We start from the raw sequence: 72,089 nt of genomic DNA, 5'->3' as shown, positions 1-72,089 counted from the left end.
TATTTATAGGGATAAATGTGAATGTGCTAATGACCTGAGGTCGATCACAATAAATTTTCCATATGGTTTAGGTATCACCATTATTAGGTGAAGTAATCAAATAGTAATGTTTTTATTTTGTAGCAACTTATTATTTATAGAGTGTTATCACATAGTTTATATCCTTTCCTCCCCCGGATAGCTGATTTATAAGCCATTAAATTAAGGAACTTGGGGGGAGGGGTATAGGAAGGACCATTTGAAAGTATCTCCTTAGCCAAACTTGACTTTGCTGGTCTTGGATCCATAAACATATCTACTCTCCCCTCTGTATGGCTCTTCAAGTACACCTATCAGATACAAAGTTCACACATCCCGTTAGATCACATACTAAGGTGAGTCTTTAAATTTGCAACATAAAATTTTCAGTGTACTACCAAAAAATATCTTCTTGATGTATAAATACATTTCTCCAATGGATTCACCAGAGATTCTGTGGTTAGCTGAGATAACTAGATTTGGACATGAGAAAACCAACAAAGGATTTGTGCACTCAGACATTACAGATGCAAAAGCTATAGGTAGAGTCATTTTATAAATCTGAGTTATGCTTAAAGTGTGAACTTCAGTTTTCTAGTAAATTATGAACATCCTCAGTAAATTATGAATGTTATTGTAATGGTGTGTATAATATAGCCCCACCTGAAAATAATAATGTGCATATATCAATCAGGCCCCTAATTTAAAAGAAGTAATGCTCTTCTCTGTCATTCTAGAATTATTTGGCAGTGGCAGTTTGGAAATCCTATCGGTCTTTCAAGACTTTTGTCTAATTGAAGGATCCCCTAACCTAACAAAGTTTTAGAACAATTGGTCTAGATTTTCAAAAAGCAAGACAGCCGGAACATGTGGAAATAATTCAAGACCTGGGTTCGTTATAGCTCACATTTCCAAATGTGAGCTTTTCAATTTCTGGGGAAAACATAAAAAAATGGAACCTCAAAACTTTACAAGAGCCCAGTGGAAGTGATAAAAATTCAAAGCAAAAAGTCCAAATGTTAATATAAAAAGGTTCTAGGGAGCATGGGGATACTCGTAAGAGTAGGGTTGGACTCTGTGTTCCCACCCATACTCTAACTAAAAAGAATCCTAAAAAGAAAGAATAGCTTGACAAAGTTAAAAAGAAAGACATTTGGGTTCTCTCCATCACAGCTACTATGCAAACCAATAGACCTGCAGAGTAACTGTCTTAGCAATTCAGTAACTCCAAAGTTTAATATAGATGGTAGTTGCTTTCAACAACTGCAGAGATAAATTGTGTGTGATGGTACACACCAATAGTCCCAGATACTCAGGAGGCTGAGGCGGGAAGATTGCTTGAGCCCAGGAGTTTCGAGGCCAACCTGGTACCCATCTCTTAAAAAAAAAAAAAAAAAAAAAAAAACTGAAGAGAATTCTAAGATTCAGAGTTCAGTTAAAATCTTGTACTGCTCTATGTTAATGATCCACATTCATGAAAGAGTGTTTGGGGCCAGGCATGGTGGCTCACGCCTGTAATTCCAGCACTTTGGGAGGTAAAGGTGGGAGGATCACTTGAGCCCAGGAGTTTGAGACCAGCCTGGACAACTTGGAAAGACTCCAGCTCTACAAAATCTTTAAAAATTAGCCAGGCATGGTGCTGCATACCTATAGTTCCAGCTACTTGGGAGGCTGAAGTGGAAAGATCACTTGAGCGCAGGAGGCAGAGGTTGCAGTGAGCGGAGATCACACCACTGCACTCCACCCCGGGCAACATAGCAGGACTCTGTCTCAAACAAAAAAAAAAAATGTGTTTGAGACAAAGAAGTAGTCCGTCATATTGATTTTGGAGCTAAGCTCTACCTTTAAGAATCAAGGAAGCTTTAGTTGTAAAGTATATTTCATAGTGATTATAACACAAAAATTTAAAGTAGAGGCACAAATGAAAGACGATTGTACTGGAATTAGATGATTTGGATCCAGTTTTGTTTCCTCTAAATGGCTGTGTGTCCTTCAACAAGTCAGTTAATTTCACAACCCTCTGTTTCTTTGACTTTAAAATAAAAATGATTTTTTCCTGCCTTCTGATGTAAACGTATGATGCATATGAGAGCTCTTCAGAAGAGGCAAAGTGTTACTTAATTAGAAAAATTAAAAATCCTCATCAATTACTACTTTTCGCCCCTAGTACCCAGGAGACACTGAGTTGCTTTGCTCTATTTCCTGTCTCTGAATAATACACGCTTGACATGTGTCCTTCCTCTTTGGAATTTAAACACTGGAACTACTTTATACTCCTTAGATTGCTCTTGAATGTTCTTCATAAAAGAATTTTCTTATTCCTTAACAATTTTTATAACAGTAAAAATGAAAATTCCTCACGTAACCAGTCCTTATCCACTGCTAAAAAAAACCACAGAGGACTTCCTTGTCTCTAGGAGTTTCTTTCATTCACCTACTGCAGCTGCATAAAAGTTGTGAGAAAGGAAACTAAGAGTTAAGGGCATGTTTGAAAGCAACAGAATTAGAGAAAAAAAAACAAAGATAACACAAACCATCCTGTCAGGGAACAAAGCAGTGCTCACCTCTACCCCCTTCCATCAAGAGAGAAAAGCAGAAGTCAAATAAAGGAATGGAAATGAAAGGGAAAGACAGAGAATATAAGAAGGATAAGCCTTAGTGTCAACGTGGATATGGAAGGCAAGCAATAGGGAAAATTCAAAGATAACCCTGGAGCAGCATGATCCCCACACTAGCAGCATGCAGATTATGTTCCCCCACCCTTCACCCCCGCCCCAGACATCCTGAATCAGAAACTCAGGCGATGGAGCCCAGCAATCTGTAACAAGCCCTGGTTCATGCTGAAGTTGAGAATCAATCCCCTAGAGAGGTGAGCCTGGGTAATTAGAAGGATGGCATCAGGTTGCTTTTGTTACATAACATTATTTTTAAAAATTCTACTACTAAGAATCTGTTTAGAAAAAGTAAATCAAAATTGTGGATCAAAGCTTGATTTTGTAGTGGATAAATTATATCACAGAAACTAATCACATGTAGGAGATAAGTTGAGTTTTCCAAATTACATAGGTCACAGGGCAAATGTATCCCTTCTGGTATTTAGCAGTACTGACTTGTATTATTTATATCTTCATGTATTAGCTTAACACTTTCCCCTTAGAATGTAAGCTCTGTGACAGCAGAAACACACACACACACAGAGACATACATTTCACACATGTATATACACATGTATATCACACTTTCATATGCCCATTCATTTGGGGAATTTGCACATTCACCAAAAACCACCTGGTCTCCAAAAACCATTGAAATAAAATAAATAAAAGAAAATTTTAAAATGTGAACATGCTTTCCAGGAGAATTTAATTCAAGGGACTTATACACAGATACATTCTTTTCATAGCAAGACTTTTAAATTTGTTTTTTCTCTTTTTTATTTGCTAGAGAATACATTGTACATATATCTGTCTTCACACTTTTGTGGGGTTTTTTACCCATAAAAGATAAGTGTTTTGGCGTTTTCTGAATCATATTATCAACAGCCCATTCATTGATGACTGTTTTTAGCCCATTGGTATCCTCTGCACATATGGTAATTTTGCTTATTGCTTTGAGAAGATCAGCTATTTCAGCCATGAATTCAATGTAAATAGACATAGTAACAATAGTAGCATAACAATGTTGGTGATTGGGCCATAATAGTCATACGAAGATAATGTGTTAATCCCCATATGGAGCTTGAACTATTAATTATATCAAGCCAGTGGGTGTAAAGGAACAAGTATAAGGTTTGGAGTGAGAAAGCCATGATATTACCACTTTCTGACTGAGTGACTTTGGGTAAGTTCTATAACCAAGCTGAGCCTCAGTTTTTCAGATCTGTAGTACTTTACGTGATTGCTCTGTGAATTGAATAACATAATTTATGTGAAAACACTTAATTATGAATGCTGTAAAACTGTCAAAGCCATTAATATGTGTTATAGTAGCATCATACATTTTGCAGCATAATCCAGAGAACAAAGAATTGTTAACAGGGGAGAGGAAGATAATCTGGTTGGGCTAGTATTTTATACTCTCAGGTGTTACTGACTTCTTAGGTGACCTTCAAGATGTTAGTACAACTCTCTAATTGGAGATGCTATTTTCTGGGGATGTTAATATCCATTCTATTCACAAAATTGTAAGAAAAGTCAAGTAACATGTATGAAACGCTCCAAAGTTCTGCTTAAAACTAAAATATCTTAGTTGTCACTGAAGCCACAGATATTTTGTGAATGCAGCATATTCCCAATAGGCAGTCCCTCTTAGCCTCGCAGTCCAAGCTGGCAACAGGATCACATCCCAGGGAATGAACAGAAAGGCTGGCAGGCAATCACACCACTGATATCTCAGGTGTGTGGGCCCCCCATTTTTTTGAGACAGAGTCTCACTCTGTCCCCCAGGCTGGAGTGCAGTGGTGCCATCTCTGCTCACTGAAACCTCCACCTCCCGGATTCAAGTGATTCTCCTGCCTCAGCCTCCTGAGTAGCTGGGAGGGATTACAGGCACCCACCACCACACCCAACTAATTTTTTTTGTGTTTTTAGTAGAGATGGGGTTTCACCATGTTGGTCAGGCTGGTCTCAGCCTCCTGACCTCAGGTGATCCACCTGCCTCAGCCTCCCAAAGTACAGGGATTACAGGCGTGAGCCACGGCACCCGACTATGTGGGTCCTCTTTTAAACAGACGTCTCTTGGTGGAGACTACACTCTGCAACCAGTAAAAGCTCCATATGATTCCATCTGAATGTACTTCCATTGTTAATCTGGAACGTACCCCATTTTCTGGTCCAGTCTCGATGTTCCCCATTCAGAGGACCTGCACTTTCAATTATTCCTTCTGCTCTCCTCACCAGTGGCCATCTTCCACTACCCACCTTCTCCTCTTTCTTCTCCTTCCTGCTGCCTGCTGTCTCATCAAGCACCCTGTCTTGGTTTTTTGACCCGTCACTATACTCACGAAAGAGGAAGGCATTGTACTAGGGCAAATGATGGGGAGGCAGAGAGAACAGGAGAGTTAGGTAGGAACAGTGCTTCTGAAAAATCTCCTGATAACAGCATTCATTGTCCTTTTCACAGCTCAGGAGAAGCCTTGGTTAAAATGAGGGGGAAAAAATCAGTAGAATAAGTGGGTTCTTGTTGAGCCCCCAGTGCAAGAGGTTCCTATTCAAAGTTGGGTGTCTTTACCCATTAGGATGGCTTTTACCTGAACTTTCTGAGCTTCAGGCAGAACGCTCTGCATCTTCTAACCTAAGCAGTATCGTTCTTCCTCTTTTTTTTTCACTTTTCAGTCATAGTAGATTAAATGTCAGAGCTGGTTCATGAGAAGAAGGTGATGAGCAGGCATTGAAAAATCGAGAAAAATGTATATTTTTACCATGCCCAACACCATTGGCAAGGCAGTAAAGGGCACTGCCTCCCCCTCAGTTTCCTCCCTTGCTGTTTGGTTTCTGTGCCTCCAGTGCTCCGTTGCGGCTTTCCTAGGAAATCCTCTGTGCTCTGTGCTGACATTGTATCCATAGGCCACTTCTTGCCATTCACATATGTAATTGAGAGAGTCGACTATACCCCAACTCTGAATTACATAGGTGCAATATAATCACTTGTTTTATTGATTATCTGAAATAATGTTTTAAAAATTCAGGATTGACTTCCATATGCCATGCAAGTCATTTCGCAGTTGATTTCATTTATCCTTGGTTCCTTTGTGATAAATGGAACAGTTTAATTTTTCTTAAAATGACCACGTGCTCTGTACTAAGTGCTTTATCTCTTCCATTTTCAAAACACCTTCACAAAACAGGTACTTACTAGATTATTCTCAGGTTATAGATAAGGAAACTGAGGCTTATAGAGGTTAAATGACAGGCCCAAGTCACTCAGCCAAGGAAATGGAATTCATATCTGACTCCTACATCTGTATAGGCCCAAATGGATCATTTTAAAGTGAAGGAACTTATATGACCTTCCCCTTGATGTTATAATTCAAGTATCCACTTTTTGCTTTGTGTCCCCTTCTGACAAATCAGACTTCTCATTCCTAACCGTAGGCTTAAACCTGGAAAGCCATCTCTGACCATTTATCTTCACTTTTTGTTTCTTTACCTGGAGAGCAACAATCAACAGAACTCATCCATTTTTTGTATAATATCTAAAACCATTTTGGGATTGCTGTAAGTAATACACAAGAAAATCATGGGAAAAATTTTTTCTTAAAACACAATCATTCATTCCTGCTGAGTGACTGCGTTTCAAATTCATACAGAGGTGAAGGTTGTGAGCACCTCACTAATCTGAAAATATACCCCATTTAGTAAAACAGTTTCTGAAATACCTACACTCCACCATCATAGCACCTCAATAATTATAGACAGCACCTTCCTCTAAGGAGCTCCCAAGTGCTTTGCAAACATTTCTGTTTCTTAAATAACATACCATTGTTCTGTGGCAGGAAAGGGAACAGGATACTTTGTCTTATTTAAAATGTAGGACTGGTAATGCATTCAGTGACTAAGCAGGTTGCCCTCGGGTCATTCACTGACAAGGCCAGGACTAGAGTTCTCAGGGTTTGTGGTCCACCATGGACTGAGGACCGCTAAATCCACAAAGGACCATGTGGCAAGTGCCTGGTCCAACTCCTCACATACGGAAAATGAAACAAACCCAGAGAGATGAAAACACTTAAAAAGCCCCGGATCACATGGGTAATTAATGGTAGAGCCAATACTACATGCACACAAACAACATACCTATATATGCTATGGAGAGAAACATGACAACTGTGAAGAATCAATTTATAGACACATTAGAAGAGTGTGAAAATAAAAAGGCTTCATCAGTGACCTTGCCTCGAGGAAAAACACACAGAAGGTGAAAGTTTCAAACAGCAGAGCATTTTAACATAGATGAAGTTTCAACTTCCTAGCAGCCAAAATACCATCTGCAGTTTAAGGCACGTTTCCCATAAAAGGTGACAGGTGGACACATTTTAAATGATAGTTGACCAGCCCATCATAGCCTCTATAAATTGTCTGAAAGCAGGAGGATAGCAAAGACCAGTTGACTTCCAAGCATGTTTACAGCTGACAGAAATGTTTCGGCTAAAAACATGCATGACTGTCTCTCTTAGGGAATGTCTTACTTCAAAAAAAAAAAAGAAAGTACCAATGTAAACACTGTGCATAGACTGAAGTCTTCAGCAAATTGAGATTATTGGCAATGAGGCTTCCCTAAACTTTCCTGTTCTAATCTAAAAGTAGAATTCTCTTCTAATCCTGTGATCTTATGCATCATACTGTCTGGTCAGTGTGCTTCAAAACATATCTGTTTATGTTTGAAAACACAACAACAAAAAAAATTCCTGATGAAAAAAAGTTTAGTAAAATGGATCATGAACATACAGCACTTAATACCAACCCTGCTACATAGTCAGCACTCAATACATGGCGATTGTTTTCATTGCTGCTATTACCATGACACATCAAAGCTCTTCTGTTTCTTAATGGGGAAAAAAGGAAAAACAGCCAAGGCATATATTTTAAATGGAAGTTAGCTCAAATTTTAAAAGATTTCTTACCTTGATGCATAGTTCAAATGTTGCAGTGTTATCCTAAGGAGTTTCAGAGGCTTTGGGTTTTAGTTTCGATCATGAAAGAATATATGGAAGAAGGACTTTTTTCTCTGAGGCAAGGGCCTATACTGGGCAATCAGGAATGAAGTGAGAGATCGACCAAATACGCAGTTCATCTCACCTGTCAGGAGCAGAGCTCAGACCAAACAGCACAAAGAAAATAAGTCTTTAAGTAATTATCTTAAAGAGATGCCACAGGCCCATGGACTTTAAGAATACCTCCTGTGGTCATTAAGTGACTGAGTATTATTACTTACCTTACTGTTTGTAACAAACTTGATCATTTGGTTTCTAAGCCAAACCAAAGCAGTAAACTGAGGAGAAACAAGGGTTTCTGCCAACAGGCTGAGAGCAAAGGAGGATGCAGGAAAACTATTTTAAAAATTGACCCAAGAGTTCAAAATGCATATGGAAGCATTTAATGGGGGTGGGAGGTATCCTTGTAATAAGAATACCATGCATGTATTCCCACACTGCTCTTGGTGGTCTGCAAAGTGATTTCATATGTATTTTATGTCAACACCAGCACAATGAGGTAAGTAGGGCTATATACCTCAGAGGCATTTGGTGATTTGTCAGAGTGGTGTGTAGTGTGTTGGTGCCCAGATTTGAATAGGACCATTTGAGTCTGATATCATCATGTTGCCCACTGCCTACTCAGCCTCTACACCCGATGAGGCCAGTCTGCAGCTCAGTACAGTCAATAGAGAACAGGCAATTAACCCTTAAGTTACATGTTAGGAAGATTTCTGTCTAAAGTAGATAAACTTGAAAGTATAACTCTTCAAAATGACTTGTTCCTATGTTGGCAAATATTTTCAAAACTCACAATCAACACATAGATGTATTTATAAGACAGACTACTAGAAGTGGGGATTTTCCCCAAGGAACCAAGCTATAGTGACCAATATCCTTAGTTCTCAAGGATTCTAGAGCACCCCATGTCTCCAGAGATCTTTCTTCTCTCTTATTTCTTATATTGTTTGATAATGTTAATGGGAAACACTAAATCCCCTAATCAGGACCCTGAAAGTGACCCCCTTGAAAAGTAGCCCTCCCTTTTCCACAGAGTGACTTTGAAGGCTTTTAGTGGGGAATATCTGGTAGCTTTCCAAGAAAGCCGTTTTATGGCATAGGGAAATGGAAAGCAAAACTGTCCCGGCATCCCCATAAAGCAAAATTCCTGTGCACATGAGAGGCTAGGAGGGCCTGGACTTTTCAATCAAGGATGATCCATTAAGCAATCAGATTTTATTTTTTAATTGTTTTGTTTTTCTTTTTTGTTGTCTTGTTTTTCTCTCCTTCGTTCTCCATCCCTTGCTATATCTCGCTCTGTCCTGCTTGCTGTCTCTTCCTACATCAACAGGTGAGAAGCCCCACCAATGCAGCATCTGTTGGCGCTCCTTCTCCTTAAAGGATTACCTTATCAAGCACATGGTGACACACACAGGAGTGAGGGCATACCAGTGTAGTATCTGCAACAAGCGCTTCACCCAGAAGAGCTCCCTCAACGTGCACATGCGCCTCCACCGGGGAGAGAAGTCCTACGAGTGCTACATCTGCAAAAAGAAGTTCTCTCACAAGACCCTCCTGGAGCGACACGTGGCCCTGCACAGTGCCAGCAATGGGACCCCCCCTGCAGGCACACCCCCAGGTGCCCGCGCTGGCCCCCCAGGCGTGGTGGCCTGCACGGAGGGGACCACTTACGTCTGCTCCGTCTGCCCAGCAAAGTTTGACCAAATCGAGCAGTTCAACGACCACATGAGGATGCATGTGTCTGACGGATAAGTAGTATCTTTCTTTCTTTCTTATGAACAAAGCAAAACAACAACAAAAAACAAACAAAAAAGCTATGGCACTAGAATTTAAGAAATGTTTTGGTTTCATTTTTACTTTCTGTTTTTGTTTTTGTTTCGTTTCCTTTTGTACTACATGAAGAACTGTTTTTTGCCTGCTGGTACATTACATTTCTGGAGGCTTGGGTGAATAATAGTTTTCCCAGTCTCCCTCGGATGGTGGCCTTAAGGCCTGGTAGTGCTTCAAGAGGTCCACTGGTTGGATCTCTAGCTACTGGCCTCTAAATACAACCCTTCTTTACAAAAAAATCTTTTAAAAAAAAAGTAAAAAAAAAAAAAAAAAAAATTTCCACTTGTGAAGAGCACTACAAAAAATATATAACAAAATCTAAAAGGCCTACTGTCTTTAAGTACACCGCTTGCAGTGTTTCAGTGGACATTTTCACAATTCTGGCCGCTTGGACTTCACAGTAACCAGTTAAAACTGTGGAATATCACTTCTGGTTGAAAACCCAGAGGAAAGGCCCTGCTGTTTTCCACCTACCACGTTGTCTGATTTCATAAAAGGGCTGTGGGGGTGGGAAGGGCAGTGGGTTCGGTGGTGTGGGAAAGAAAGACGAATGGCAGGCTTCTCCCCCAGATTCTGCCCGGGTCCACACACCCTGGCCCACCTTCTCCATATCCCCCTCTTGCAGCAGAAGCCAGGAAGACTTGGACAAGCAACAAGCAACAGTGGCTATCGTATTTATTCAGTGTCTTCGCTGAGCCACAGCCTCAGCACAATCAAGAGGGACTTTCATGAAAGGCAGGAATGCGGATAAAACAAAGATATCAGAAATGTGCACCTATGTTTCTAGGTACAAGAGAAGGATTATTTCCAACAATCTTTGCAAAAAAAAAAAAAAGTGTCAGGATATATTCTTGTGGAAGAGAAGAAGAAAGAGAAATGGAGGGTGGGGGGGAACAATAAAAAGTTCTTGAGGCTTTTTTAATTCAAAATTTTATAGAGGGGCAAAAGTGACGTTTACCAGATAGAATGCTGATTTTTTTAATATATTTACAACAGTATTTGTGTAAAAAAAAAACAAAAAAAGTGAAATTGTTAAAAGTAATTTTTTTTCATTTTGGTTTTGCATACACTGCCACCAATTCCTTCTCTTTTATTTTATTTCACACACATATATATATTTTTTGGTAAGTCAAGACTGTTAAGGTTAGCGATACTGCTTCCAGATAGAAAGAATAAAAGGCAACTATAGTTATATTTGAAAGAGAGGAAGGATATTTTCTTCATATTTTTTTTAATTTTTCTTAATTTTTATTATTTTAAGTATTGCCTGGGTTGATGAGGGCCTCTGTGGCCAGCCCATCCCTGCTGTAATTTGAATTGCTGCTTTGTATTTTGATATGTAGTTCTTTGACTTTAGCAAGCTTAAGTTGCCCCACTGAATAATTTTTTTCAACTGATCCATCTAGAATTCTGTTCTTTTTCATGGAAGAGACTTTATCTTTCAGAGATTGCTTGCTTCTCCAAAACGTCATTGAGATCTTACAATTCTAGAATTTCTATTGACTTTACTTTTTTTCTTGGTGAAACACTAGTGGTCTAGAAGTCTTGATAAATGGGGTCTTTTCTTTTGTGATCAGCCAGGAAGAGGAGTTCACAAAACTCTGCCATAGCTCCTCACCCTTCCCAACTGCAAAGAGCATCATTATGAGAAGCCTGTTACAGATCAAGATGCATTGATGCCAAAATTACTTTTTTCCTTTCAAATATCACCTTCTGACTATTTCCACCATGGTTAAGAGGGCTAAATAAGATGATCATTCTTCAGATGACTAATTAACCCTTGCTTCTTAGAGAGGGTTTAGGGAAATTTAAAAATTCCCAGATGCCAACATCCACCACTCAAAAGACCACCAATCTATTGCATCATACCAGATGCCACTCTCTCTTCCTAGTTGGGATTTCTCTCCTCGGTCCTGATCAAGGTATTATAATAGAGATATTTTCATTATAGACAGTGTCCTGAAGGGATTCCAGCTCAAATTTAGGATTTCTTAAACCTAGCTAAAACTCCCAAAGTGATTTCATTGCTGGGCATATTTTAACACACTTAGGGGAAAGCAAATCTTTAAACAAAGCAAAACACCAAACTACAGTTTTAAAAAGAAGAAAGGAGAGAGTATTTTAGTTTCAAAATTACATTACATTTTAATTTAATTTTCCTTCTAATTTTCCTGTCAGCATTTTATTTACAAAAACTGTGCAGCAAACGAGGGAAAATCTTCCAACACAAACAACTCTGTAATGACTAAATTGGTTTTATTCATATATTTCAGACATTTGGTTAACTTGGATCTTTTTCATAAGTTCTTTGTGACGCTTAGTAAGGTTAGTGTAACTGAAGTGTTTGTGAGTTTGATTTGGTCCCACAGTGCTTAATTCAGTGGATATTTTGCTAGAAGTTTTAATGTGCACTTGGGTGGTTAACTGACTATTGAGTATAACCTATTGTGATTTCTAAGAGGAGTCCTACCAAGAACTGTGTGTCCAAAACTGACCTGTTTTAACAGTTAGTAAGGAACAGCTTCCAAAATAAAGTAAGTTCATTTTTCTATTGCTAATTTTGCTTTTTAAAATATCAGTGTTGTAAAACTAATATTTCCACTTACCACCAATAGAGGGAGCATTAGTTAATTAACTATGTCATGGAATTGTTTTGATATTTTGGAAAACAAGTGATTCCACCCATAAAATAAAAAGAGAAGATTGACCTTAAGAAAAAAAACTCAAAGCTAGAAGATAATGACATGAAATCACTCAATACATGTTACAAATGAAAGAAGGCCAAAAGCCACTTTAAAATATGTTTAACTGTTTAACAGTAGTAGACTTGAAAGTGTCTTTGTTAAAATTTAGCAACTAGGAAGAATTTTCACTAATACCTCCTGAAAAGTTGATCTTAGGTGCCATTATGGGCCACATGTAGCTTTCTGTTTCTCAAATCTGAGATAGACCCATTTGCCTTAATGCTGATTTGCCATGCAAAATGCTAAGCAATTGGGTTAGAATCCACCTTTTCTTTTGGTAGAACATGTAGAGAAAAAGCTGCAGGTGACTTGAAACCCTGAGGAGACTATCATGCTTTCCCTGTAAAGGAAGTGTCTCTTTTAAAAAAGTGGGGGGGAGAGGGGGTGGAGGATCCCTAAAGAATTCTTAATGAGGTGATATAATCATTGTAGTCCATGACAAAATGGACCAGCCAGGTTTGCATAGCAGTAGACATATTCCTACTGTATGTTTATCCTTCCCAAACATGTCACATTGTAAAATAGTTGACAAATTATTTTGTGGAAAGAGGAAGAAGCTGGATTGGAGTGGGAGATCTAATCTGGAGGAGCAAAGAGGTAGTTGTTTATTGCTATGTTCCTGGCCCATCAAATGGCCACTTTCCAAAGTGACATTTTAGGAAATAAACCAATCTGGACCTGTTTCAAAAGGAATCTTCAAATGCTTTTAGATTGTCAGTTCTCACTTTTAAGTTAAACAATCACAAATATCTTTAGAAATAGGGAAAGACATTTGCTTCAAAATGAGAGAATGAGTGTGGATATTTTTAATTTTTTTTGTTTCAAGTCCTACAGTCATCTTACATTTGGAACTTCATGGTAGGGTGATATCAGTGCTAAAAAAAAAAATTTCTTTCTAGTAGCAAGGAAACAGAAAAGATAAAAGCAAATGTTCCAGGTTTAAGACTTCTTAGGATGAGTACAAGGAAGAAGAACTAGTATGGAAAGGACACTTTTTAGCAATTTATAATTTTATAATGGAATTTGCCAAACAAGGGAAAGGAAAAAAAGTCAAAGGGGAATTTTTATCTCAAGATATTTAGATATGGTTATAAAAAATAATATTTTCTACCACTAAAAACATTGGTATTATCTCAGCATCATGGGCAATTTTTCCTTATTAAATGCCAACATTTGTACAAAAAAGGCCCCCAACTGTGTGAAATATAATCCTGAAAAAGAAAATAATTGGAATACATGGATCTGATAGAACTCTGCACAGGGGGAAAAACTGAGAAACAAGCTAAGCAAAAAAAAAAAAAAAAAAATCTGAAATGAAAATCTCTGTATCAAAATGGTTTCCTGTATATTGTAATTGAGTGGTAAACTTTAGCTCCTAATAACAGTCTTATAGACTGTTCTCTTCCCAAATTCCTAATGCTTTGAATCTTTGTGCCATGATTAAGTGTGCTGGATAGTTTCCTGCTCATATTCTAGCCTCAGTTCATTCCTAGTCATCTTAGAGGTCACAGTAGCTCTTGGCCTTAGAAAGACTTGGGTTTGCTGTATTTAAAAGTCATAAGAGTTTTATTTTGCATCACCAAAATATTCTATAAGATCCAAAAATACTCTTTTTCAACCCATGAACAGTAAGAATTTGTGAATTCTGAAAATGAAAAGAGAAAATTTTCCTCCAGGTATGTTTGTTTCATATTCAATCCTAAAGCCTTGAGCTATATGTACTTCCCTCACACAAGCACACCAGCTGTCTGTGCTCTGCCCGTGCCCAAAACTCAATGTTTTCTCTCAGCACAGAAATCAGAAGTGCCGTATGCCCCTTATAAAACCCCTACGATTCCTGAGAAAACATAGTAAAAGCTTATGTCACTTCCTTGTTGGGGCTCCTCCATAATGCTCCCAACACTTGTGACCCCTAGGAAAACAGGGAGCAAGGTAGATCTGGCCAGGAGTCACAGGATATACACCCATTCTGGAGCTTTCCTCTGTTGTTCTAGAAGATGTTATTTGGTTAGTTGGGGCTGGGAGCAGGGGTATATGTTTCTGCGGAAAAGGTATCAGATAATCAAATCAGGTCTGCCTGTGCTATAGCCAGTGTGCTGGTACATCAAAAGGGAACAAAAGGAAGGTGCAACTAAGAGCAGACACAACCCGAGATGCCCTTGAGATTTAGGAGAACAGGAGGGTGCCCTTTCTTTTGTGACCTGACTCTTAAAAGAAATCTTCTAAAAGAATTCTTTAATTTGGTAATGAGTTGAAGTCCAGGGTAATGGAAGCTGTAGGACAGAGAACAAAAGAATTGCAAAATGTATTCAGCACCAAACAATGCTAAACCAAGAAACATCCAATCACAAAACTAGGAAGTTTGGCAAGAAGTGGTTAGAGAAATCTCTGGGCTTTTCCATGGGTAGGGTCGACAGACTCTCTTTTGAGTGATTTCTGGCTCTGAGAAACCTCTTTACTCACTGGAAAAGAACTTTATTTAAATGGCCAATTTTGTTCCTCAGAAAAAGAAATTAAAAAAAAAAAAGAAAAATAGGACACTGAAGACAGAACCATGTGACTTGGTGACAAACAAAAGGAAGGGTGCACTAGAATTTCAATAGGCTCCCTAATTCCATAGAAAAAGCAAAGCAACCCAATGCCTCCTGAGCCTGCAGTGCATGAAGAGAGTGCTTGAGCTGACCCAGCCACCAGGCTTTGGGGGCTAGACATAACTTCCAACTGGAACAGCAGCAGCCTCTTTCCCCTCTTTGTGTTTTCATGAAGAAAATGGCTGTTCTCTTAGGTACCCAGGAAATAGATTACATGGGGCGAACTTTCAGAAGCAATCTGTACCTTGGTACTCAGGCTACATATAGAGGCAGAAAAGGGGCATGGAAGAGCCCTTGCTCTTGAGAGAGAATATTTTCATATTCCCAAGGGCTTTCTGTGTAGAGTTGCTATTTCTGATGTCACTTAAACCTTTATAAGAGAAAAGGCTGTGGTGACTCAGTGTTCCTGTAAACTCAGAATGTGGAAATTACTAATCCAAAGCATCGTTTCTAGCACTGAGTATCAAGATGATCTAGCCTGACCAAAATATTCCAAAGACTTTTCTAAGTCTCTGAAGACTTTTTTTTGTCCTTTAACACTGAGTCTATAGCAGTCAGCAGTGTACCTTAGCAGATCCCCAGGAATGGTTTTAGAATAGTAGAGCTTGTTTCCATCCTTTTTAGAGTGAAGAGGTAGAAAATTAGGGCTATGTAGTGTGGGTTCTTTTTCAGAACTATATATTTTCTCCTCACTGCATGAGGGGTAAAAATGCCATGGGTTGAAACAAGAAACATCATCTTTCTATACCACTGACTAAAACACCTGCCATTCCAGTGGTTTCTTCAGGCTCCACCTTTTGCTCCATAAACTGTAGACTTTCAGACTGAAATCTAATCTTAAGTGACCTCAATTAAGGTATTTTCACAAGAGGCTACTTACAGTATAGCATTATTGCCTTAAATCAGAAAACCCTGGGAAGAGAACAAAAGATATAGAAATGAGAAGGCTCTGAAGTTATAGGCATTTCTTGCTGTTTAATAGTTACATTATCACAAAAATAAGCCCTATTCGTGATTGAGGACTATGGAAATAGTGACTTCTTGGGGAGGCACCAAACTTCTCTAGAACTGACTACTCTCAGATAGTGGCTGCTATTTCCTATTCTATTTCAGTGACATAGGTTGGGGCTGAATGTAAAATGGACATCATACTACTAAATAGAATCCTAGAAAATGCAATCACAGGTGCCTGGGAGTACTAGGTTTAAACATTTCCTTAACAAGGAGAACAATCCCAGCAAAAAGCTTTCTTTATCTATAGCATGTATCTCAACTTTTTTTTCCCTCAGTTTTAGAGAGCATCTCTTTTATCTGGTGGTTCTTTGTTTAAATGCAAACACGTAACTTTCATGTCTTCGGTGCAAGAGCATAATCTACAGATCATAGGCAAAAATCTGGCCACAGTCCTGAGAGTCCCAGCTTCTGGGATGCCCAATGAGGGTATAAAAGTCCCTACTAATCCTCTTTCAAATTCAGAGGTTTCTTTGGTTTAGAATGCCTCAATGAGATTTTGATACCTCCAAGAGAGAAAAAAAAAAAAAAAAAAAAGACAAAACCTTGGGGGCATCTGTTTCTACTAGTGTTGCAATGGTTGTTATTACCCAGCAAAATCATTGCAGTTTATATGTAGATTCAAGTAATGAAACAGTCTTAACCCATCCAGTATGTCACCACTGCTGTCCAAAATGTCTATAAATGAGTATACATTATTTATACATGTGCACACACAGTGTGAGCTTCCCTCAGCATAAAACTTTCACATTCATGTTGCCCAGTGACGACAAGATACATTTTTGAACTTCTGGTTAGGAGTCAAAGGTCTGACATATCTCACATATCTGCTTCTGCTTTGTTGCCTTAGTTGAGTGCATCAGTATCTGTGATGAGACTTTAGGGCATTCTGAAGGAGCCCAACCATCAGTAATTTCTATGTATCCCTTCCATGAGAAACTTGAATATGCTTATGTGGAGTACAGTGCATTTAACAAACTCTACAGTTCTATTGGATTTATTGACGTGTGTGCACGTGTGTGTTTGTGTATATACTTATTGTCATCTGGAAGTGTGTGTGTCCCCCAAATGAAGCACACATAGGCAGAGGTCCTTGTGCATAGATACAGTTGCCTCTTCCCAACATTGTGCTTAAGACTTGTGGCTCCCTTCCCAGGAAGCAGTCACCTGCCCACTCTGTTGCTTTTTGTAATGTTTCAGAATTGGGAGAAACAAATGCAGCTTGTTGAATCCACAGCAAACCCACAGGGACAGGCTGTTTTCCTCCATAATAAGGTATAACAGAAGTCTTCAACTGGTGAGCAGACAAAAAGGAGCAGCAGTCCAGGGCATCTCCCCAGGTCTCCTGGAGGAGGAGGGGGGTTGGGGGCACCAATGCCAGGCAGGCAAAGCCCACACAAACTTTGGCCTGAGCCATCCCATAGCTCAAAGGTCTTTATTCCTTTCCTCTATGCAACCCAGTGTGCGTGCACGCGCGCAGACACACACACACACACATATATTTTGTTTTCAAACTAAAGCTTCCTAATTCTGCCTGTACTCACAGGATATCATCATAGTTCACAAACTGTGTCTCCTGAAACCAATGTGGCCTTTGCCAAAGTCTTTCCAGGAGTGGGTTATTTACCATGTCTAGCAAACCGATAGACTATTGGACGGAATATTTTTTGGTAATCTCTAGGAATTGATAGCTCTTGCCCATCTCAAACACTGAAGCAGAATGCCACTCTAGTATAATGTACTGAATGAATGGACTCTGAAGGCTTGGTGGCCTGGAATTCAGGATTCAGTTTTCTCACTTCCATGCCCTTCTTTTACTAGATGGTTTGTTATTTTTTATGACTTGTAGATTATTTCTGCTTTACAGAAGTCAGAGGACATTTTCTTCCTCTTCTATTCTGGTGACTTTTCCCCTCCCTCTGTTAAGTAAGGCTACTTACAGTTGCCACTTTCTTGTCGTTATTACTTTTGAAAATGTATATTGTCTTTCTATATCCAAAAGAAGTCTGTGACTGTAATCATAGGTATTTCTTTTTACTGGAAAAAAAATCGTTGTTTTGGTTTTTTTTCTTTTAATTAACAGTACTAGTGACTTTGAAAGAATATGAGTTACTATTTAGGTATGCTTACTTAAGTACAATACACTACATTGCAGTATTTCTGAAACCTAGGACATACACATTATATATAACAACTCTATATTGAAATATATATTACATTATATTCATTTTAACTTTTGAATCTGCCTATGATCATGAGTTGATTGAAATATTATGTCTTTGCATATATCACCCATCACCAACCTGCTGCAGTTAATCTGGTGCATTTAATAATAATCATTACTGCTCTAATTTGCTTTTTATATTATCAGCTTCAGTATTGTCTTTAGAGGATTTTAGAATTAGTTAAAGCTCAGACTTAGCAAATGTAGGAAAGTGAAAACTGTTTTTGAAACTTTTTTGTTGGTGTGACTAATACAAAGAGGTTCACATTCAAAGTGATCTTGTTTAGCTGACCCACTCAATATCTGAAGAACAAAAGAGGTGCATATGAATGTATCTGATTTTCCCCTGTAGGACTGTCACTGTCTGTATTTGCTTTTAAAAGTATGACCAAGGGGCTACTTAAGTGCCACATGATCTGACCAAAAATAACAGGCTGCGTTTCAAAGGGCCAGTCTTCTGAAAAGCATAAGACAGTGAATTACCTAGTTGTCCCCACTGTATTCTCAAACGTTCATTTTAATACTGGTTCTTTACTACTTTCTTTTTTCAATACGCTTAGAATTATTTTAACTAGTCTGCAACCTTTCCCTGGCGGCAGCTTGGAAATATAGTGTTCATTTTCCTGGGAGTTTTTTTGTTTTTTTTGTTTTTTTTGTTTTTTTTGTTTTCCCCCAAAAAAAACTAAAACCAGAGTTTCAGGAACTCTTTATCCGCAGAGGCTAATAGAAACAGAACTTGGAAGCCGGGCGCGGTGGCTCAAGCCCGTAATCCCAGCACTTTGGGAGGCCGAGACGGGCGGATCACGAGGTCAGGAGATTGAGACCATCCTGGCTAACACGGTGAAACCCAGTCTCGACTAAAAGATACAAAACACTAGCCGGGCGAGGTGGCGGGCGCCTGTAGTCCCAGCTACTCGGGAGGCTGAGGCAGGAGAATGGCGTAAACCCGGGAGGCGGAGCTTGCAGTGAGTTGAGATCCGGCCACTGCACTCCAGCCTGGGCGACAGAGCCAGACTCCGTCTCAGAAAAAAAAAAAAAAATAGAACTTGGAAATACCTATCTGAGACATTTTTAAATCTGAAGAATCCATAAAATGGTAGTTCTTGGGTATCCAGCCCTCAGGATCTCCATTTACCTGTTAAAGTGAGGATTTGGTGCCTTTCTTCTTTAGTTGGGCCATCAAGGAAACTTCAGAAATCAGGCATCCTGTCTTCCTATACAATAAATATTTTCAGATCATATTTTCAGATAAAAGTTTCTTCAGCTTCCCTCAACTATTCACACCAACGTATGGAAAGCCTCAGTTGAATAAACTTTCCACCATCCGGGGTGCCTGAAACTAATGTCCTTCTTTACTTCTACATTCAGGACAAAAGGAAGTCAGTTTTTTAAAACCTCAGTATAAAAGACCTTCTCACACTGGTCCAATATGAAGGCTTCTCAGTGTGAACACTGGGGAATTCCTTCCTTTCATCTTTCCTAATAGACTGTTGTTTTCTAATCCCATCCCATTCTGCTGTGCCTCTCCAGCAAGTCCCTTTTCACCTTAGCCAGGCTCCCTGCAGTACTTTCTAGTTGTGAAGCCTTTGTATTCACTAAGGAACTATGTACTCTCAGTCTGCTTTGAAAGGGCTAATGTCTAGTATAATGGCAAAATCACCAATCTGTTCTCCAAAGTGTTCAAGCAAATATATTTCTACTAGACGAACATAATTGTGAATTGACTGTTAGTGAGGCTGTTTCTTCTCTAATGATCACATAATATCCAAATTATATCAGCTTCATTATTTCCCTCTTTCCTTTTCCTAGCCCTTTCCCTTTATTTCTTCTTTCTCTTGAAGACTATTTCAAATTACCTATTCGTCTTCATCACTGCCCCCAAAACTCTAATAATAATGACCCCTAACTGTTCATTTCTCTTCCTTTGTCCATCCCATTCTGAACATCCTTCTTTAAGCTTTATTTAATGAAAGAACACTAAAGTGAGTGAGTTCATAAACTTGAGACTCGTAGGCAGAGTGAAGCATGTCTTCATTTTTGCTTCAGAGTTTAAAAGTTATCAATATTCTTTTGAGAGTAGGAGGACCTGAGTCACAGTTTTAAATGTCAACTGTACTAGCTGAGGTCATTAATTCCCCTTACCTTCACATCTGGCCAAAGATGAAGAGAAAAATATTTTCTGGTTTTTTTTAAATACCACAGTGTTCAAGTTCTTGATATGAGTAAACCACTTATGATGGAGAAAAAAAAATCATGAATGTTGACTGTTTCCACTAGTCAAATTACTTACCAGACTTTAGATTATAGGAATCTAAAGAAAAGAGTAACATTTCAAAGCAATTTTGATAACTGTTCAAGCCTTAGTGAGCTCTTCTCAAACAAGAAAAGCCACATCCACTTGAACACATTGTAGGAAAAATTAGGAAGAATTTTTTTATTTAATACCTTTTGGAAAAAAAATCATTGTTTGGTTTATAACTTTGAGCAGTAACTTACTAATGGATGAAAAGATCCGTAAGGTTTTTAAAGTGTCTGTTTTTGCAACCAGAGATTGCCTAAATATAAACAATATATGCTTAAATAAAATAATAACAGGGCTAAATGGATACCTAAAGAGCCATGCAGTGCACTCCCCAGCACCTAAATACTCACCGTATAATTTGGTTGTCATGCTAGATCTCACTGCAATGGATTACAACTGTCTGGTCACCAGAGCATTGCCCAAAAGACTGACTGATGCCATTCTGGGTATATCCCTTTCAGGATGCTTATAATGTCACATTCACAACAACTTTGTAGCATAGTCTTTCCTGACTTCTGGTCCAATGTTCTTGCCATGATATCACATCGCCTCTCAGCTTTAATGAAGACAAGTCCTATGACATTTAGAGTACTATGTGGTTTTGAGTGCATAGGCGGGATGCTTTCAGTTCTTGCTTTACCCTTTGACAAAAAGAATCAACATTTAATATCAGAAATGTATTTTTATTTGACTTGAGACTTGACCCAGCTTTTATCTTAATCAAACCAGTTTATAACATCAACTCACACCATAGAGAACAGTGAAATAAATAGCAGCTTTGAAAGCCTTTATGAGGCATGCGTCTAGTAGGAAAACAACATCTCTTAAAGGCAATATTTACATTGCTTAGGACTGTGATCTTCACTTGGAATGTTCTCCCAATCAATCCTATATCCTTCTTTTTCTTTGTCCATTCTAACTCCTGGTATTTTTTTTTCTTAAAGTACTCTTTATCTAAAGTACTCCTCTCCTTAGGCACTGGCTTACAAAGGAAGAAAGACTTTTAAATACTAAAATGCTATCATTTAAAGTATAATATGGAGGAGGAGAGGCTCTGGTTCTGATCGATCTTACTTGGTCCTCTTAATCTGGGATGCCTTCTTGACGCTATTCTTTCTAGTTCCCCAAGAAGTATTCCAACCCCAAGACCCAGAATTTCTCATCACAACCTCTGTGTTAGTCTCAGATTAATATCTAAATCCTGTTTGATATTCTAGAGACTCCAGGGTGTGAATTTATTATTGCTTATGAGCCTCCTGTCTTTCCAAGCTGACACCTGTCAGGAGCATCAATAGCCTTAACAGTAACTAATGCATCAAAATAATAGACAGAAACACTATAGTATATATTTGTGAGGATAGGAAGAGATTTTTTTTTCTTCTTCATAAAAAGCTTGCTTCGCTCCCCCCTCCCTCCCCAACGCGCGCGCGCGCACACACACACACAATGCATTTTGGAACATCTGCATCTTATTTTACAGATATGTAGCTCTAGAATTTACAAATATAGCTTAGGAAATGTTCTGAGATTGAGGCTGGTAGCAAACAAGTTTATTTTCTGCACTGGACTTCAGGATAAGTGTGCATAGATGCAATTCCTTCAAAGAAAGTGAAACATGGTAAAGCAAAGGGATAATACTTTCACACATTCAAACAGTTGTTTGCTATCTGTAAACCTTGATTTAAGCATAATTGTTATTTTTAGAAATCTGAAACTGGAGGAATGTGTATTTTAGTAAAGTTTGTTTGTTGATTTATTTGTTTCCCTTTCTCTCTTTCTTCTCAAGATAGTGAAGGATTTTTATTTCTTAATTTGATACTGTCCATGGACAGTCAAATAACTGCTCACCCTTACTGTATTATTTTCCCCTTAGAAAATCCTTCCATCCTACCATGAAGGAGTTTTTCCTCCACAAAAATTTTATCTTCCGTTTCAAATAGCACTCATGAGCTTTTAAGAGAGAAATTCTCTCTTTACTTTGAGGATAGAATAGTTAAAACAAAAACCTGTTCCTTGAGAAAGAAACCCTATTTACCTAAACTAACATGTCTGGGGCCAAAGAATAGATTTTTAATTGATTGCAGATGAAGACCATGCATTTTTGTACTACAATCCGTATTGCCTCCTCAAATCCTTTTTGGAATAAGACTGGGAATAAATTAGTTTAATTAAATTTTTGGGGTATTTCTAGTTAATATCTACTGCAAGATACCCAGGAAAGAAAAAGAAGGGGTGCTGCTAAAATGCCAAAATCAATTGATCTGTTGATTTTCATCATTGTAGTTGTTGCTTTTCTAACCATTTCAAGACTGTCTGTGTTCATGAAGTCTTAAGTAGAGAAACATCTGTTTCCCCATTGCTTCTCTCTCCTTCCCCACACCCCTGCACCTGCCCTGACCCCAGGCACTAGAGGGAACAGTAACAGAGGGAGATTGGCACTGCATTGCCAGTACTTCACCCATCTATACCCCTCCATCACAAAAGAAGGAAAAAACAAATTAGAAACTTTTAAAAGAAAAAAAAAGGAAATTGTAGTACTTCATTTGAAAGCATACTGTTTTCAACTCAACTCAATTAACAGATAGCCTGACAACGTTTTTGTAACCTGTCTTTTGTGCTGTAATTGACATTCTTGGCTCAATCTTTAAAATAATTGCAATTTCAATTAAGTGAACAGAGAAAAACAAAGAGGGAACAGGACAATGTGATGGGACCAAATTTCATACAGGTCTGGATTCGTAAAGCCAATTGTCATGGTTACCAGAGAAAGTTAGCACTACGCACCCCTTGTCGTTCTTGCCTGTCTCTCATCATTACAATTCAAAGAATTAGTGAGGTAACTATACTTCTTTGTGATTAAAGATTTCTCTTCCTGCTGCCAAACACATCTAGAGAAATTGTAGAAACTCCTGACTTCTATACCTATTGTGCTCTCCGGGCACAAGAGGAGTGTACAGAGAGATCACTGAAAGTAAAATAATAGTTCAGATTTCAGATAATATTTTCCTGTAGTTCAAAGTGCTTTATGCATGTTCACAGCTAGGGGAATCTTTGGAAACAAAGGCTAGTTACTCTGCTCTTGCTCTCCTTGGGACAAACTTTAATTTGGAACCAGCTGTAGATTTGTAGGAGAAAATTCTCAAAGGTATTTTCAGCCGCTAAACTTCTTCCTTGGGCCCATTGATTCGAACCTCAGTTTTCTTGAGGAGCCTATTGAGATATAAATTAAGGGTGATTTGCATATATCCAATTAAAATTGTTCCTGCACTACTGTTGAAAGAATTACGGTTTTCAGAGTAGATGAAAGCAAGGTGTCTTAGTAATCTTCATCATGGCAAACAAAGGTGAGAAGCTGATGTGATAGAGAAAATCTATGGTAACTTGATATTTTAGGATAATTTGAGTGTGCTGACCCCACTATGCTTAATTCCTTTGTTCCCACAATCTATTTTAAACTACACTTTGATTCTCTTGAGACTTACAGCATGCGTGTGTGGGTATGAGCAGACAAGCAGACTTACTTTGGAGGGTGAAGACCCAGACAAACTGAAGAGACAGATTCCTGAGGATGATCAAATACAAATCATTTTTGCAGAATCACTCAATATTGCCACATCCCAAACTAATTCTAGACTAATCTTAAGAAAGAAGCAAGCTCCTTAAGAAATCCTACTATGAATGTTTTTTCTTCTTACGGAATAACACAAGAGGTACAATGCAGACTCTCACTTTTGTATTTAATAATTGTACTTCTGTGTGAGTGTGTCACTGAGCTATTTGTACCAATTTTCAACTGATATTCTGAGAGGGGCCTTGAGAATTTCTGTGTATGTGTATGTATATCTGTATTTATGTGTAGTCAGAAAAAAAAAAAAGAGAGAATAGGAGACTAATGAGGTGAGGGAAAAAGTGATCAATGTAGAAAAGTGAGTGCTCCTAGTGTACCTATTTATGTTATGTAAGGTGGCTGCTGCCTGTAGCCCTTGAGGAATAGCTGATTGCACTACTCAGAAATAAAAGCCCAGCACTGTTAAATTTAGGACTGTGTTTCAAGAAACAGGAAAGCTTTATCTTTTTCTGTACCCATTCCCCTTAGCATCAGAGCCATCTGACATGATAAAAACTATTAAGTAAAAACCACTACTGACCTTTACATTAAATAGCTGTTTTCCTCTTCTAAATAATACCCTTGATTTTAACTAGACTACTTCCTTTTATTTTCTGCCTATTGGCTTAATGTTTTACAGAAAAATACATAGGTGCATGCTAGTTTCTCTACTTGGAGCTGAAACAAACAGGAGCAACAAAAGATGACTCACATAAGTGTGAGATAGACTGAATTTCCCACTTGTGTAGCACTGGTAACCTTTGTAAGAGCTGTTTAGAGTTGAGCTTTGGGTCTATAATAGGGCTTTTTTTGCACTAAATATGACTGCACTGCATTGCACTACTGAAATGTATTTACTTGTGCTCGGAGAGAGTGTGTTATGTACGGGAAAGAAAAAGGCAAGTTATGAAAGTAGGAGCATCACTAAAATGCAGAGTTATTTTCATCATGCTTGATCTTAGCAGGGTTGGTGAGAATCTGTGGAATTTCTGTCAACTCTTCATCAGGCCTAGGAACCGCCATGCTGATAGGATCTGTTTTCTTATTGTAAAGAAGCTGAGTTAGTACAGCAAATTAAGAACATTTAAGAAAAAGTTTACCCAGTCTTGTTTCCGACTGAGCTCTCAGTAAGAGTTTTAATAGTGAAGAAGCTGAGTGGTATGATGTAGAAGTCTTTGCCTTGGCCTACTCCACAGAGCCCCTTGCTGGTGCACAATTTGCTGTGGCAGAGGGCAGTAGGATGTGCTCCTTTCAAAAACACATAGCCTTGTCCATATTGGAATTACCCTTTCAGCCTGAGTATGCTTCTCCATCCCTGGGTGAAAACTAGATCAGGCTAACCAAAGAGGAAGGCCATGCATGTGGTGAAGTCCTTTAAGATGACAGATAGGGAACAGTGCAATAAACACTGAAAACCAGTGAAGTGAAAGGTTTATTTTGAAACAAGCTAGGCCAACTTGTACATTGGAGGAAGGATTGGATGATGGATTAGACCATGCTAGCTGCTCCATCATAGACTGTCCTTACTAAGCAGAAGACCTTAATAGTGCCTAAAAGTTTAATTTTGAAATTGGTTTTTTCCCTAACTTTTCTTTGTTAAATTTATTTTTATTATCTTTTTTAATCTTAGAAGTAATCAGAGTTTGACAGCTCTTTAGTAACTGTTAATAAAAGAATATTGCATCACAGGATAAGCAATGGATTGTGTGGGAAATAATAACACAAGAGTAAAGATGCTGAAGGACTCTTTCAGAATCCAAAGTGACAGTTTTGAAGGTTCTGGCACAGTAGGAAAGGATCACAACCCATATAAATGGCTAATGTTGAATTTCTCTGAACACTATCACATGTGGGGCATCAATTTGAAAAACTCTCAGTTGAGGCCTCTTTCCTAAGATTACCACATTGATAACCTTTTTCTCTCTCTTCTTTACTCTCCGTCCAAGTCTACTATTCCAAGTTTAAACATTGTTCAGAAAGTTGTCAGCCTTGTTAGTTAGAAAAACTCCATTTAGAGCCATCCAAACTAGCATAAGAAATTCCTTAAGCCCTCAAAGCATTATCTCTGTTTTAAATAAGAAACTAAATCCAGAGCGTTTAACAGGTACTTAGAAATGAGTATTGGGTAATCACTAAGAGGACATTGACTGCACCAAACCAAAGCTATAGAAAGAAATGATTGACTTTTTAAAATATATTCACATAAACTGTCCTAGGATACTTCTCATGAGGCTTTGGGAAACTTCTTCCTTGAAATGTGCATATCCACTCCAGTTCTGTCACCAAAGATTTTAATCTTCAGAGCCCAATTTCCTCTCTCCCAGACAAAAGTACTACAACAGGCGCAAGGGATATGCTTTGGTGGTCAAGGGATTACCCTTTGGTTTTCCTTCTGTTCACAATGGTATTTACAGGAGACCTTGTCATCAGAGGATGTACTGAACTATCTTTATGACTTTGGATTTGATCAGAGGTTTAAAAAATAGAAAAAAAAAAAATAAGCAACACTACTTGACACTGTAAATTATCTAATAGAGTCATGACCTGGAGACTGATGGAGAGAAAGAAACTTCCATGGAAGAGAGTGAGCTAAACCATTTAGAACCAAACAAAGGTCACTGGTGAAACATAGGGCAGCATGTACACAGTGCAGATCAGCGTTCTGTGTGGCCAGAGCCAACAACAGTGACTGGTGGGAGAGTCAGACAACTGGCCAATGAATTCAAGTATTGAAAAAGTCACAATCTGGATTTTGGTATGATTGCTGGAGTGGTTGAAACGCCCATGCCCATGGCAAGGAAAATGCTTGGAGGCTGATCTGTTGTGATAGTGCCTTTCTTGTCGTAGTGAGTACTAGATTAATAATTTATTCAGTTACACTTTTCTGGACCATTGCCTCCAGTCTTCTGAGGAGGTTTGAAGGGATAGTATCCACTTAGGATGAAGGGACAGGATATTGCTGTGGAATGCTGTGATTTGATGATATTTGCACTAGATTCTAAACTCTCCTTTAAACTGGAGCAACTGACTGAGAGAAAAACCAAGGACAGCTCAAAGTGAAAAGAAACCAAAAGCAGTATTTTCTGACAGATACCATTTCTTTTTCTTCTTCTTTTTGTTTTGTTTTTTTTTTCCTGGAAGAAAACTTCACACTTGTTGGCTACCGAGTTCAACTCTTACCAGTTCTTTTTCTTTATTTTTTGTTTCCATATGGAACCATCTGTGTGAATTAGTCATCAGTTAGATATAGTTAATGTAAAGAGCCCCTGCCATTGAAACTTTGCACACCTTCTCTGCTTTATTGAAGGCAAGGGCCAGTGGTAGCAGGGGAGGGACCCTCCAGAGCCACACAGCCTTCCAGGAGGCCAATAAGCATGGATATCATGTCAGGAGCTGAGCTGACATATATTTACTCAGAGGACATTGGGGTCTGTAGTTAATCCTAAAGAATGCTCCACAACAGAAGGAAACCAATGCATTGTAGAAAACAAAGGGAAATGGTGCCCGAAGTCTGCCTGTTTCTCTTTTCTTTCCAACCTCGCCACCATGTCCTCTCTTACAGAATTATATTTCATCTCATATATTATATGTTACTAGAAAAGTCATTTGGTTCCTTGGTTTCTCTCTTTATCAGTGGGCTGGAAATTCCTCTAAATTAAATACGAATACAATTAGCAGCTCCCCCGTGTCCAGCCAGTTTCTCAAATGCTGTCCACCTGGTCTTACTGTCCACCTAATATAACTTGGAGGCTTTGGCTGGCTCAACCACCTGTTCACTGTATTTTGTTTCCATTTCCATTTGAACTTGAAGTGAGGCTATGGAAAGGTGGAAATCATGGGCAAGGTTTGGAGGCTGCAATTCTAGGGCATAGCTCGTCAGGAGTTTATATTATCTAAAATATATCTTTCTACACCCCTTTTCATTTTAATCTGTTCCCCTGATTATAATTTCTTTATATTTGTGGTTATTTTTATAAGAATAGAGTCCATTTGCTATGTCTATTTGAGTACTTTTTTTCTATTGTCCCCACATGGATGCAGTACCAACCTATTAATGAAATATCTTTTTATTATATTATTAATATGTAATTCTACTGTAGACCAAAAATATAAAAACAAATTTGTTCATTTTAAAGATATAAAGAACTAGGGAGTAAAAGATTAAAAATTGAAGGAAAAGACAGAAGAGCAGTGGTTAACTATGTCGAGTTAGAAATCTAAGAGTAGCCTTACCTGTTTTTTAACCAGTGCTTGCCAATCATACCATAGTTGGGATTATGTAATCTTGGCTCCTTCATGCTTATGTTCTATAATTCTTGTTTGTTTGTTTGTTTGTTTTCTTTGATGTAATTAAGGTTGCACATCATGCTATTTTTGGCAATGCCTGATTCTATTATATTGTACTTTTGTTAGTCATTTCCTTTAGAAAGATGGGGGGAAACGTTTATTTCTTCTTTTAATTTAAAATTTGTTTAATGCACTGGAAATAAAATTGGACACATTTCACTGTTTAAAAAATCAGAAACAAAACAAAGCAAAAACCATGAGGGAAAAAACCAGCAAATAAGCAACAGGGGAAAGAAGCTATGAAAAAAATATATTTGTACTGAAAACACATACAAACTACACCCCAAATGAAAGATTAATATCATCAAGTAAGAAAAATACATAGTTTAAACAACAACGCTGAAAATGTAAAAGGAACCTGTAGTTCAATGGGGGTAGAGAAAACAGAGCATTCCTCTGAGATCAGAGATCTTGTCATTATTGCAATTAATGCCCAAACAGGTTAAATGTGGAAGACAGTATGGAGGAAATAACCCCAGCCTTCCTCATACCACTGGATTTCCACATTACCTTTTAACCTATGCTTGAGCTCCATTTTGAGAAAAAATATTTAAAAACAAATTTGCTATGTAACAAATGTGTGTGTGTATGTGTGTGTGTGTATATATATATGCTTGAGAAAGTGGTTTGTCAAGATATATGTGTACAGTACACACATGGACACACTTCAGTCCTCTGACTTCCCATGTGCTACCTCATGTGTTTCTCTTCTCATGAGGATTTGCAATGGATAGTCGTACAACCTGGGGACTGTCAGTGACTCATTGGTATCAGCATATGCTAAAGAAGCTCTTGAATGCAATCTTGAAACCTGATCTCCCTTCTTCAGCATTCCCCAATACGGAACTGGCCTGTTTACCCATACAAATGCACAGTAAAGGGAAGAACAGCGATATTTTTCCTAGCCAACTGACTCTATCATTTGTTTAATGTTTGCTGGTTTTTTTCTGGTTTTGTTTTGTTTTAGAGCAGGGGTGGGAGTGGATGTAACTTCACAATCCTAATACAGTAAATGTTTTGCATCTTCCATGTTTTATGCAAAAACAGACATTTAAATCAATAAATAATTGTGCCCTAGACTGAAAGTTAATGTTTAGGAGAGGAAAAAAAAATTGTTGGAATTTTTTCTACATTTTTTTGTGAAGAATCTTTTTTGGAAAGGAAGGATACATATTTTTGTTGTGTAATATTTTCTATTTTTGAATGCATTTTATTGGTACAAGACTGTTTTTTTGGTGAAGACATTATTTAAAAAAAAAAAAAGAAAAAAACTAATCGAAAAGTTTGCCCTTAAGGATATGCTGCAGTTTTGAGGTTAAAAAAAAATAACTGATTCAAGATGCGTGTTAAAAGTTGGGATTATATTGTTGTTTTTTGTAATTGTTACAAGAAGAAGTTTGTACCCACTGCTGTTTATTTTGTTTCAGATGAGTAAGTAAAGGGATTGTTCTTGTTTTATTCTTTTTTTAGAGAAAAAAAGCTATTTATGAAATGTCAAAAACACTGGACTGTGAGTTTAAGTGTGGAAGCATTTTACCACCCTGTGTCTTCAACCAATTATGGGAAACCCCTTTTCTCTTCCCCCGACCCCCCGCCTTAGCCTTGCCAAATGAGAAAAATATAACAGCTGTCAGATGGCCGAAGCCACCGAAACCCTGCTTTAATTTTTATGGTTTGAAAAAGTTGGAAAAACCAAAGTTAAATTTGTTTCTGAAATCCTGCTGTGCGTTGCCCTTTTTTTGTATGACACAGCCGGGCTCTGCCTCTTTATCTCAGATCATTGCCTTCTTAGGGTCTGGGGGCCAACCTGATGCAAAGAGAGGCATAAAGGTGGTGAGCCTGAGAGTTGAGGTCTCATGAAGTAAAATGTGAGTGGGACTTCATCCTCTCAGTAGGCAACCACGCTTTCCCATCCCGAGATGAGGCTGCCAAGAGAGCGCACTGCTAACACTGCCTGAGGAGAGCACACCTCCCGTCTCCTTCACCCTCTGCTTCTGAGACCCTCCTATGACTCTTATCATCGTTCTCTAGCATGGCTCTGCCTTTCTCAGCAGCCCACATTCCATGGATGGGAGCGGTGGGGGGGCAGGGACCCAAAGGAGGGAAATGGCTGTGGGTGGTGTGAAGGCCCCCCAGCCCTCAGGAAGGTGGGGCAAGGGACCACTGAGCACAAGGGATCTTGCCCGCCTCCTCTTTGACTCTGTGGATTGTCCATCCATCTGCTCACTGTGAAGATGGAGAGGCAGTGCCCTAAGGCTGTTCAATAGCTTTTCCATATTTTTTCAACATTGAAAAAATAATTTTTTAAAACTGTGATTTAAAAAAAAAAAAAATCATTTGGCTGGAGGGAAGGGAAAAGGGAAACACCAAAAGCTGTACCATGATGAACTGGAGATATTTAACTGGGGCACTTTCTAGACCAAGACAAACAAATTCCTTTCTGGACTCTAAAGCAGCCGAATATTGAGACTGTCAATGACAGAAAGCTGAAGAGAGGCCTCTATTTCTTCCTTTCTCCTTTCTTCTGTCTAAAAACTCTCTCTTGTTCCGCTTTTCCAGCTTCCCTTGGACTACCGCCCCAATGGCCCCTTGGACTCCCATTTCATGTATGTGAGCACACACACAAACTTGCAAAATACCATTTTTCTTAAGGATTGTGGGACCGAATAATATCACGTGCCTTCATCTTTTCCTTTTATAGTTAGATGAACCTCTTCCTCTTTACAATTTTTTTTAAAAAATGATAGGGGAGGTTGATGTGTTAGTGGAAGATTTGGGCATCGTTTGAGAAGTAACTTTTGTTTAGCACATTCTCCCTAAACATTCAACACAAACATTTCAACCCCTTCATGGCACTCTTTGGACATTTAAAGCATTGAGTAACCATGTACATGACAGCCTAAATCCATTCGATTTCAGAGCATTTCCTGAACATTCTATTTCATAGACTTCTTTGATCTTATCAAAAATGAGGTGAGCAATGGCAAGCAGCCTTGTTCTCCCAATTTGGTGCTTTTGCTTGTGGTGTGGGGTGGGCATGGGGGGTTGGGGGGGTGTGGGTGTGTTTAGAAAAAAGGTGCATTCCTAAAGATCTCTGGTGCTGAAGGGCCTCGAGTTCCTTTCAGAGACTGTATTTGACACACTTTAGGTACACAGAAACGAATGGTATCACATGCAATATTTTAATGGAGCAATGGGAGAGGCTCTTTGAAATGGGGTTTGCATCTTTTTGTAACATTTTGATTTCTCTGGTGCCTTATTCCTACTTGATGCTGGCACTCACATACCCACAGGAAGCTGACACAGAAATCAGCCTTAGGCGTGGGGACATATGGGTGATGTTTGAGCATGCAGGGGCCATGGGGAGTTTGATGTCAGTTGGTGGGGAAGGGGCTAGATGGCATCTCTTAGCCAAGGCCAACAGGGACTGCACAAATCCATTATAGTCAAAGTTAGCAATTTTGATACGTAAACACAATACTTCATTCTTCCTCATCTGAGCTTTCCTTCCTTCTTCCTTTTCTATTTCCACCTTCTCATAAAGGTGCTGCTGCTGCTGCTAAGGTGCCCGGAGTCCAGAATGTTCAGTAATCACTCAGGCACAAGCCTGGCACTGCCACGTCAGCCCCCCGCATGACAAAACCCAGGTTTCTCTTGCTTGGGGCTGAGAACTGTCAGATTTCTCTCATCAAAAATGTTTTCCAAGGAATCAGTGGATTACAGTTTTTCTGCATTGAAAATGCACTTTAAAAAATATTAAAGCTCCAGACTGTTTAAAATATACAGAGGGAGCAGGGGAAAGTTAAGCATGTGCTAGTGTCTGAACCCAGTTCAGTTTATCTCCAGTTGAAACAATATACACTATATTATGTATAAATGTATACACACTTCCTATATGTATCCACATATATATAGTGTATATATTATACATGTATAGGTGTGTATATGTGCATATATACACACATGCACATAACAAAATCAGATGCTCATTACAAATCCAGATGCTCATTACAAAACCAGATGCTACACAAACAGCAGCAGAGGAAACAAGGTTGGACTCTTGCAACAGATCACAAAAAATAAAAACAGCTACTTGCAGTGACTTTGGTCATTTCTGTATGTTCATAAAGAATGGATTGTAACAAGGAAAAAAAGGAACAGTGTTAGTGAAAGAGGAAAAATGGGCGAAACCATCTTGATCCAATGCGAATGCAGTAATGTTCTATACCATTTCATCAGTTATTTCTTTTAGTCATGTTGATTTGATTTCAGTTTCTGGCTATTAAAAACACTTTTAAACTCAAGTGGCCCACAACAAACTGAACAAAACTACTACAGTGAAAGCCCTTTTCAGTGAACGATGTCAGAAACCTCAGAACCCTTGGCCTGACTCAGAACTACCATGTGAAAATCAGTACTCTCTTAATGTTTGAAATAAAAACTAAAAAAAAAAAAAAAAAAAAAAAAAAAAAAACTTTTTTGAAGCACCTTAACGTGGCCATCCATTTGAGAAGTGGGTGCCACTTTTTTCTTTGAGCACCTTATTGATGTGTTTGCTATCTGCTGTCTTTCTGTTACCTGTTGGCTGAATGGCTAGCTGTTAACACATACATGTGCACAGGAGAGATATCTGGGCATGTATGTTCTCAATGAAGTTTACTGTGGTGACTGCTGAAAGGTGAACCCATTTCCTGATTTTCCCGCCACAGTGTTGTGATAAGATTCAAAGAAACCTTTTTCCCTGCACAGAAATGTTTCTTATCACATTGTATCTTAGTATGGAAAGGAATATGGTCCCTTTTTTGCAATTGCTACTGTGTACACACACACACACACACACACACAGAGTATATTTAGATCGAAAATACACACACATACATACCCATTCATTCATTCATTCATTCAAGTGGTATTTCCAGTGTCTCTGTGTCACTGTTGATGCAGTTTCCATTTCCCAGTGAATTATGAGTGGAGGGCAACTTTTCTAACCAGATTGTCCTTTCAGAACAAAGGCCTGGAAATTGAGGAAGAGTTTGGAAAGAGGGAGAGGCAAGGAAAGAGAGCTTTAAATTGAAAGATTAATGTCCCAAGAGGAACCTGAGCTGAATGACTACAGTGCTATACCCTCCAATCTTTGCAGGTGGGCATGGAACACTGCTTGTATCACTCTCTGCATGATATAAATCCGTATATCCACAAATACATCCATCCGTCAACATATACATGGTTTGGGATGAGCAGGTCAATAGTTTTGAGAAGGAGTTTGTTCCTTTTTTTTTTCTCATTATACTCTTAAATTGTTGTCAGTTATCAAACAAACAAACAGAAAAATTGTTTGGAAAAACCTTGCATACGCCTTTTCTATCAAGTGCTTTAAAATATAGACTAAATACACACATCCTGCCAGTTTTTTCTTACAGTGACAGTATCCTTACCTGCCATTTAATATTAGCCTCGTATTTTTCTCACGTATATTTACCTGTGACTTGTATTTGTTATTTAAACAGGAAAAAAACATTCAAAAAAAGAAAAATTAACTGTAGCGCTTCATTATACTATTATATTATTATTATTATTGTGACATTTTGGAATACTGTGAAGTTTTATCTCTTGCATATACTTTATACGGAAGTATTACGCCTTAAAAATACGAAAATAAATTTTACAAGGTTTCTGTTTTGTGTGGAAGAGTAATTGATGTTGCTAAGAATGATGTTTGTTTTTTGGGGTTTTTGTTGTTTTTTTTTTAAATGTTACCAGCACTTTTTTTGTAAGTTTCACTTTCCGAGGTATTGTACAAGTTCACACTGTTTGTGAAGTTTGAATATGAAGGAATAATTAAAAAAAAAAAAAACTCTTCTCTTGGTTTCCTATTGTGTCTTCTTTATATTGTAGTTTCGGTTTTAGGCAGTTCTCCACATTCTTTCGCACATTGTATTCTATGTCTAATCTGAGATTATTTATCCAAACTGAGGACTCTACCTACAAGGCCAGAAATATTCTGAGTATATTAGTCCTCTCAATACAAGAAGGAGGAACGACAGACAGGATTGGTGATGTTGAAGTCACTTTGAGGAAATATAAAGCAAATTGGTGTATTATCCTATACATGTTCAAACCTCAAAAATGACAAGGCTTACTTACAGCTCTACAAATTGATTCACATTTTTTCCTTTTCCACATGCAAATCACTGCCTGCCTGCTGTGGAAATAATCCCATGTTATAACACTATGCCCACCTATTCTTGTTTCTGCCCACTCTGTTATCCATGAATCGATCACTGAGTCTTCTTTTTAACTCTTGGGTTTCTTAGCTCTATGTGCAAAAAAGGAAATTCATGGCACAAAACATGCCCCTCTTTAATGACTTTGGAGACTCATAAAGGACTCCTATTTGACCCATAGATTATTTCTTATAGTGACCCTGGCCATAAGAGCTCTCTGATCTCATCATTCTTACAGAAATTGCTAATATGGTGAAGAAAACTTATATCTTGTTTGTCCTTGGTGAAGTCAACACCAATTAAATTCACAATGTCTTCTGTATTTCATTCAGCACTGTGCAACGTATGAATAAAAAACAGGAAATTATTTCAGCCATGAGAAGGCTTAAAATCTAACAAGACATGAAGAGAGGTTTGTATAAAATCAAGAGCTAGATTGTGCCATTCAGACTCTCAACGCCAAGGGAGTTTCTAAACTAACAGGAAGTTGATAATGGCTAGCGTGAGTCAAGAAAGGGTCCAAAGAATAAGCAGTCTAGTTCGGGGACTCACAGGAACACTAAGCTTTGAGTTGGAGAAGCTGAGTGTGGATAGACATTTCCACCAGTGTGAGGAGCACAAAAATATCCAGGTCTGAGCTTTGGATGGGGAGAGTCTTCAAGAGACCTCTAGACTGAAAGATGTCAATAAATTCCTGAGATTTCAATATTACCTCTATGAATTTAAATATTTCTTGCAACTCAATCACTGAACTTCTAAGTTAACCTGATTGCTATTCTAGAAGTATAAAGAGGAAGAAAATATTTTCATGATACACAATTTGTCCCTATAAGATTTCTGTGAACCAACATCTTAACAATGCCAGCCAGCTTCACCCAAAGTCTTGGATCTCTCTTTGCACCATCCATACACTCTTGAGTTTTCTTCTGTACCTGTTACAAACATGGTGGTGCAATTTATATACAGGCTGTAATAATTGTAAATGACACATATGCTTCTCATATGGTACTTCACAGTTTACGAAGTTTCTCCTTAATATCCTTCATCTTCACAGTTACACTGTGAATACTATGATGTAGCTATGATTTCACTAATTTATAAAAACAGAGGTTCAGAAATATGTGTTTTTCCAATAAAAAACAATAAACTAGTGCCTGAGGTCAGGTTTTCTGAAATCCAATAATATTTATGCCATACCAGTATTTTCAAACTTGAGTAATGTATATGCCGATATGAAGGAAAAAAATACTTTCACAGACCTCTTCAATGGGAGAGAGTCTGTGAGTATTCTTCATATCTAGTAATAAATTTAAAATATGCAAAATTATTTTATTATAGACATTCTTAAATAGGCTCAAACACAATGACAGGTGAACTCACTATGCTTATACCCCTTGTAGAATTATAAAACTAAAAGTTACTAATTAAATACAAGTAAAACTATAGAATTAATAATGTCTACAATAACAATGAGTGCATAGGATGATGCTTTGCTGAATCTAAGTCGTGGCTCACAGAGTTAAGTGTACTGCACACATCCTTCTGAATACAACATGCCTACACTACAGTGTGCAAAGTAAATTATCACTTCACTTTCCTATTAGTTCAACTACTGCAAAGTCTTCCACTGCTCCGCCCATCTGGGAGTAAATGAATCATTTATAAATTAAGCTTCTGTGCCTTTAAATAAACTTGATTATAAAGACAAACATAGAGGCTAAAACCAATGACAACACTCTGTTATAAGAAGGCTATCAATATCCAGATATATTTGACTTCTTTAAAGATTATCATTTCACTTAAAACACACAATGTTTAAATGCTTACAGAGAACTTGTGGACCCCAAGGCTGTATCTGCTACTCTCAGCTTTCCTCGTATCTCAGTTTTTAAGAACATTGATAGATAATTTCAGATACCTCGGTTGCTCCCAGCCAGTTTTGTTGCCTCCATGAAAACTTCTGTGGCATCATTAGCACTGCCTGGTGCACATGCTCCTGGGGCAGAACACAATAATATTAACCCAGCATCTTGCAGCTCACAAAGCAGTCAGCCACATTCCTGCCTCATCTTCTTAAGAATCTTAGAAAGATAGTATGTTACCATTTTACAAATGAGGAAATATTTGTGAGTCTTTGCTAGGTTAAGTGGCTTATCCAAAGTCATGAAACTAATTGCAGAGCTCAGCACTTGGACCAAGTTTCTCAATTCCCAGTCCACTACACTCCATAATTACTTTTTTTTTTTAAATTTCTGTGAAGTCCATCAGAGTTTTAGTCCCAGAGAAGGTGCTCTTCACAGCCTACACAAAGTCAGAATGAATATAGTCCAAGGTAAGTCCTGTGATGAAAATCTATTTCTACATAATCCCTATGAGTCGTAAACTTCTTGACAGTTTTGGCCCTATTTAAGTGAACTGGGCCACTTAGGGCCACTTAGCTACCTCCGAGTTTTGTTTTTTTTTTTTTTTGAGACGGAGTCTCTGTCACCCAGACTGCAGTGCAGTGCAGTGGTGCAATCTCGGCTCACTGCAAGCTCTGCCTCCCGGATTCATGCCATTCTCCTGCCTCAGCCTCCCGAGTAGCTGGGACTACAGGTGCCCGCCACCACGCCCGGCTAATTTTTTGTGTTCTTAGTAGAGACGGGTTTCACTGTGTTAGCCGGGATGGTCTCGATCTCCTGACCTCGTGATCTGCCCGCCTCGGCCTCCCAAAGTGCTGGGGTTACAGGCGTGAGCCACTGAGCCTGGCCACCTCCGATTTTTTTAATGGAAAAAAACCTGAAATAAATAAATGTATAGCCTGCTTTGACCTCATGGTTTGTCTTGATCAGAGGATGGATACAGGAGAATAGAGGAGAACCTTCAAGTTTCTTCCTGGTGGTAGCCATTTCAAATGCATAACAACTGGAGAGCCATCCAATGGCCTATAAACACAGCTCTCTGTGTTTTCTCTATATGCAAGGCAGTTACTAGAATTGTGATGTCCAATATACTAGCTACCAGTCACATGTTGCTATTTACATTTAAATTTGTTAATTAAAATACAATTTAAAATTCAGTTTCTTTGTCACATTAGCCAAATTTCAAGTGCTCAACAGCCGCATGCAGCTAGTGACTACCACACTGGATGGGACAGACAGAGAGCATTTCCATAATTGCGGAAAGTTCTATTGGATAGCATTGTCCTACGCTACCTTATGCAAATAAATTATCTCAAACATTGAGTATACCATTGTGACTTCCAGAAAGCTCAGGTTCTTTTCATACAAAAAGCCCCCCTGTACCTCTTGACAGGTGTGACTTGGAGTAGGTGTGGGAAACTACCAGTTACAGCCATGAAGCAGCACCTGAAAGAAGAGACTAAACAAAACTCACACCCCACAGATAACAGCCACAACCACACTGCCCATTGCCCCCTCTCTGTGGGGTATGGTGTGCCCACCAGAATGCTGTCATTGGCGGACAGCACACCCAGCCTTCCTGCCTGTCCAGCTCAGCACTGATGGAATCTGAATGAACCTGAGTGTATGACGACTCACTTCCAGGGCTCACAGGGGTGAGAAGGGAAAAGGCATGACAAAAACTGCATAGTGAAGTCCTGTTCACTCATGAAGACCAACTGTCTCAAAGCTCCATGACTCAAAGTTTCTCACATTTTTTTAGTATAATTCTCAGGATTACGGATCAGACTTGTATGCCCAGGCTCAGAATGTGGTCAGGGAATCAGTAATGTATTCCTCCTTGAATGCTCATTCATAGATTTGTCTATTCGCTCCTCCTGTTAGGGAATCCACGAGGGGACCCGGAAAAGCCTGGCATCGCTTCCTGTCAGCACTGAGTGTTCCCCTTCCTCAATCTTCTCTGTGATGCTTCCCTACATATTTCCCAAAAGACATCATAAGCAGGAAAATCTTCCTCAAACACTATTTTGAATGAAAGAAAAAGAAATGGAAACCAATAGACATAGATAGACACCCTCCCTGGGTATCAGCTTGGCTTGGGTTTAGCTACTAGAGTGGCACAGTCCCATAGAAATGTGAGAGCCACATACGCAATTTTAGACTTTCCAGTAGCCACGTTAAAAAGATAAAACGAAACATGAAATTAATGTTAATATTTTATTTCACCTGATACATTCAAATATCATTTTTGACACACAATATACCAAAATTACTGAAATGGTATTCTTATTATTCATATTAAATCTACAAAATCTAGTGTGATTTTATACTTATACCAATTACAATAGCACATCTTGATTTAAACTAACCCCATCTTAAGTGGTTGATGGCCACACGTGGAAAGTGGCTACGTGTGGACAGCGCATGTCTCCAGGAATCCAGCTATGAGATGGTCTTCTCTGGTCCTCAGAGGAGAATCTAGTTCAGTGAGTTCTATTTTAAAAAAATTTTTTTCAAATTGAATCCCATTTTAGTAACCTGACCCATTTCTAACATCTATAGGCCCTTTTGTATTTTATCACCATCCTAATGGTATTTATAAATGTTTCCCAATTACCATAATTATGTTAAATAACACCTAACTCTCAGTCCAACCTCTGACGAATATACACCTCCTCCAAATCAAAATACTACTCCCTTTTCGTGATTACATTTTAGTTCACTTCCAATTTGTGAATTGTGTTCTATTTCCAACAGATTTGCACTAATTTTGCAAGAAAAATGCTGTAAACTGCCACAGCAAACAAACAACATTTTTACATTCATCTATCTTTCTTCCAAAGGACTTGGAGCTCTGGACAGATTTCAGTTCATTCTTCCTAACTACGTAACCCATTTGGTAGAAAAGTGAAAAAATAATAATTAAAAAAATCCAAGGAGAAATAGGAGTTGAATTGTCTTGTTGCTAAGACAATTGTCAACCCCAGTCTAAGTCTTAGGAAGCAGGGCAATGCTTTATTTTTAACCATGGGCAAAACACAGCCTTGCTTCACATTCTCTTTCAGTTCCTGGGCTCATGAAATAAAATCAGTCACCAGTAAATCCAATCTCCTTGCTCATTCCTCTGAGAGAGATGGTGGAAGGATAAAAGTCTTCTAAGATCCAGCCTGAATGCAGTTAAACAGAAATAAGCAGTTCAGTTACCCCAACCCCAGCACAAAGACATCAGGGTGTGAATAAAAGGGTTTGAATAAGTTAGTTTGAGGGTATTTATTTTTTAAACCCTCTATCACCCCAGCCCCCGTTTCTCCTCTAGGAAGAGTCTCTATTTTAAAAATCCGCATTTTCTTTTTAGTGGGAAACATTCCTTTTTCAAAGGCTCAAGGGTGTATTGATGCAGAAAAGGTAGATCAAGGCCCAAATGCTAAGACTTGGTTCCCTGTGTGGGGATGTGCGTTTCCTGGGGCTTCCCCAGCACGCATGGCCGGAAGAGCCTAGCGTGCTCTGTATCAGGCCGTCTAATGCATGAGTACATCACAGCGAAAGGAAACTTGAAATGCCTGCCCAGAGAATAAAATCTGAAGTTTGCTGACTCCCTTGGTGCCAGGGCCTTCTTTGTGGGACTTTCAGCTCCAAGAAGTTCCTACAAGTTCCCTAGACAAAACTCCTGCTCCTCCCAGACCAGCCTCCACATCCCCTTGGTGCTCCCAGGCCACTTCAGCACAGAAAAGCCTATGCCAACTACCTCACCCCAAACTGTCATCTCTTCCTGAAGGCCTGTGTATGTCTCCTTCTCTCCTTACTATAATACCTTTTCATGACAATGTTGTCTCCCCGTTTAACTGTGGGTTCTTGAGGGCAGATACCAAGATTTAGTCACTCTCAAATCTCCCCATAGAGGCTGATAACAGGACTTATTTATGACATGCCTTTGAATGAGCAAATGTTACTGAAAATGACAGTGAAAAAAATGAGATGAGGATGGCTCTGCAGTCATGCCATCCTCATCATCAACCACAAAACCTTGTAGCCCAAAATGCTGGCCAATGCCATTAAGAGGAATGTGTCTCTCAGAGACATAGGATCTGCTCAAACTGCCAGATTTAAAATCAGGTCAAGATATTTTTTCAATTTTGCATTTATTATCAAGATCCATGTTACTCACCCTAGGCCTGCCATAATGCATAATGGAATAGAACAAAAAGGCCAAGGAAATGAAGATAGAGAAGAGGATGACATTTATTCACTCAACTGAACACACATGCGCGCGCACACTGATGGCGAATACAGCTGTTTATATATTAGTCAAGACATCTATAATAGTCAAGACAAAAGTGTATCTTCCAGAACATGCCTCTGTTTGCTAACCAGTCTCTGTGAAGAAGCTGCAGCTCCCCAGGCTTCTGTAACTCAGGACATTGAAGTAGTCATGCAGCTCGGCACAGTCATCTCCCTGCTGCTCTCCACAGAGCCCAGCAGGTGCAGCTTCTGCCTGGACACAGCTTCCTGGGGGTGAGGGAGCACTGGGAATCTGTTCTTCCTGTCCAGTTGATTTTCTCCGGAGGCCACTTTCCACAGAATGGATTCTGAGGGATTTCTTCTAAAAGCAACAAACTACAAAGTGAGTATGTGGCGATGTTATTCAAAAGTTACTCCCCAGTATGACATATATTGAGAGTTAATGTGATCTCTCTCATCCTTTCTTACACACATGCACACTGGCAAACTTGTGTTCTTACCAACACCAGTTCCTTAACCCTTGTAATTTCTCAACCGCATTACAGCTAGATTTCAATGCTAACTAGCCCATGGAAACTGCACTTACTACATATACCACGTGCCACACACCTTGTTACTTCCTGTTCACTAAGCTTAGTGAAGCAGCTTTCCGTTCTCTATTTTCTTTTGCTCTTTACTGCACTTGACTCTGTTGACCTCTTCCTTTCTGAAATGCTTTCTTTCTCTGGCTCCTATGGCATCACTCTCTCCTGATTCTCTTCTCCTCCTTTAAACCCCCACCTTCGTCTTCAGCCAGGCCTGCCCCTTTTCTCTTTGCACATCAGCTCCCGAAACCATGGGGTTCCCCTAGGGTTCTGCTCTCTGCTTTCTCTCACACTAAACATGCTCTCTGAGTTACTTCATGAGTATCTACTTTCTTATATCTACAACCACCATCTGTCCCTGAAGATGCCCAAATCTCTATCTAAACTGGCCCAGGCTTCTGCCCTGAGCTCCAGACGCAGGTGTCCACCTGTTCACTGGGCATCATCACCTCATGACCCACAGCAAGCTCAGACTCAACTTGTCTCAAAAGAAACCATCACATTCCTGCCCCAACAAACCACTCCTGCTCCTATATTCACTGCCCTGGTTTATGGCACCAGCTGATCAGAAATATGGAGGCTAATGTTCAACTCGATTTATCTATAAAACCTTATCCAATTTTAATCCCAGGCAGTTCTGAAATCTACTCCCTCTTTTCCATCTCTATATCCATGTCTTCTCTCTCACCTGGGCTTCCTCCTCACTGTCTCTGGACTCCCTCTTACTTCTAGTCCAACTCCGCATGGTCACCAGCGGAGTGATTCTCAAAACCAACAGTTGGGTTAGTCCATATTTCTGCCTAAAACTCTTCAATGGCTCCCACTGTGTATAGGAGGGTGCTTAACCTGAGATGCACAGCTGGATTTCAGGAGATTTGTAAATTGGATAGAAAATTTTGCCTAAAGGGACATTCTTCCGAGAAGAAAATCCATAATTCCACTACACACCCCACAAGAAACTGTGACGATCTCCAAAACATCCCTTGTGATGATCCCAAAAACATCCCTTCTGATGGTCCCACTCACTTTCCAGCTTACATGCTAGGAAAGATGCTAAATGCCTTACATTATTATTTGACTGAAGTTTTCTCATGACCTTATGAAGGTAATGCCATAATTATCAGCATTTTACAGATAAGAAAACTGAGCTTCATCAAAGTTAGGTAGTATAGCTACTCAAGAGGTTGAGTCAGGACTCAAACCTAGGACTGCCTGATTCCAAAGACCATGCTCCTAAATAACACAGTCTACGGGCTCTCAAGGTCTGCAGCAAATGCTGTTGTGCCTGTCATAGGTAATTTGAGGTATCAGCTTAACCGGATTAAGGGACCTGAGAGAGCTGGTAAAGCCCATTTGGGGTGTGTCTGTGAGGGTGTTTCCAAAGGAGATTGGCATGTCAGTCTGAGTGAAGTGCGTGGGTAAGAGCCACCCTAAATGTAGCCAGGCACTATCCAGTCACCTGGGGGCCTGCCTCTCCCAAAACAGAAGAGAGGCAAAAGTGGTCTTTCTCTCTTTGGAGTTGGGACACACTCTTCTCCTCCTGTCCTTGGACATCAGGACCCCAGGCTGCCTGGCTTTCGGACTCCAGGACTTAAAACAGTGCCCCTGACCCTGTGTTTTCAGGTCTTTAGCCGTGGACTGAGAATTACACCAATAGCCTTGGTGGTTCTGAGGCTGTTGGACTTGAACTGAGCCATGCTACCAGCATCCCAAGGTCTCCCGCTTGCAGACAGCCTGTGGTGAGACTTCTCAGCCTTTACAATCACACGAACAAATTCTCCTAATAAATCCCTCCTCATCTATCTATCTATCTATCTATCTATCTATCTATCTATCTATCTGTCTGTCTGTCTGTCTGTCTGTCTGTCTGTCTATCTATCTATCTATCTATCTAATCTATCCATCCATCCATCCATCTCTCCTATTGGTTCTGCCCCTCCGGAGATCCATAACTAATGTACAGTTCCTGCTCAGATCTCTTTACCTGACCAGCACTCCCATTTTCCAGATGCTTGGACTATAGGCTGTGAGCTCACAGCAGCTCCTTCTCTACAGAATTGTTCTTGGGCCCTCCCTGGTGAGCAGCCAGAGGTAATGACTGGCCTAGGTGGATTTTGAAAAGGCCAGCTCTCTGCCTAAAGGTTCAACCAACTCTGTGTACAATTCTTGCTTCAGCCAAGTCTCCAGCTGAGACCATATCCATGCTGAGCTTTCTTCCCTTAGCCCTCCCTATACTGCTTCCTTCACTTCCTTTCATCTCAGAGCTGTCCCAATAAGTCACTCTCACCAGAATTTGCATGTCAGGCTCTATTTCCAGGGACCTGATCTAAAACAGTTGCTGCTGGGAACAGTCCTAGGAGGCAGCCTGTAAGAACAGGATTGCGGAATGGGATCACTCGCCTGCTAGATGGCAACACAAACCCCATGACTGGTGATGAAATGAGAGGGACACAGATGGATGGGAACTATGAGCTGGTACAATGACTCTAATATTTGAGATGCATAGGGTAAATAGTTACTGTTAGAACTCTGGAATTGGGTAAACAGTATAGGGTAAATAGTTACTATTAGGACTCAAAATTGACTTTTGCTAAATTGCACTGATGGACTAAAGTGAGAAAATGACAGCCTCAGACCTATCAGCAACTCAAAGTGTGAGAGTTAAAGCTCCTCCTTGGCAGCATTTAAGAGACACTCATCTCTCCACAGCTGAAGACCAGGTATGGTACGTAAGCTAATTGTAAGAAGGGCAGGACTTTAAAGACGGCTGGATTCTAAGCCGAGGTAAATTTTCTGTGCCAAAGCTAGCATCTTGATAGTAGAGGAGAAGTCTCCTGAAACTTGGAATGAGGATCTCTGCAAAGATGCATTTGAGAGCCATGAACCACCTGCTTCTCTTATACCATCTGGGCTGCAAAAGTGGCCCACTTCCCCTTGATGGAAGAAAATCCCTGCTGGGCCCTGCCTCTACCTCCCCTACTGGACATCAGACCTGTAATTAGGGTAAAATCTCAGCCCACGCTAGTGGAGGAAGTGCTGGGTCTGCTAAGAAAAGAGAAAGGTTATATACTAAAGGACCTGGCTAACATATGCTGGCAGGGACTCGGAGAAGATGCCTAGGCATGAATTCTGAAGGTGATGGATTGTGGTGTAAGATAGAACATAAGACTGGATGAGGGATAATGTATCAATATTGGAACACTCAATATTTAACACCCTCACAAGGGCCCAGGAGATGATTCTGACATACTGCTGTCAATAGAGATGACAATACTGCTTTGGCAAACTATGGAAAAGGGAAACAAAAGGCTCAGAGAAGCAAGAATGCTAGAATAAACCTAATAAATCAGAAATTGGCAAACTCAGTTTTGTGGGTCAAATATGGCCCACTGATGGTTTTTGTACAGCCCTTGAACAAAAAAGTGTTTTTTTAAAGCAAAAAAAGTTTTTAAAAGTAATATCTTCTGCACAACAAAAGAAATAATCAGCAGAGTAAACAGACAGCCCACAGAGTGGGAGAAAATATTTGTAAACTATATATCCAACAAAGGACTGATATCCAGAATCTACAAGGAACTCAAACAAATCAACTAAAAAAAATCCCATCAAAAAGTGAGCTAAGGACATAAACAGACATTTCTCAGAAAAGGATATATAAATGGCCAATAAACATATGCAAAAATGTTCAACATCACTAATTGTCAGGGAAATGCAAATCAAAACGCAATACCACCTTACTCTTGTAAGAATGGCCTCAATCAAAAAATAAAAAAATAACAGATGTTGGCATGGATGTGGTGAAAGGGGAACACTTTTACACTGCTTGTGGGAATGTAAACTAGTACAACGACTATGGAAAACAGTGTGGAGATTCTTTAAAGAACTAGAAGTAGAACTACCATTGAATCCAGTAATGCCACTACTGGGTATCTACCCAGAGGAAAAGAAGTCATTATACAAAAAGCAGCACAATTTGCAATTGCAAAAATATGGAACCAGCCCAAATGCTCATCAATCAACGAGTGGATAAATTGTAGTGTGTGCGTGTGTGTATGTGTATGAATATATATGTATATATATTCATATATACACACATACACACATACACACACACACACACACACACACACACCCCATGGAATACTACTCAGCCATAAAAGGAACAAAATAATGGCATTTGCAGAAGCCTGGATGGAATTAGAAACCACTGCTATAAGTGAAGTAACTCAGGAATGAAAAACCAAACATCATATGTTCTCACTCATAAGTGGGAGCTAAACTATGAGGACGCAAAGGCATAAGAATGATACAATGGCCGGGCGCGGTGGCTCAAGCCTGTAATCCCAGCACTTTGGGAGGCTGAGGCAGGCGGATCACGAGGTCAGGAGATCGAGACCATCCTGGCTAACCCGGTGAAACCCCATCTCTACTAAAAAATACAAAAAACTAGCTGGGCGAGGTGGCGGGCGCCTGTAGTCCCAGCTGCTCGGGAGGCTGAGGCAGGAGAATGGCGTGAACCTGGGAGGCGGAGCTTGCAGTGAGCTGAGATCTGGCCACTGCACTCCAGCCTGGGCAACAGAGCGAGACTCCGTCTCAAAAAAAAAAAAAAAAAAAAAAGAATAATACAATGGACCAATGGACTTCGGGGACTCAGGGGAAAGAGTGGGAGAAGGGTGAGGGATAAAGGACTACACACTGGATACAGTGTACACTGTTCGGGTGATGGGTGCACCAAAATCTCAGAAATCACCACTAAAGGATTTATTCCCCAAAAAACCTATTGAAATAAAAAAATTTAAAAATAAAAATTTATAGAATGACAAACTAATATTTTGTTACACATAAAATTATATGAAATTAACATTTTAGTGTTTATAAATAAAGGTTTGTTGAAACAAAGCCATATTCATTCATTTATATATAATCTATCACACTTTCACACTACAATGGCAGAGTTGAATTGTTGCAACAGAGACCATATGACCTACAGACCCAAAAAGATATACTATCTGTCCCTTTACAGAGACACTTTGCCAATCCCTGTACTGAATAATTTCCAAAATCCAGTAGCTGATTATGTTGGCTCTTCTAGGGAAGATCCAGAGAACATCCCTTAAGATAATAACAACAATAAGGGGGAAAAGGAAAAGGAAAAAGAAAAAGAATGTCCCTTTTACTAAGCTGTAAAAGCATGTGCTAGGGGAGCTCCAGCATCATTGAGAAGTTTGGTGGTATCTCTCCTTTATAGGCTAGGGCTAAAGTAGGAGATGCTTTTACAGAACTGGATCCCTAGTAGCAATGAGGATGAGGAGATCCCAAAATAGTATAGGACAGGTAGCAGCACTTAAGAAACAAAATGGATGTAATTACTGCAATGGGAGCCAAGAAAGCCTGATCCGTGGGGATATTAAAATGGTTAATAGAGCACGGTGTGCCCAGGAGATATACAGCTGGGCAGCCAAGAAGGGTATTGCTTACATACATAATCAAAAGAGATCAAGACAACAAGAGAGAAGGCTGAAGCCAGCCAATCCCATGGAAAGTCAAGATCCTTTGTCCAGCTTTCATGTCTATGAGCACTGCTGGTATGGATACCATCCATTTGCCTCTTGGCTCTACTCTCTAACCTTCTCCACCCTATTCTGTGCCCTATGAAGACTGTACTAAATGTACTATATCAATGAGTCCCCTTGTCCTCCAACCTAAGTTTGAGGTCAGCCAATGCAGAGCAACAGTAGGGGAATGGAGAGAGGAACGAGATGAGGGTATGTTGTTCCCTTTGTTCTCTCAGAAGGGTGACCTTGGACTGGTTGTGACCCTCCAGCAAAGACTACGGCACTTCTGAAGGAGACCCCTCCACATAACTCTCTTCTTCCAGGCTCCAATAATTAGCCCCTCCCACTTCGTCCCCTTTGAAGAACTAGGAATGGTCACAACACCTTGCTACTCCTCCTTGTGGTGTCCTTACATCCTAGTAGACTTCTGGAAATTCTATTATTAAACTGTCTTCAAACAACCCAGTTTGAGAGTACTACGTGTTCCCTGCTGGAACCCTGAATAATGCAAGTATAAAATGCTTTGAGCAAGGAGAGACAGAGAGAAGACTGGCAACTATAGCCAAAGTACAGGAAAGATGCAGAGAGGACCTGTACTACACAGTAAGCAGTGGAAATGTTAGAGGGGGCTGGGAAATCAAACACTGTAGAAGGGGGGCAACAGGACTTAATAGATCTCTTCACCTTTTTCTCTTTCTCCACCCTCCAGATGACCAAAGTTAGTCCAGGTGCCCAGAATGAAAATTAACCAGTCTTGAATCTTCAACAGAAAAAGTTGTTCAGCTCCTTCTAAAGGGCCTTTGATTCTTTTATTCCAGACTATCAGGACACTGCTAACAGCAGAGAACCTGTTCACCAACCACCATAGCAGCTCCATTCCCAGCTAAGAGATCAACTTTCATCTTCTTCACCTCCTCCCTCCATTTAATCATTTCTCTTGTCCTCACCTTCCCCTAGAGGGTTCATTTCCTCATTATGTCTACTGTGATAGCCTACACATAAATGAAAATATTATAGATCATTGACCTTCCCAATAGCACCAGCCATATATCTCAACCACTGCAGTTCAACCAGGCTGCAGAATTGAGTTGTTAATTGAATGGAATTAGAGTTGGAGGAAAAGTGGGTTAGGATCTCAGGAGGTGGGTCTAGGGTAAAGGTAGAAATTACATACTTGTGTTTCCCAAAATATTTATGTGGTGACTTGAATTAAGGTGACCTGGGCTGAGCTGACTTAAATGACCCAAGAGATCAGACAAAACAAGGAGTGGAAATTCTTTTACTCCTCCCAATCAATACCGGCAGCTGATGACACAAATTTCACTGATATAATTCTTCATTTTTTATAAAGATTTTACATGAAATATGCCACTTATTGATCACAACTCTATGATATAGAGCAAGCCGAATTATAATACGGCTATGGTTTCAATGTGTCCCCCAAAAGTCCATGTGTTGGAAACTTAATTACCATTGTAATAGTATTAAGTGGTAATGCTTTTAAGAGGTGATTAGGCCATGAAGGATCTGCCCTCATGAAGGGATTAACGCCATTATCTCAGGAGTGGGTTAGGTATCATGGGAGTAAGTTCCTAATTAAAAGGATGAGCTTGGCCTCATTTCTCTCTCTCTCTCATATGCACTCATTCATTACATGATGCCTTCTGCCATGGGATGAACCCTGCCAAATGCACCATGCTCCTGGACTTCCCAGCCTCCAGAACCACGAGCCAAATAAACTTTTTTTCTTTATAAATTTCCCAATATATTGTATTCTGTTACAGCAGCAGAAAATAGACTAAGACAAATCCCCATTTTATATATAAGGAAATGAAGACCTTGGAAGATTAAGTAACTTTCTAAAAGCATACACTCAGTGCCAAAACTAGAAACTAGATCTTTCAATTCCCCATTCATTACTCTCAGCCACATACACTCTTAAGCTACACAGAGGATTTACAACCTGCTGATCTTGCCATGCCCACTTTACCACCAATTTTTTTTTTTTTTCTTAGAGATGGAGTCTTGCTCTGTTGCCCACGCTGGAGTGCAGTCGTAGCTTACTGCAGCCTTAAACTCCTGAAGTTAAGTGATCCTCCCGCCACAGTCTCCAAGGGGGTGGAATTACAGGTGTGAGCCACAGCTCCTGGCCTAGCCCTACATTTTTGGAGTGTTTATTTCTCATTCTACAGACATGCTGGGTAGCCTAGTACTACCAGAGAGTTGTAAACATCAAAAGAGCAAATGTGCAGAAAACTCTAGCACATATAGATGCCCAGAATGCATCAAAATCATAGTAGATAAATTAAACTCTCAGAGCAGTGGCTGAAGGGATAAGCAGAAACCAGGAGTTACAGATGATAGCAAGATGGGTAGGAAACAGGTCCAGCTGTCCAGGAGGTCCCTCCCTACAAGAGGGACAAGGGAAGAGCATAAATAACTGCACTAATAGGCAGAACAAGTGCTAGGGAAAAAAAGGCACAAAGAGCACTGGGGAAGATCACATCTGGGTCTCTCTCTGGGTGGAAAGACAACCTGAAGGACCAGGGTGGCAGCTGTAGGGGTGCCCATGACTGAGATGTGCAGCCAGAGCCATTACCTTTCTAGCCAACACGACCACCACGATGACTGCTATGCAGATGACCACCAGCATCATGGCCATGGCTCCAAGCAATGGAATCTGGAACCTGGCACTGTGCTCAGCCACTAGAGGGAGGACAAAACAGAGATGAGTGGCAGAAGCTGGAAGTGAAGCTGATTTCCCCAGGGCAGCCTGAGCTTCACCGCAGAGAGGTAAGTTTTGATCAGGCCCTTTGTGTAACCATGGGACTAGAGCCTTAAGCCCAACAGCAGAGTATCCATCTGGCCCATCATGAAATCAATGACTGATCTTTTGAGCAGTGGTGTACCTTGTATATTTGACACCAGAGCAGGTCATTTTAACACTCCTTTCCTCTATTTGACAAAATCATTTTTGGTAATCATGAAATGAAACAAATAGTAGTTCCAGAAAAAAACTCAGAAAGTGAATATTTTCTTTTATTGAACTTCAAATATGAAATCCCATCAATAAAAATATTTAATTCAAAATTAAAGTTAACATTAAATTACAAAAATGAAAAAAAGCATGTAACCTTTTCCCTTAAGCCTGTAACACTTATTTCCAGATACACTTATTTCCAGCTAGGCTTGAAACCCTGGATGACATGAGGCTCTGGAGTCTTATCCTTTGCTGTTTTCTGAGCATCTGACACATAGTGAACACTCAGTAAATATTTGTGGCATAAGTGAAATCAAGAACTAGTGAATTTCATTGAGAGATAACATGTAAGTGGAAGCAAGAAGATGCAGGAGGGGAGTTTTGAAGAGATGAATAAGATCTGATCCCAGAAGAGCGTGAGAAAAAGAACACCATCACCCCCATGCACGCCGTGCTGAAGGTGGGTTTCCAGGCTGCCCCAGGAGCTCAGGCAGCACTCAGGTATCCAGGGGAGTCTTCAAAGGAGTAGGGTGCGGCAGAAGCCTGACATCTCGTCCCTCTAACTAAGGGTTTGGGTTGCTAAAAGGTGGCTTAGGAATCCAAGCCATAATAAGAGAAGGGTGGTGCCTGCAGAATTCAAATTCCCCAGAACATGTTCCTCCTGCCTTGAGGGACTCAGTCACAGTGGGCCAGGACAGCTCCTGGTTAGCCACAGCCATACAGTTAGCGCTGGAGGAAAGAGGGCAGATGGAAAGCAAAGGGGTAGTAGGGAATTTAATCCGACATTAGCATCGCATAAGGTCTTATATTCATCCTCCTTTCACAGATGAGAAAACTGATACACAGAGAAGCTAAGAAATCCTGTCTGAGGGCAACAGCAGAGCCAGGATTTGCACCCAGACTGGGGTCAGAGTCTGAGCTTTTAACCACGGTGCTATACTGTCTCTCAGATAAGAATCCTTTTCTAACCTCTGGGAATTGGTTTAAATGTGCAGGTGGATAATGAATATGAGGGCATTTTGGAAACTTGGAAGTACCACACAAATGTAAATTATTGTACAATTAAACTTAGCACAGGCTGTGCTTTGTTTTTAACCAGCTCTAATCTTTATATACCTAGGGGTTAATTCTAATTTGCACAGTTGATACTAAATCAGTAAATGAGAACTTTTGCATATGACCTCATCAACTGGTCTTCCTAGGAAATATAGGTAAGATGTGCTTCTTATGTAAGAACAGTGGTTCTCAGTATTGGCTGTCTGTTAGAATCACCTGGAAATGCTTTTAGAGCCTACCCCTGTTTAGCTCTGCTATTAGGGATTCTGACTGAATTGGTCTGGGTGGGGCCTCGGCATCAGTAGGATTTAAAATCACCTCAGGTGATTCAAATGTGATCCCGAATTGAGAAGTCTTGCTGTGCAGTGATTCGGGATTGCATTTTCTATGCTAGAGGGAGAGGTTTATCCGCCAACTTGCTCCAGCAGGAATACCTGAGCTTTCTAGGACCTCCAGGAAGATTCTCCCTGTGTAAGTCCCATCAGGGTAGGTGTGATAGGTGCAGAAGTACTCCCCTGTATCATTCATGGTCAGCGACTGGAGGGTGAGGCCCAGGCCAGGACCCGGGGCCACTCGATCCTTGAAGGCTGGGGAGATGTGCCACCCCAAGTCAGCATTGCGAATGGCCAGAAGCGAATGGTCATGCTGCTCCCAGTTGACCTGGGTCACTTGTGCCATGGTGGAGGAGAGGTGACATTGTAAGATAACAGAGCCACCTTTCTTTGCAGAAATGTTCCCCGTTGTTTCTATTGTGCCTGTCATCATTCCTGGGGAAGAGGACAAAGCACATGTGAGTCCTGGGTCAGCAGCTGGCCTTCAACCTTCCTAGAAAAACTCTAAGGGGCTTTGAGGCCACAACTGGGTTTTGGAATGATAATTTCTCCAGTCCATCCTGTTGCTCCCCAATAGAGGCTGTAATTATTTCCTGTTCCTTGCATTTCAACAGATGCTCCTCTCCATGCCTGTTATTGAAGGCTCCCAGTCCCCCTCAGGTTGTCTTTCCAGTCTTCTCATCCTTCTCCACACATCTCTACTCCAGCCCAGCCCAGTCCCTCTCCTCCCCACCCACTGCCCTATGATTCCAGAGCCGACTTCTGCCCCACCTTACGCCCCACCCACAGGAAGGCTTGTCAAAGCTGAACTCCCTCCCCGCCTCCTAGAAGACCCCAGCCCATCTCAATCTCCCTTTTCCTTTCACATTCACTGCCTGTATTGTACAATTAGCACCTTACTAAATGCCTGGCTTATGACTACACAACTTAGCCGTTGCCCCCTCAGCATATTCTGCTGTGTAGCTTCATGGCTAGCTTGTTATTTTCATAGGCCTATTTTGTCTACCCACTTAGAATATAAGCCCTTGTCAGCCGACACCACCTCTTCTGTTTTTGTTTTATTTTGTTTTGTTTTTATGTTTCTTGCCGCAGCCTAGTTCTGTGCTGGATGCATTATCCTTTGAAATAAAACCTTGCTGTTTGGCTGATTGTCATTTGCAGTGCCTGAAAAAACCTTCAGGAAAGCCAAGAAATCCAATAGAAAAGGAAGCTCAGCAGGAAACCCTGCTTCTCCCAGGCAGAACCACCCTCTCAGCACTTAACCTCTCCCCAGCACCCCTGGGCACACCTCCATCCTCAGATAGTTCAGAAAGCAACATAAAAACTACTTTATACCACGGTTTTTAAATATTTGTGTTCCCCTCCCTCAGAAATAGTTGACTCCGATTTTTAATATAGAAGAAATGAATTTAACAAAAAATCGGTCTCTAGTGGTAGAATCTCTGGAATCTGTGAAAAAGACATTTTCAATTCACAGAGAACTTATAATGTTTTCCTGGAAAGTTCCTGAAAGGCAACAGAAAAGAAGCCGGAGCAGGAATGAGCTTCTGAAAGCAAACTGGCAATGCCTCCTGCCCAGCCCTCCTTCTTCTCCTGCTCCTTGTACTGGCCAGTCAGGCTCCCCCAACCCCGAGAGTCTACAGAGTCCTTCATCTGCCACCAAAAACAGAACCGCACCTCATTCTCAGAGATTGTCCTTTCTTACATGAGAGTACACAGGACCCTAAAAGCTGCAATTTCTTTCTCTCAAGCAGCTGTGGCATGCTCTTGGAGTCTTCCCTACACAAGCACCCAAGTCTCCACACCAAGTTTAGCCTTGTTTTTCCTCCCCGCTGCTCTGCTGGGTTTCAGGCCTTACCTGAGGCGAGGGGAGCCTGCCTCAGCCCCTGGGCCCAGATCAGGAAGAGACACCACCGCATGCTTCTGCCCAGAGGGCCTACAGGAAGCAGATGTGGCCTCTTCTGCCACCGAAAGTAGCCGACTGCAGATAGGACGGTAAAACTGAGCCTATGAGAAAAGACAGTCTCAGAAAAACCAAGTTTGGCAAAAACCATGTTAAAAACACATAAAGTTTTCAACAAATACACAAACTGCATAGGGGGAGCCACAAGAAAGGCCATGAAGGAAACATTTAAAAATAAATGAAAATTGTGGTTAGAGGTACACTCGTCTTTGGACTATAATTAGTCAATCTATTGTTTTTAAGTTCTGTCTTAATGTATTTTCTAAAAATCAACCTGTATTCAAAGAGCTCAAGGGCATCTGTGTAGTGCCCAAGTTCTGAATAATCTGCTACTGATGAGGAACTGTTGGCTGAGCTCCTCCGGCATCCTCCTGATGAAGAATGTGCAATGATAAGAGAAACTTATAATTGTAGGGACTTATAGGCCAGGGACTGCACTTGAAATCTAATGAACAAGTGAACAAGAAGCATTTACTTGAGGGATGATACATGGATGGGACAAAGGTCTTGGACAAACACAGCAACTTTTTCTTTGAGATCTTCTCCTCGAATCTTATTTCTTTTGTTTTGTTTATCTAGACTGAGACTTCGTTGAATTCTGGCTTAGTTTCTCTGGTGCAGTAGGATCAGAGGAGATTAGAGGAGTGAGCTTTCCTGTGCACACTGACCTCATGAGAGCTAGAAATGCAAAGAAGGGTGAGCCCCTGGGGGCTGACCCAGGAGAGGGATTGGTTGACCTTTGCCTGGACCTCCCATCCCATCATCAGATCCTACCATGGACCCATCCTTCTTTCCTCCCTCCCTCCCTTCATTCATTTGAAAGTCCCTGAGTGCCTACAAAGCACCAACCTCAACACCAGGCTCTGAAGATATGAGAGTAAATAATCACAGCCCCTACCCTCAAAGAGTTTACAAAGCTTGTTCCCTGGTGAACTCAGTCAGGAGAGGGTGTAGAGGATCCACGTTCACCTGCCTCGCAGGCTCTCAATACAGTTACCTTGGGGATGCTCCATGTTGTACATCCTGAAAATCTGCATCTGCATCCAGAAGCATCTGAAGCCTGGTGCCCTGCCCCCTCCATTCCAGCCATGCATCTCTAGCATTTCACACCATCCAGGCTCCTGCCCTCCTCCCTTGCAAGGTTTTCTATCTCAGGCCAGTCTTCTCCCCTCTCTGGGTTCTGCCTATTCCCAACTCTATGACTTGTATACCCCTTATACCCCACCTTCAGACCCTTAGACAATATATGCCTTACCAGCTTCTCTCTGCCTACCCAATTCAACCTGTCCTTCAAGGCTCACATCAAGAGATGCCTTGCCTCTCAATAGCTACCATGTCTTCAACTGAAGGAGCAATCATACCTAATGTGTGTACAAGGGAAGGTGCTGAGGTTGAACTGGAGGGATGCTTCCCAAACTCACTAAGGCCAGGGAGCCAGGAGTGGCAGGGCCAAGAGCAGCTAGTGGGACTAGAGCACAGAAAGTGGCGGACACTAGTATTTGGGTTATAAAAATTTACAACGTGTGTTTCCATAGTGGGGGTGGGTGGGAGCCAAAGAGGTGAGACCTGTCTTATGAAATGAACTATCCAAAGAAACTTAGAATTGGTTTTAAACAATTGCTAAATAATTTTTCTGTTTGTTGCTAAGTAACCAGTCCAAAGAGGAACATGGTCAGGTCCATTTTGATCAATGGTGCTCTCCAGGGGGATAATTAACAGACTGGGTCCAAAATCATCCTTTTTGGTGACCTTGGAAAACTTTCTCAACCTCCTGAAGCCTCAGTTTCCCCATCTGCATATAGGAATAAGAGTACCTCTTTCATAGGGTTGTGAGGATTTAATGAACTAGTGTTCGGTGAAGTGTTCAGCACAGTGCCTGGAACATGGCAGGGGTTCAATACATCAATAATAGTATTGATAACCATATTAATTAAGGAAGTGAAAGGAAAATCGGAGGACAATATCCCTATCTATATAATGTGCTTTGCCAAGAGTAAAATCCTTGTCTCCAGACTCCAAGGCCAGGGTTCCACCCAACCTCTTCATTCTGCCCTCCTTATCGGATAGAACAGGAGGACAGGATGTTTCTGCAGGAAAGTGACCACTTGCCAGCTAGACTCTGAGGCTGCCTTGGAGGAAAGCAAATGACAGAAGTCTCTTTCCTGGGAATCTACCCCAGACCCCCCAGAGCCTCCTGCAGAGACTCCACAGGGAACCTGGCTGGTTCCCACCCACTCAACACCAGCCCCCAGCACTGAGCGGCTCAGCTGTGAGAAGCAGGCCTGCTCTGAGAGCGCCCGGGGCCACCCTGAGCCTTCAGGGCTAGTCGCAGGGATCTGTGAGGTCCGTCAGGTGCTGACTCACATTTCCATTTTAAAAATGTTAAAATCAGCCACTGTGCTTTATTCTCCCCTGACTTTTGGGGCTGTAAGTTGGACAAGTGTGGTCCGCCTTGATGGAACCGGGTGAGTATAGGTGCTGAAAAGGAATGTCACGTTTGCCTGTGAAAGGAAGAAGTGCTGGCCTAGACTGTGAAACCCCCTTATAATAGTTCACAGCTGGGCCTTCCCCCAGCCCGCCCTGAGCCCTGTGAAAGTCCCGGGCCAGACGCACTTGAGTCCACAGCCTCCAACCACAGGCACAGTCCCGAAAACCTGTGGCCCTCAGCCCTCAGCCAAGCGGGGCTGGGAGCGGTGGTACCTTCCAGAAGATCCGTGACTTGTACACGGGAAACACAACCTAGGGTTCTCCCAGAGCACAGACCAATCTCCCAGCAGTGTCTTTGGGCTTCTGCTTCTCCAAAGTCTTCCCTCTGGCTCAGATGTGGTAGGAGAGCTCCAGGGCTGTCACAGCTGTCTGAGGCCTCCTGTCTCTGCCTCGAACAAGGGCAACATCCTGCAGCAGGAGGGGGTCGTGCTCTCTCCTCCAAGCTCCCCACTCTCCGCTCTGTAGAGCAGCGCCTCCTGGTGGCAGGTTGTATTATGGCGGGGGGGCGAGAAGACCCTGCCTCCTGCTGTAGATGTAAGAAGAGAAGGGCGAGGAAGCACCGGAGCCCTGACACAGGGGAGACAAGGGGACCTGGCCGCCCGGGGCACCAGGAAGGGCTCGTCCTGTGTCCCATCACCCCCAACTGCCTTGCAGCCTTAGCCAAGCTTCCTCACAGTGGGGCGGGCTGAGTAATGGAGTTCCAAAGCCACTTGTGGAGAGAGCTGCCTCAGAAAATCAGACTCCACTCGAAAGGACTGCCCATGATCTGAGGCTTATTAAGCCGTGGGACTTGGCTGACACTGGAAAATACAAATGAGGAGAACTTGGGGTGGGACCGCTGACTTCTGTTTGTCAAAGCTCCCTGCCGTGGGGTGACTCTGAGGATCTATCTCCTCCATCCTCCAAGGCTGCCAAGAAGTTCAACCGACTATAGGAAATTTCTTCTTCCCAGCTGTGAAAATAGGACAGAGTCCCCTAGGATAGGTTGGAATGCAGAGTCAGAAGAAAAATCTTTGGAAAGAGGCAGCTGATCCTCTCAGCTTAGGCCTCTCCTGCCGCCTCTCTTCACAGCCCTCCTACCCACCCACATTGCTTCCCTCTTTCTCCTCCTCCATCCTAGATGGAATTAAACTATTGTATAATTAGAAAACTTGTTAAAGCAATGATACTTGTTAAGCATTCTTGACACTTGTTAAGCAATGACACTTGTTAAAGGTAAGGCAGCCTTTATTCAGTACCATCACAGTAGGTATAGAGACCAAGGCAATGGGATTTTGCAGTGGGGTAGAGACTGGGCTCAATTCTGAGTACAGCATGGGCAATGGGAATTTATCACCAAGAATCAGGGTGGAGGTCAGTGGATGGAAAAGTGCTAAGAGGAAACATCACGGGTAAAGAAGATTCTGACTAAACTGACCTAATGGGATTCTTGCTAAAGACAGGCCAGGGTAGATCAGACATAACCTGAGAAATGGTGGAGGATGAGAAACCTGGTAAGATATCAAGGGTGATCAGATATAGGGGGACAGGGATTCTTGAGAAACTGACTTATCCTTGTTCTTGGCTAAAAATGGATTTTACAAGGAAGTGCATGGATGGGCCTAGGAAAATGTTCAGGAGCCTGACAAAGATTGATCAAGCAAAGAATCATTGTCACTCTCAATCCTTTATGCTATCAATCCACCCCAGTTTTTTGCCTTGGGAAAGGTAGCCTCTACCCTTGAACACTTCCTTCCTTCTTTCTCCTACCTAGAGCCCTCAGTCATCCAAGACAACTAGAACTGGGATAGAAGTACACATGAACATATCATTCCAAGACTCCCTCAAGCATCAAGAGCTCCTCCTGCCCCCAACAAATGAATGCCATACCTAAAAGATTTCACAGAGACTATAACAAACTTCTGAAGAGCAGATAATTTCAATGTTACTTAAAATATACAGACACAGAACACAAAGATTTCTTAATTAGTTTTGTGATATGAATTCAAACTTTATATAAAAGTGATTAAGATTGCACACAATTAAAGAACGCCAGATTTGAATCTCACTTCCAAATATTGAGGAAAAAATTCTAAATAAAATTTTGTTACACAGAGTCCAATAATATATTAAGCAAAATACATAATTATCAGATAGGATTTATTCCAGGGTAGCAAGAATGATTCAATGCTGCAAAATTCATTAATTAATAAATATAAGGTCTATATTTTCAAAGCCTATAATCATTTCCTTTGATTCTGATAAGCAGTCTGACAAAATCAATCCCCATGATCTTTTTTTTTTTTTTTTTTTTTTTGAGACAGATTTTCTTGTTGCCCGGGCTGGAGTGCAATGGCACCGTCTCAGCTCACTGCAACCTCCATCTCCCGAGTTCAAGCAATTCTCCTGCCTCGGCCTCCCAAGTAGCTGGGATTATAGGCATGCACCACCACGCCTGGCTAATTTTTTGTATTTAGTAGAGCCGGGGTTTCACCATATTGGTCAGGCTGGTCTCAAACTCCGGACCTCAAGTGATCCATCCACCTTGGCCTCCCAAAGTGCTGGGATTACAGGAATGACCTCAGAGAAACTCCTGACCTCAAGTGATCCATCCACCTTGGCCTCCCAAAGTGCTGGGATTACAGGAATGAACCACAGCGCCCAGCCTGACCGATTTTTTTTTAATTCAGTAAAAGAAGAATCTGTAAATTATTTTTTCACACAATTGTACACACACATGTAAAATTAGCCCCTAACTAGCATCTCTTTTGATGGAGAAATGCTAGAGGTATTTCTACTAAAGTCAGGAATAAGACAAGGGTATCCATTATTAATGGGACTGGTTAACAACTTACTGGAAATATTAACCAATTTAATTAAGAGAAGCATTTAGAGGTATAAGAATTATAAATAAAGAGATAAAACTATTTCTAGTTATAGATTATTATATATGTGTGGAAAACCCAAAGGAATCAATGGGGAAAATATCATAAACAATAAAAGAACTCTGAAAATTAGCAAGATATAAAATTCATACACATGAACAGTCTTTCTATAGTCACAGCAATAATTAATCTGAAAGTGTTTTGAAAGACAGCCTCCATCTATAATCACAGCAAAAAATAGACAGAATACTTAGGAATAAGTTTAATAGGAAATGCACAAAAGCCATAAGAAGAAAATTTGAATGAATCAGCTGTCCTTTATGTATTTAAATGAAATTCTACAAATACTAAAAGAAAACATGACATAAGTGAATTCCTTTAAAATCTGGAAGTAGAGGGTCTTTTAACTGTCACTCAAAATCTTGAATCAATACTTAGGATTTTGTGTTGATTTGATTACATGAAGTTTTTTTCAAAGGCTTTTGCATTCATATAACGTTATAAAAGTCAAAAGACAAGTGACAAACTAGAAAAAATTCTTTGGGACTTATTTCACAGCCAAATGATTAAGCTTTTTAACATAAATAGTGCCTAGAAATCAAGAAGAAAAAGACCAACAATTCTGAACATATCCAACGACCTGAACTGAGAGTTCATAGAAAACGAAATAAAAATGTTCCTTAAACAAATGGAAAGCTCCTCAACTTCAGTCATAGAGAGATGAGCATCAAGACTACACCGTGATACCTCCCCACCAAATAGGCAAAAATCAAAATTTTGACGATATATTCTATTGGTAAGGCTGCAGATAAACAAGTACTGCCATATATTGTTGTTAGGAATGCAAAATGATACAACTCCCTCGGAGAAGAGTATGTCAATATCTATCAAGATCACAGCTGTGTTTATTCTCTGGCCCAGAAATCCCACTTCTAGAAATCTAAGGATATAACTGCACCAATGCAACATGACACATGCACAAAGTTATTCATGAGGCATATTTGTACTAGGAAAAAAAAAAAAAGGAAACAGCTCAAATGTTCTCCAATAGAGGAATGGTTCAATAAACTGTGGTACCACCACATGATGGAGAATTAGGTACCCGTAAAAATAATGAGGATCATCTCAATGCATTTGTATGAAATGATCCCTAGAAGATATTGTTAAGTGAAATAGCAAGATGCTGAAAAGTGTGTATTGTATGCTACCTTTGTGGGAAAGAGTGAAGGGGTGTAAGACTGTGACTACAAATTTACTTATATTTGTAATAAGAATAACTGTAAGAATTAACAAGAAATTAATTTTAATAATTGGTTCCATTTAGCTAAAAGACAAGCAGATGAGGAGAGAGGTGACTGGGAAGGAAGAGGAATTTCTTAATTATAACTTTTAACTTCTAAAACATGTGATGCCTTTACATATTTCAAAAAATACATATTGGTATGGTCTGAATGTGTTCCTCTAACATGCACATGTTGAAATCTAATTCCCAATGTTCCGATATTAAGAGTTGTGGCCTTTGGGAAAATAATTTAGTAATGAGGGTAGAGCCCTCATGAATAGAATTAGTGCCCTTATTAAAGAAACCTCAAGGATCTTGTTAGCCCCTTCCACCATGTGAAAACACAGCTAAAAGACACAATCCATGAGGAACCAGCCCCCATCAGGCACTGAATCTGCTGGTGGCTTGATCTTGCACTTGTCAACCTCCAGAACCATGAGCAATATAATTCTGTTGTTTATAAATTACCCAATCTAAGATATTTTGTTACAGCAGTCAGAATGGACTGAGATATATGTGTGTATGTGTAGTATAAAAAAGGAAAAGAAAAGCCATTCCTAAAATTAAAGGAAAAAAGCAATTACTCTAATCATATATAAAATTAATAACAATCATACAGTAAAAAATAATTATGTCAACTGAGTTTGAAACTTAGCACTATGTATTTCTTTGGTGGGCTATAATCTGGGATTAAAAAATAAAAATATAAATAATCAATTCATTCAGTTGTATTGTTATTTTGAAATAACAATGCAAAATAACTCAAACAATACAAAATAATAATACAAAAATAACTCAAATAATTAAGTAAAACTCTCTGTAATGCTAAATTTGAATTTGAACTATCATTACAAAGTCATGATTTTAAAGAATACATAGACAAGCATGTCTCATTTTGTTGCTCTTCACTTTATTGCACTTTGTGGATATTGTGTTTTTCACAAATGGAAAGTTTGTGAGTTTGTGGCCGCCCTGCATAGAGGAAGTTAATCAGCACCATTTTTCCAACCGCGTGTGCTCACTTCATGTCTCTGTGTCAAATTTTGGTAATTTTCACAATATTTCAAACTTTTTCATTATTATTGTATCTGTTAAGGTTATCTGTAATTAGTGATCTTTGACATTGCTATTCTGATTGTTTTGGGGTGCCACAAACCAGGTCCATATAAGACAGCAAACTTAATAAAAGTGTGTGTTCCAACTGCTTCACTTCTCTCCCTCTCCTCAAGCCTCCCTATTCCCTGAGGCACAACAATATTGAGATTAGGTCAATTAATAACCCTACAGTGGCCTCTAAATGTTCAGGTGAAAAGAAGAGCCACGCATCTCTCACGTTAAATCGAAAGTTAGATATGATTAAGCTGAGTGAAGAAGGCACATTGAAAGTTAAGATAAGCTGAAAGCCTGGCCTCTTGTACCAGTTAGCCAAGTTGTGAATGCAAAGGAAAATTTCTTGAAGGAAATTAAAAGTGTTATTCTAGTGAATTAACATACAAATGATAAGAAAGTGAAACAGTCTTATTGTTACTACGGAGAAAGTTTTAGTGGTCTGAATAGCTAGCTGATCCAACAAGCCACAACGCTCCCTTAAGCTAAAGCCTAATCTAGACCAAGGTGCTCACTCTCTTCAGTTCTATCAAGGCTGAGAGAGGTGAGGAAACTTCAGAAGAAATGTTTGAAGCCAGCAGAGATTGGTTCATGAGTTTAAGGAAAAAAGCTGTACCATAACATAAAAGTATAAGGTGAAGCAGCAAGTGCTGATGTAGAAGCTGCAGCAAGTTATCCAAAAGGTTTAGCTAAGACCATTGATGAAGGTGGGTACACAGAATAACAGATTTTCTGGAGGAAGGTGCCATCTAGGACTTTCAGAGCTAAAGAGGAGAAGTCAATACTTGGCTTCAACTTCAGAAGACAGGCTGATTCTCTTATTAGGGGCTAATGCCGTTGGTGACTTTAAGTGGAAGCTAATGCTCATTTACCATTCTGAAAATCCTAGGGCCCTTAAGAATTATGCTAAATCTACTCTTCCTGAGTTCTATAAATGGAACAACAAAGCTTGGATGACAGCACATCTATTTACAGCGTGGTTTACTGAATATTTTAAACTCAATGTTGAGATCTACTGCTCAGAAAAAGAGATTCCTTTCAAAATTATTGTTCATTAATTGTTATTGTTCATTAACAATGCACCTGTTCACTCAAAAGAACTAATGGAGATATACAAGGAGATTAATGTTGTTTTTATGCCCGCTAACACACCATCCATTCTGCAGCCCTAGATCAAGGAGCAATTTTCAAGTCTTATTATTTAGGAAATATATTTCATAAGGCTATAGCTACCATAGATCGTGATTCCTCTTATAGACCTGGACAAAGTAAATTGAAAACCTTATGGATAGGATTCATCATTTTTTTAGACATAATGCTATTGCACACTTAATACATTACAGTATAGTGTAAACGTAACTCTTATGTACACTAGGAAACCAAAAAATTATATAACTCCTTTTATTGCCATTAGGAATGTTGTATGTTCCTAATGGCAATTGTATACAATAGGAAATTGTATAACTCCCTTTATTGTCATTAGGAACATTCATGATTTATAAGAGGAGATCAAAATATCGACATTAACAGGATTTTGGAAGAAGTTGATTTCAACCCTCATTGATGACTTTAAGGAGTACAAGCCTTCAGTGGAGGAAGTAACTGAAGATATGGTGAAAATAAGAAGAGAACTAGAATTAGAAGTGGACTCTACAGGTGTGACTGATTTTTGGCAATCTCATGATCAAACTTGAATGGATGAAGAGTTGCTTCATATGAATGAGCAAGGATGGCATCTACTCCTGGTGAAGATCCTGTGAACATTGTTGAAATGACAACAAAGATTTAGAACCTTACATAAACTTGATAAAGCAGCAGCAGGATTCAAGAGGATTGACTCCAATTTTTAAAGAAGTAGTACTGTGAATAAAATGCTATCAAATAGCATCACATGCTACAGAGAAGTCTTTTGTGAACAGAGGAGTCAATTGATATGGCAAACTTCATTGCTATCTTATTTTAAGAAATTGCCATAGCCACCCCAAACTTCAGCAACTACCACTCTAATCCGTTAGCAACTATAAACATGGAGGCAAAACTCTCCAACAGCAAAAAGATAACTACTCGCTGAAGGCTCAGATAATCATTAGTATTTTTTAGCAATGAAGTATTTTCAATTAAGGTATGTTTATTTTTTTATAGAAATAATGCTATTGCACACTTAATACACTACAGTATAGTGTAAACATAACTTTTATATACACTAGGAAACAAAAAAATTGTATAACTCCCTTTATTACAATATTCACTTTATTGCAGTGTTCTGGAACCACACTTGCAGTATCTCCAAGGTATGCCTGTATTGTCTAACTCTGCCCATTGAAAGAGACAAAAAAAAAAAGTAATATTCGAGTAGCAATGGGTATCCCTAGAGCCAGATTATGGTTTCTAAATATCATTCCACATTTAAGAAACCAAGTCTTCTTAGAGAAATAACTCGCCCCGGCCGGGCGCGGTGGCTCAAGCCTGTAATCCCAGCACTTTGGGAGGCCGAGGCGGGCGGATCACGAGGTCAGGAGATCGAGACCATCCTGGCTAACATGGTGAAACCCCGTCTCTACTAAAAATACGAAAAAAACTAGCCGGGCGTGGTGGCGGGCGCCTGTAGTCCCAGCTACTCGGAGGCTGAGGCAGGAGAATGGCCTGAACCTGGGAGGCGGAGCTTGCAGTGAGCCGAGATCGCGCCACTGCACTCCAGCCTGGGTGACACAGCACGAGACTCCGTCCCAAAAAAAAAAAAAAAAAAAAAAAAAGAGAAATAACTCGCCCCAGGTGTGGGGCAAAGAATATACAAAGCCAGTCTGGAATATCTCACTCTTGTAGGAAATAAGAGAACTTGTAAAGATCAATGGGATCATGTTGAAAAGACCAATCAATCTGAAGGGATCACAACTGGCCAACATTGGGCCAATGTGAGTATGAAAAAAATGGCAATAAGAATATATTAAAGGCCATAAATATCTAAATGACACACAAAAATAGAAACTACAAACAAAACAAATTTCATGTGTCAACATTGGAAGTGATACTTTGCCAACTTTTTTTCTGAAAATTGGTAATTGAAGGTAAAAATAATTTATCCTGTCTTTCCAGTTGGAATTCTATTTAAGGGTAACTAAATAGCCCAGTTGATGAGGGAAAGTGCTTCTCTGCAGAATAATTTCAGATAATAAATGTAAAATAAATTTGTAAACCCTAATGAGATAGTTGATTTAGTTAAGGATCATAAACCATTAGGTAAAACCTGATGGCAAAGCAGATGTTCCAAGGGCTAAAGCAGCCCCCACAGATTGCCTGCTGGTCACAAGAGGGAAAAATGGAATTGCTCAAGGGCAAATCAAGCTGTCACCACTTTATACCAAGGACCAATCTAAACACTTAAATGGGGACAACTAGACACACTATGCCATCAAATGGGACCCAATGGGAAATGTACAGTATTATCTATGAAACATTCTTGCCTAAAAATGTTTAACCAGAATCTCATCAGGCCTTTAGGCATAACTTCTAGTTTATAGAAAACTCAGTACAGCAGATAAATCAAGTTGAATTACCACCCATTAAGCAAAAAGAAAAATGCAAAATGTAGAGCAATCACTTTAATAAGACAATTCATGAGAAGAAAGAAGGGAGGGGGGATTATTTCATATTTAAATAAATTTAGAAGACATGATGGCCAAATGCAATTTATGGTTCTTGTTTGGCTCTTAGTTTGAACAAACAGATTTGGTGGACAATTGTAAAAAAGCAACAAGAGATTCGGAATTAAATTATATTAGTAAACTACTGTTAGTTTTGTTAAGTGTGTGTGTTATGGACTGAGTTTTATCTCTCCAAAATTCAAATGTTGAAATCGTAACTCCCGGTACATCAGAATGCGACTATATTTCAAGATAGAGCCTTCAAGAAGGTGATTACAGTAAAAGGAAGTCTTTAGGATGAGTCCTAAACCACACTGACTAGAGTCTTTATGGTAGAGAAAACTTGGACACAGAGACACAAAGATGGAAGGGAAACCGTATAAGGACAAAGCAAAAAGTTGATCCTCTGAAGCCAAAGAGAAAGGCCTCCTTGAAGAAACCAAACCTGCCAACACCTTGACCTTGAACTTCCTGTCTCCAGAGCTGTGAGAAAATAAATTTTTGTTGTTTAAGCCCCCCAGTCTGTGGTATTTTGTTGTGGCAACCCCTAGCAAACTAATACAGTGTGATAATAATATTGTTATTGTGGTGGTTATGTAGGATAATTTTTTTTTTTTTTTTTTTTTTGAGACAGAGTCTCTCTCTGTCGCCCAGGCTGGAGTGCCGTGACTGGATCTCGGCTCACTGCAAGCTCCGCCTCCTGGGTTCACGCCATTCTCCTGCCTCAGCCTCCCGAGTAGCGGGGACTACAGGCACCCACCGCCACACCGGGCTAGTTTTTTGCATTTTTAGTAGAGACGGGGTTTCACCGAGTTAACCAGGATGGTCTCGATCTCCTGACCTCGTGATTCGCCCATCTCAGCCTCCCAAAGTGCTAGGATTACAGGCGTGAGCCACCACGCCCAGCCATATAGGATAATTTTTAAAGAGATTTCTACTGAAATGTTTTGGTGTGAAATGTCTGTAATTTTTAAACCCTTAAAAATGGAGAAAATATGGCAAAAAAGTTAATTGTTAAGTTTAGGTGATAGTAATATGGGTATAATTCTCTTTCTTCTACTTTTCAAAACTCGTAGTAAAAAGTCAAAATGAAAATAAAGGAGATGCTCTAGTGCAGCTGAAAGAGAAAGAGCACCAGGAGGAGGGGACAGAGCAAGATGGCTGAACAGAAGGCTCCCCCAGTGTCCTTCCCACAGGAACACCAAATTCAACAACTATCCACACAAACGCCACCTTCATAAGAACCAAAAATCAGGTAAGCAGTGGAAATACCTTGTTTTAACTTCATACTTCTGAAAGAGGCACTGAAGAGGATAGGAAAGAAGTCTTGAATTGCCAATGGCACCCCTTCACCATCCCCCAACAGCGATAGCATGGTGCAAAGAGAATCTCGGTGTTTTGTGGAAGGAGTGCAGAGATTGTGAGACTTTGTATTGCAATTCAGTGCTGCCTGTCACAGTGGAAAGCAATTCTGGGGAAAACTCAGCTGGTGCCCATGGAGGGAGCATTTAGACCAGTTCTAGCCACAGGGGAATCGTCTATCCCAGTGGTTTGAAACTGAGTTCTGGCATGACTTGCCACTGTGGGCAAAAGTCCTCTAGGGTCTTAAATGAACTTGAAAGGCAGTCTAGGCCACAAGTACTAAAATTCCTGAGCAGCTCTTTGTGCTGTGCTGGACTCAGAGCCAGTGGACTTGGGGGGCACATGACCTAGTAAAATACCAGCTGAGGTGGCTAAGGGAGTGCTTGTGCCTTTCCTCCCCCAACCCCAGGCAGCATGGCTCACCGCTCCAGTAGAGACTTCTGTCCCTCTGCTTGTGGACAGGAGAGGGAAGAGTAAAGGGGACTTTGGCTTGCAACTTGGACACCAACTCAACCACAGTAGGATAGGGCACTGTGCTTCCAGGCCCTCGCTTCTGGATGACATTTCTAGACACATCTTGTGCCAGAAGAGAACCTGCTGCCTTGAAGGGAAGGGCCCAGTCCTGGCAAGATTCATCACCTGCTAACCAAAGAGCCCTTGGGCCCTGAATAATCAGTAGCAGTACCCAGGCAGTACTCACTGTGGGCCTTCGGTGAGACTCTGAGTCATGCTGGCTTCAGGTGTGACCCAGCACATTTGCAACTGTGGTGCCTATGGGAAGAGAATCTTTCTGCTTGAGAAAAGAAGAGGAAAGAGTAAAAGGGACTTTATCTTGCAGCTTAGGTACCAGCTCAGCCACAGTGGGGTAGAGCAACAAGCAGGCTCTTAGGGTCCCCAATTCCAGGCCTTGGCTCTTGGAAAGCATTTCTAGACCAGGCTTAAGCCAGAAGGGAGCCCACTGCCCCAAAGGGAGAGTCTCAGGGCTGGCAACATTCACCACAAACTGACTGAAGGACCCTTGGGCCTTGAATGAACATCAGTGGTAGTACTTGCTGAGGGCCTAGGGCCATGGGGGCCATGGGAAAAGACTCCTCTGCCTGTGGAAAGGGGAGGGAAGAATGGGAAGGAATTTGACTTGCAGCTTGGATGCCAGCTCAGCTGCAGTAGAGTGCTAGATAGATTCCTAAGGTTTCTGACTCCAGGGCCTGGCTCCCAAACAGCATCTCTGAACCTGGGACCAGGAGAAACATGCTGCTTTGAAAGGACAAACACAAGCCTAGTTGGATTCACTACCTGCTGATTGTAGAGCCTTGAGTGAACATAGGCAGTAGCCAGAGTGAACACAGGCAGTAGCCAGACAGTAGTTAACATGGGCCTTGGGCAAGATGCAGTGCTGTGCTGGCTTCAGGTCTGACACAGAGCAAGTACCAGTGGTAGTGTCCAGAGGGGCACTTGTGTGTCCCCACCCCCAGCTCCAGGAAGCTCAGCACAGAGAGAGAGAGATTTCATTTTTTCAGGAGAAAGTAAGGGAAGAGAACAAGAGTCTCTGCCTGATAATCCAGATAATTCTTCTGGATCTTATCCAAGACCACCAAGACAGTACCTCTGAGTCTGCAAGAGCCACAGCATTACTGGGCTTGGGGTGCCTCCTAATGCAGATACAGCTGCAGCGACCAAAATGTAGATCACAATACCCAAGTCCCTTTGAATATCTGGAAAGCCTTCCCAAGAAAGAAAGGTGCAAACAAATCTAGACTGCAAAGACAACAATAAATACCTAACTTTCAATGCCCAGGCACTACTGAACATCCACAAGCATCAAGACCATCCAGGAAAATGACCTCACCAAATGAACTAAAGAAGACACCAGTGACCAATTATGGAGAGGCAGAGATATGTCACAGAGAACTTAAAATAGCTGTTTTGAAGAAACTCAATGAAATTCAAGATAACACGGAGAAAGAATGCAGAATCCTATCAGAGAAATTTAACAAAGAGATTGAAATAATTAAAAAGAATCAAACAGAAATTCTGAAGTTGAAAAATGCAATTGACATACTCAAGAATGCATCAGAGTCTCTTATGAACAGAATGAATCAAGCAGAAGAAAGAATTAGTGAGCTTAGAGACAAGCTATTTGAAAATACACAGAGGAGATGAAAGAAAAAAGAATAAAAAAAGATGAAGCATGCCTATAAGATCTAGAAAATAGCCTCAGAGGGCAAATCTAAGAGTTATTGGCCTTAAAGAGTAGGTAGAGAGAGAGAGAGACAGGGATAGAAAGTTTATTCAAAAGGATAATAAGAGAGAACTTCCCAAACCTAGAGAAAGATATCAATATTAAAGTACAAAAAGGTTCTAGAACACCAAGCAGATTTAACCCAAATGATATGGTTTGGCTGTGTCCCCACCCAAATCTCATCTTGAATTCCCACGTATTGTGAGAGGGACCCAGTAGGAGGTAATTGAATCGTGAGGCATTTTCTTTCTTGTGCTGTTCTCATGATAGTGAATAAGTCTCACAAGATCTGATGGCTTTAAAAAGGGGAGTTTCCCTGCACAAGCTCTCATTCTGTCTTGCTGCCACCATGTGAGAAGTGCCTTTCACCTTCAGCCATGATTGTGAGGCTTCCCCAGCCACGTGGAACTGTGAGTCCACTAAACCTATTTTTCTTCGCAGCCTTGTGTATGTCTTTATCAGCAGCGTAAAAACGAAGCAATACAGTAAGTTGGTATCAGTAGAGTGGGGTGCTGTTGAAAATATACTAAAAAATGTGGAAACGACTTTGGAACTGCATAACAGGCAGAGGTTGGAACAGTCTGGAGGGCTCAGAAGAAGACAGGGAAATGTGGGAAAGTTTGGAACTCCCTAGAGACTTGTTGAATGGCTTTTTCAAAAATGCTGATAATTGTATAGACAATGAAATCCAGGCTGAGGTAGTCTCAGATGAAGATGATGAACTTGTTGGAAACTAGAGCAAAGGTGATTCTTGTTATGTTTTAGCAAAGAGACTGGTAACATTTTGCTTCTGCCCTAGAGATTTGTGGAACTTTGAACTTAAGAGAGATGATTTAGGGTGTCTGGCAGAATAAATTTCTAAGCAGCAAAGCCTTCAAGATATGACTTGGGTGCTGTTAAAGGCATTCAGTTTTAAAAGGGAAACAGAGCATTAAAGTTTGAAAAATTTGCAGCCTGATGATGCGATAGAAAAGAAAATCCCATTTTCTGAGGAGAAATCCAAGCTGGCTGCAGAAATTTGCATAAGTAATGAGGGGCTAAATGTTAATCCCCATGAAAATGGGGATTATGTCAGAGGTCTTCACAGCTGCCCCTCCCATCACAGGCCCAGAGACCTAGGAGGAAAATGTGGTTTCATGGGCTGGGTCCAGGGTTCCCCATGCTGTGTGGGGTTAGGGATTTGGTGCCCTGAGTCCCAGCTGCTCCAGCCATGGCTGAAAGGGACCAACATAAAGCTCAAGCCATGGCTTCAGAGGCTGCAAGCCCCAAGCCTTAGCAACTTCCATGTGGTGTTGAGCCTGCAAGGGCACAGAAGTCAAGAATTGAAGTTTGGGAACCTCTGCCTAGATTTCAGAAGATGTATGGAAATGCCTGGATGCCCAGGCAGAAGTTTGCTGCAGGGGTGGGGCCCTTATGGAGAACTTCTGCTAAGGCAGTGTGAAAGGGAAATGTGGGGTGGGAGCCCTCAAACAGAGTCCCTTCTGGAACACCACCTAGTGAAGCTATGAGAAAAAGGGCCAGAGCCATCTAGACCCCAGAATGGCAAATCCACCGAGAGCTTGCACTGTGCACCTGGAAATGCCGTAGGCATTCAATGCCAGCCTGTGAAAGCAGCTTGAAGAGAGGCTGTCCCTTGCAAAGCCACAGAGGCAGACCTGCCAAGACCATGGGAACCCACTTCTTCATCAGAATGACATTGATGCAAGACATGGAGTCAAAAGAGATAATTTTGGAGCTCTAAGATTTGACTGTCCTTCTAGATTTTGGACTTGTGTGGGGCCTATAGCCCATTTGTTTTGGCCAATTTATCCCATTTGGAATGGCTATATTTACCCAATGCCTGTACCCCCATTGTATCTAGGAAGTAACTAACTTGCTTTTGATTTTACAGGCTCATACGCAGAAGGGACTTGCCTTGTCTCAGATGAGACTTTGGAATGTGGACATTTGAGTTAATGCTGAAATCAGTTAAGACTTTAAGGGACTGTTGAGAAGGCATGATTGGTTTTGTGAGGATGGGAAATGTGAGGACGGGACATTTGGGAGAGGCCAGGGGTGGAACGATATGGTTTAGCTGTGTTCCCACCCAAATCTCATCTGGAATTCCCATGTATTATGGGAGGGACCTGGTGGGAGGTAATTGAATCGTGGGGTCAAGTCTTTCCTGTGTTGTTCTCATGACAGTGAATAAGCCTCATGAAAACTGATTGTTTTAAAAAGGGGAGTTTCCCTGCACAAGCTCTCATTCTCTCTTGCTGCCACCATGTAAGAAGTGCCTTTCACCTTCTGTCATGATTGTGAGGCCTCCCCAGCCACGTGAAACTGTAAGTCCTTAAATCTGTTTTTCTTCCCAGTCTCAGGTATGTCTTTATCAGCAGCATGAAAACAGACTAATACACAAAGCAAGATGACCTCAAGACATTTAATAATCAAACTCTCAAAGGTAAAAAACAAAAGCAGAATCCTAAAAGCAGTAAGACAAAAGAAACAAAACACATTTGTAAGCAGACTTCTCAGTGGAAACCCTACAGGCCAGAAGAGACTAGCATGACATATTTAAAGTGCTGAAGGAAAACAACTTATATCCTATAATGTCCTAGAATAGTATATCCAGCAAAAATATTCTTCAAATCTGAAGGAGAAATACTTTCCTAGACAAGCAAAAGCTGAGAAATTTTATTAACACTAGACCTGTTCTATAAGAAATGCTAAAGAGAGTTCTTCAATCTGAAAGAAAAGGATGTTAATGAGGAAAAAGAAATCATCTGAAGATACAAAACTCACTGCTAATAGTAAATACACAGAAAAATGCACAATATTATAACACTGTAATTGTGGTATGTAAATTACTCATATCTTGAGTAGAAAAATGAAAAGATAAGTCAATCAAAAATAATAACTACAACTTTTTAAGACATAGTACATTAAGATACAAATAGAAACAAAAAAATTTAAGAATGAGAGGAAGAAGTTAAAGTGTAGATTTTTTATTAGTTTTCTTTTTTCTTGTTTGTTCATGCAATGTCATAAATAAACATAAACAAAGTGTTATCATCAGTTTAAAATAATAGGTTACAGCAGTAAAACTGGAAGCTCTCAGAAAAAAAATGGCAGATAGGAGGCAGGACTAACTTGCAGCTCCCACTCAGATGGACAGAACAGCACATGAAAACTCACGCTGTGAACTTTTGCTCCAAGAACCACTGCAGGAACATACCAAGAAAAACAAAAGGATTCACAGACCCTTTGAAAGAAGTGGCTTTCCACTGCAAACTCCATGAGACAGCCCAAAATCTGTCAGTTCCAAAAGTGTGAAGGGGGAAAGCCTGCCTCTGAACACACATCCGCACTGGGGAATCTGAAAATCGAGATCATAGGAGAAGGATTTATCCTTACCTAAAGCTTAAATAAATGTAGAGAGCCAAGCAAATTATAAAAGTAGAAGTAGCAGCAGGAAGAGCCCTGTAGGCACTCCCAGTCCTCAGGGAAGCCATTTCTGATTTTATCTCATAGGGGTCCTTGGGCAGGGCAGTCAGTGGAATTGGGGAAGGGTCACAGGGAAAAGGAGGCTTCCAAAGGAACTTTGTAATAGTTTTGACTGAGCATGAATTTTCCTGGGCAAAAAAGTTGGGTTAAGAGGGTGAACAAGAAGTACAGATACAAGCACAGAAGCTGCAGCAGGCAGGGAGGGGCAAGAGCTGAAAGTCCTGCTTGCTTTCTCAATGGGGAGGCTTGTAGACTGAGGCAGGACCTCAACCCTATGCACCAGAAGCCTGGATATAAATTCAGCTCTCTTGGCTGTTGGGAGAGCCGGTGGGAGTCAGACTGACATTGCTGGCTGCATGGGAGCTGGGTGAGGCCTGTTGTGTTAGTCTGTTTTCACACTGCTGA

General features: G+C 40.4%; 2 protein-coding genes across 5 annotated transcripts in view; one reads left to right on the top strand and one right to left on the bottom strand.

Annotated features, from left to right (window-relative positions):
• The window catches only part of ZBTB20 (zinc finger and BTB domain containing 20), a 293,026-nt gene extending 283,217 nt beyond the window's left edge, over window positions 1-9,809 (top strand). For 2 of the 3 annotated variants that reach the window (XM_025375061.1, XM_025375059.1), the window contains one exon: window positions 9,057-9,809. In XM_025375061.1, the coding sequence (XP_025230846.1) occupies window positions 9,057-9,478 (422 nt within the window). In that variant the 3' untranslated portion in view covers window positions 9,479-9,809. The remainder of the gene's footprint in view (window positions 1-9,056) is intronic. The other variant, XM_025375060.1, reaches the window with a different exon arrangement.
• Window positions 9,810-39,762: 29,953 nt separating this feature from the next.
• TIGIT (T cell immunoreceptor with Ig and ITIM domains) lies at window positions 39,763-56,104 on the bottom strand. Of its 2 annotated transcripts, XM_025376801.1 has the most exons (5): window positions 55,917-56,104; window positions 53,112-53,234; window positions 51,356-51,688; window positions 49,485-49,591; window positions 39,763-41,107 (listed from the first exon to the last, which is right to left on the bottom strand). In XM_025376801.1, the coding sequence occupies exons 2-5, from the start codon at window positions 53,170-53,172 to the stop codon at window positions 40,871-40,873; spliced, it is 738 nt and encodes a 245-aa protein (XP_025232586.1). In that variant the 5' UTR covers window positions 53,173-53,234; window positions 55,917-56,104; the 3' UTR covers window positions 39,763-40,870. The 2 variants fall into 2 exon arrangements, with proteins under 2 accessions (XP_025232586.1, XP_025232587.1); XM_025376802.1 differs by lacking the exons at window positions 53,112-53,234; window positions 55,917-56,104 and adding an exon at window positions 52,178-52,244 and having other exon boundaries at window positions 40,606-41,107.
• Window positions 56,105-72,089: the final 15,985 nt, after the last annotated feature.

This window comes from Theropithecus gelada, chromosome 2, assembly GCF_003255815.1.
Source record: "Theropithecus gelada isolate Dixy chromosome 2, Tgel_1.0, whole genome shotgun sequence".
Lineage (NCBI taxonomy): Eukaryota > Metazoa > Chordata > Mammalia > Primates > Cercopithecidae > Theropithecus > Theropithecus gelada.
This window is presented reverse-complemented; position numbering and strand designations above follow the sequence as displayed.

What these genes read in the sequence shown, in the direction of transcription:
- TIGIT (XM_025376801.1), bottom strand. Translation starts at nt 53,172, where the DNA reads ATGCGGTGGTGTCTCTTCCTGATCTGGGCCCAGGGGCTGAGGCAGGCT. An exon ending in GCAGGCTCCCCTCGCCTCAG is followed by an intron (nt 51,689 to 53,111) that starts GTAAGGCCTGAA and finishes CCTCTTCCCCAG; the next exon opens with GAATGATGACAGGCACAATA. An exon ending in TGGTCGTGTTGGCTAGAAAG is followed by an intron (nt 41,108 to 49,484) that starts GTAATGGCTCTG and finishes TGTTGCTTTTAG; the next exon opens with AAGAAATCCCTCAGAATCCA.